This window comes from Armigeres subalbatus, chromosome 3 (assembly GCF_024139115.2).
Source record: "Armigeres subalbatus isolate Guangzhou_Male chromosome 3, GZ_Asu_2, whole genome shotgun sequence".
NCBI classification, from domain to species: Eukaryota; Metazoa; Arthropoda; class Insecta; order Diptera; family Culicidae; genus Armigeres; species Armigeres subalbatus.
The window spans coordinates 77,163,055-77,235,143 of NC_085141.1; the positions used below are offsets into that span (position 1 = coordinate 77,163,055).

The 72,089-nt window shown below is 41.3% G+C and overlaps 1 protein-coding gene across 2 annotated transcripts; it reads right to left on the minus strand.

Annotated features, from left to right (window-relative positions):
• Window positions 1-1,294: 1,294 nt before the first annotated feature.
• LOC134227794 (period circadian protein) lies at window positions 1,295-38,887 on the minus strand. 2 transcript variants are annotated; one of them, XM_062709470.1, is made up of 8 exons: window positions 38,606-38,886; window positions 38,236-38,501; window positions 37,486-38,111; window positions 5,753-6,105; window positions 3,217-5,522; window positions 2,904-3,149; window positions 2,396-2,809; window positions 1,295-2,333 (listed from the first exon to the last, which is right to left on the minus strand). In XM_062709470.1, the coding sequence occupies exons 3-8, from the start codon at window positions 37,797-37,799 to the stop codon at window positions 2,100-2,102; spliced, it is 3,867 nt and encodes a 1,288-aa protein (XP_062565454.1). In that variant the 5' UTR covers window positions 37,800-38,111; window positions 38,236-38,501; window positions 38,606-38,886; the 3' UTR covers window positions 1,295-2,099. The 2 variants fall into 2 exon arrangements, with proteins under 2 accessions (XP_062565454.1, XP_062565455.1); XM_062709471.1 differs by having other exon boundaries at window positions 2,904-3,146; window positions 37,486-38,501; window positions 38,606-38,887.
• Window positions 38,888-72,089: the final 33,202 nt, after the last annotated feature.

Here is a 72,089-nt window from a genome sequence, read left to right on the forward strand (position 1 = left end):
TGATTCTTGATCGTAAATTGTGCCGTCCAACTGCAAATCACTGTTTTTGGATGTTTCTGCATACATTTTTCCATATAAACTTCCAACGAGTTTAGCACCGCCCAAACGTTGACCGATTTGGCTGAAATTTTATCCAGAGCATCAGGGCATCAAATAGAACCGAATAAGAGGGCGGCCCATCAAAAAATTTGAAAAAGTGTTTTTTGAGCCACCCTACTGTGCATACTGTCTAACCTTCTTTGGCGATGTGCAAGAGAACAGTGTGTGGCGGCGAAAAATGAATCACGAGCTCGCCCAACTCTACGGCGAACCCAGTATCCAGAAGGTAGCCAAAGCTGGAAGGGTACGATGGGTAGTAGAGTGATTCAAATTTTGACTTTTTTGCTCCCCGATGCTTAAACGATTGCATTTGCCATTTTGATAATCCTCCTAATTTTTTAGCAAATTTGGATGTAATTTGATTGTGCACACGTCATTTAAAGTATACATGGAAATTACTGTGAAAATCGACCCTAACGTGAAAGATCGTTCCGTGAGGTTGCCCATGAACTATTTAATGGTAATCAACACGTTGACTACATATAATACTTCCCAAGCTGAAAGGCAGTTGTTGTTGCGAAGCGATTTGTCGTTTGGAAGTCAAGTTATGGAGAAAACAAAAATGCTCATTATTGAAATTGATGTTATTCTTTTACGTGTTAAATTGAATTTCCCACGATTCAGTATTTACTTAAAAACTTTTCTTGCAAGCATCAAAACGTTTCGCAACAAAGACGATCTGCTAGCTTGTTAAATTTCCTATGTTGTCAATGTAATCATATATTTTTATAGTTTAATGGGAAGCGCTGGGAACGGTTTTCTACAAAAGTTACTGTTTTCATAGTGATTTTTATATAAACTTCAAACTGTTCGTGCTCACTCAATTTACATCCAAATTAGCTAAAAATTTGGGAGGATCATTAAAATGGCAAATTTAATCGTTTAAGCATCGGGGAGCGAAAAAGTCAAAATTTGAATCACTCTAATGGGCAGGGCATGTTGCAAGAATAAGAGACAGCAACCCTACAAGGATGGTGTTCACTTCTGGCCCGGCAGGTTCAAGAAGGCATGAAGCGCAGCGAGCTAGGCGGGCGGACCAAAACGATTTGGCGAGCGTGGGACGAAACCGAGGATGGAGAGATGTGGCTTCGAACCGTGTGTTGATGCTTTGGAGTCATCTGTCATCGTGTCATCTCTGGATTTCTGGAATATCGGTATGTCTTCAACTGGATACAATTAAATATTTTAATGAACATTGAATAAATAATATGCAATTTTTATTTTCAATATATTCTCTGTTACTAAAATTTAATGCATCATAGTTAGTATAAATAGCCATCTAAAATACAATCAATTAGTTTTGGGAAACAAATAACTTGACTTAGTATAGGGGAACTGTTCCGTTTTCCATCTCACTGAACATATATTAATCTCATCGCGAAACAAATAAATACGGCACCAATTGCAGCGCTTCTTTTTGCTAACATGCGTGCTCACTGCTGAAAAAAATCACAAAAATAATAAATAAACCAGATACCTTTTCATTGCTTTGTTTTTCGTGAGACCAATATCGGAGCTATGAGATGAAGTCTAGGAGCAGTAACCCTACGTTCAGTTTAATCAAAACTGTAAAGATCCTCCAAGTCAGCCAATAACGAACAATCTCTTTTCGACTACGAACCAATTACCGAAAAGGCACCATTCAATATCACTCTCGTCCAATCAAGCTATTAAAAACTCCATCGGCAATGACAATAGGTCTAGAAAGGCAAGATTGGATCTTCGGTTTCACTGACAATTTGGAGGTCGGGTAACAAAATCGTTCTAGAAGCCAAATAGATCAGTTTTCATGTCCTCAGATTCGTTACATCCATGCGGCTTTACATTCATTTAAATTATTCAAACAGTGACTCATCCACGTCACCATTTGACCCATTGTCACCCCGATGACGGCGTCACCCTTGATGACGCTCGAAAAGTTAATTTCTCTTCCTTTGTTTTTGGTATAGACCGGCGTTTGCATGTTGGCACGTGGACTGGTTGCCCTCTCCGCCACGCGTTTATTTGCTACTGTTGCCGACCGTCACCGGTGGTGGGAACGGGGCATTCTCCTCGTAGATCATAACCAACTTGCTGTACTTCATGTTTCGCTTGGCTTTCTTGACTCTACTCTGGGCTTCGCAATCGTCGCTACTGCTTCCGGAAGTGGCATCGCTAAGCGAAAGTTTCGCTGACAGACCTTCCAACTCGAGGTCCAGGTAGAGCTGCTCCAGTTGCTCATTGACTAGAATTGGCTGAAATGAAATAATTTTGATTGAAAAAGTGACTGTTTGTTCTGGGTGCTGTTCGAACCTACCTGATTTAGAGTTTTCAGTGCTGTCATATCAGCGTCTAAGATTTCTTGCGTAGATCTCTCAGTTAATTGATACTGGAAGAAGAGTTCCTTGGTCTGGCAGACGTTATCCAGCCAAGGAGGATTGGGGCGGCGTTTTGCTCGACTGGTTCGGTTTGAGCTATTGTCCCATAGCATTTCGGTCGATTCCTTCTTTTCAGCACAGTTACTTTCCGACGAGTTGTCGGTTTTCAGGAAACTGGAGTAAAAGCTGGAAAAGCTGGACTCATCCATATCGTCGCTGATTTCCCACAACGGGCCAGGTGTTTTGCTACCCCTAGATCTACTTTTTTCGATATCGTCCTGAGCAAAGTCTCCCTCCAAATGGGAATTCCTTCGCGAGTCTATCATTCCCTTTTTGGACGATTCTGAAAAGGCCTGGACAGAAAATAACAACCCAAAGCATTAGTTTATTTGCATGTTTTCGGCGTACGTGTACTAAAATCTGTTACGAAGGAATTTTTTGTTTTACCCGGTTAGCAATTGATGCTGATGCAATACTTCCCATATTGGAGCCGGGTTCTGCTTTGACGGAGGTGGCCTGAGAGGGCGGTCGCTGAAATAAGGTCGGTGACGGGTTACTTGGGAGCGGTTGTTTGCTGCTTGCAAAATTTGGAGTCTCATAGAGACCAGACCCATCGTAGAACCTTGGTTGCGCGTGTTGATTTGATGCTAGCGATGTTGGTGGTAGCGGCTGTTGTTGCGAGGGTTGCTGCTGCTGTTGGGAATAAGGACATCATCTGTATGTGGAAAATGCTTAGAGTGTACGAAATAGATGCACTTACGGATCGGTTGCCGGTGGCTAGGCCACACGGAGGAGGGATCGGTTGGTAGGGCATTGCATGGTACATCATTGGAGGATAAAGCACGGACTGTTGATAGAGCTGCGGATGCGGGTACATGACACCGGCCATGTACGGGAGAGTTATCGAATTGAGACGAGGCAGCTGTAAGGCGGAGCTCGTTGGGGGTGGCTGAGGTGGTGCTGGGATGTAGTACAATGTAGGGAAAATGCTACTCGATGGCATGATGCTGGTGGTAGCGTTGTTCTGGGTGGTCTGTATGGTTGTAACGCTCACGGAAAACGGGGGGCACAATTCAACAGCACGAGGTAAAGGGTAAGCGTTGGCCACCGAATTTGAATGAGGTGCTACGGCAACTGCGGTTGTGGTTACGACCGATGTGTGGGTTTCCGTAGAAGGCTGCACCTGTGATGTTTTAGGTGTGGCGTTTGTCTGGGGTGTCTGCGTTTGGAAGTCAAATGTGTTATCAGGGTTGTGCTGATTTTTGAAGGTCTTGTGAATGTCTTCCTCCCAAGAATGGGACGAGCCACGTTTTACTCCTTGCGTCAAAATATTAGTATAAGTCTTATCGGTAGCTCCTTTCTTGTTCTTTTCTGTTCCTCTCGCCAGAGTTCTTGCTTCACGATGCTTCTTAAGCATCACTTTCTGCATATCATCGTTGTGCTTGCAAAGTAATTCCTCGGTCAACATCGGAGGTTGATAGCTTCCCGATGAAGTACCAGTATTACTGGTAGTATTTGTAACACTATCCATTTGAGCATTACTTTCGGAGCTGAAGTTTCCTGCACTACCACCGCTCTCTCCCCCGTCCCCACTGAATCTTTGATCATCGATTGTTTCCGTATTTGTTCCGCCGGACGAATGAATCCTGGACGATTCTGTGACATTCATAACAGGTCTGCTTTCAAAAAATCGTTGTAGATTATCATTGTAGTTCAACTGATTATAACTGGGCGGGGTTTCAGATGAACTTTTACTATCAAAGTATTCATGGTGTGGTGATATCTCCCCAAACATGACGGAGTCCCGCTCCGAAAACGTGAAATCAGATTCGTTCAATAAATTCAGTTTAAGTTCCGGTTGGGCCACTTCATCCATTAGCTCCTCCATGAAAGAAGCCAGCGCCTTGCATCGTTTGGTAACCTCTTGTTTAACCATGTCGGAAGCCTTCGGTACAGGTTCTTTCAATAATCGAATGATTTGCTCTTCAATTAATTTCGCTTCTTTTAATTTCTCATCAGTGAAAAGCAATGGTTCTTTGCAGTAAAATTTGGACTCAAATACATCTGGGTTAGATGGACCCTCTTGTATGTAATGATTCCCAATAACAAACTCCAGCTCTCTTGACCACGGATTCACGAAGCTTGCCCATTCGGTTTTCAGCACTATATAGCAGCCATTGTTCACCAAGAATCGATAGGGTTGGCTTAGGAATGACGCTCCAGCTGTCTGCCCTTTAAGCATAACTGTTTCGTAAATATTTTTCAAAATAGCGAAATCTTCCGGGTGGTACAACTCCATAATCGAACGACCTAAAATATCCTGAGGTAAATAACCAATGGATTCCACCGAATTTCCATCCACGTAGTTCAATACTCCGTTGGTTGAGTGACGCGTACTAAATTTGAGATCCTTGTCATGGAGTTGCTCGTTTGGCTTGTTGTAGACACTTCTGACCGGCGTAGCCGAAATAATCAGCAGAATATTTCTCCCGGTACTCGGAATGTCTTCACTAGTCTCATTAGGTGCTTCTCGAAAATTTAACACCAAGCGATAAGGTTCGTAATTGACACTAGTTTTTGTGACTCCGAATCCTGCGCTCTTCAGGCCCCTGTATTTGCGCAGCATTACATAGAGAGAGTTCTTTTGATCCTTGTGGCCGGCACCACTCTTGGATTCACCTAATGGAACGACGACTTTCGACGTAATTTGGCTGGCAAACGTGGACCGATCCTTCGAGTGTACAAAATCGATGAACGATCGTCCCAACCACATATCACTGGGAAATCCCAAGCTAGACGTAATACTTGGCGTCGTGAATAGAACTACTCCGTCATGCATCGAAATTACACAGCAGAAGCCATTTTCAGTTTCTGGTTTCAAGTTTGCAGACGTTGCGCCTCCAACCTGTGCGGCTTCTTGTATTCCCTCCAGTACTTCGCAGATTGAGTCCTGGTTTTCCTCGGTCGTTGTTATAACATTTGTCACCGGTGATGGGCCCGGTAGGGGACAATGCAGTTGAGTGGTTTCACCTTCCACCACAGACTCCTGCACAGCAGGAGCGTTTTCTATAATAAAAAGAAACAATAGATGAAACACGTACACATGTTTAGCGAAATCAGATCACATTTTTGTTTTCCACGGAGTTGATATTGAATTAAGACTGATACAGAGTTAATCGGACACGCCCCCTCCAAAATGTTATCTGTTTCGTAAACGAAAGACCTATTCCTCTACCACGCAAAAAACCCCCACAAAACACTATTTATGTTCAGCCTAGCCGTTTATGTGCGTTTACCTTTAGTTGTAGGTTCATCTCCATTCGATTCACCTGCATCGTCCACGTGACTCTGATTCTGTTGAGCTTCGCATTGACCGAAGACGGAAGGGTGGCCAACGTTTTTCTGTTGTTCTCCTGGGCATGTCGTGGAAAAGTCCGCCGTTGTGACTTCTTCCCCCGTACTCCCAATAACAGTCAGTGGGGACTCGACCGATGTTTTCAACTTTTTCTTTTTGCGATCCTTGTCCTTTGTGCGCTTGGTGGGTGGATGCTGCGGGGGCACGTCGGTACCTGTTTGGATAATTCCTTTGCCGCCATAGCCACTGCTACCGGAAGAGTTGCTCCCGCTGTGACGAGACTTGGTACTGCCGCTGGAACGAAAAAAGAATACAAACGTTAGAGTGATGGAAGGGAAAGGAGTGGTTGAATAATCGAAATGAAATGAACATTGTGCTGTGATTGTGTTTGAGGCATAATCGAGCAATGTGGTTGAACTTATCCAAACTGGGAGACCTACCTTGTGCCTTCGTGGTATTCTTAGACGGATGTATATTTTCAAAGTGCATAACTCTTACGAAACCAAGCGAGTTAGGTTGTGTTGTGGAACTAATTTCTCCAAGTTCTATTTTCATTTCATCTCACAATTGCAAGGGAGCTTTACCATGATTATACGAAATGTTGATGTGTTATTCAACATTCGGTTACTCTGTTTATGGCGTTTATGACCAATAAAAGAAATTAACTCTTTTCGCACTTCAATAATGAATGTTGTCCAATGGCGATCCTAACTTTTGGGTGTTGAAAGAAAGCTACACAACAATTTCATTCATATTTATTTAATCCACTATCCGAGTTATTCCGAACATTGCTAGAAATGTGATGCTCTGATTACCATTAATGGTTTTTTACATAGGGTAACTGTTTCCATTATCATCTCACAAAACAACTCTTAAAATCAAGGATGTTAACGATCATTCAGTAATTTGCGTTCGATCATTTAGTAGTTTGTCATTAACACAGTCCAGGACCTGAATTTCAAAATATGTTGTATGGTGGACTTCTAGTGCGAAGGTTTTTCTACAACTTTGCCTAATGGTTCGTTATTAGAATTCAACTAATAACGGAGTTAGAGCGCTAGTTGCAGTAACTTAAACTAAATGATTGTAATTTTGTTGTCATTTAGTCTAAGTTTTATTTATTATCAGACTAAGGCCGGAGTGCTGCATATAAAAGTCTTCTCCATTCAGCTCGGTCCATGGCTGCACTTCGCCAGCCACGCAGTCTGCGGAGGGTCCGCAAATCATCCTCCACCTGATCGATCCACCTTGCCCGCTGTGCACCTCGCCTTCTTGTTCCCGTCAGATCGTTGTCGAGAACCATTTTAGTCTAAGTCTAAGTCACTGAAACTGTAGCTACAACTCCGTTACTAGTGGAATTCAAACAACAAACCATTAGGCAAAGTTGTAGAAAAACCTTCGCACTAGAAGTCCACCATACAACATATTTTGAAATTCAGCTTCTGGAATGTGTTATTGACAAACTACTGAATGATCGAACGCAAATTACTGAATGATCATCCTTGCTTAAAATATTTTGCCGACCTCAGCTACCTTTTTGCCAATTTTCTAACAGCCGAGATTTTGGTAATTCTTTTTAGGGTCTGTTCACAAATTACGTAACGCTTCTGGGGGGAGGGGGGAGGTCCAACTAGCGTTATACTTTGTTACACTAGAAGGTGGGGGAGGGGAGAGGAAATACCAAATGTTACGCATAACGCGAATAAAAATTTATTTGAACGTCTTTTTTTAATCACTTATTGAAGTAATTGCTGTTTATCATTATCGTATATTAGTCATTCTCGAAATCAAGCATACTGACATAGCGGGACTGATATGCGTAAAAATACCAAGCAAATATTGTATTTCTCGACACCACAGTTCCGCAAAACTATATGTAAATGGTTATGATCGCAAATTCTATTTTCGTTTCTACTAGCTGCATTCTTGATATCATTGATCATGTGCCGTCCCTATTCTAACAGTGTTCAAAAAATACCAAAACCCAAATGCTTCAGAGAAGGTAAAAAAATCTGCCTTTAAAATTTTCACAGTTACGCGTTATATGGGGGAGGGAGGGGGTTCAAAAAATGTTACTTTTTGTTACGAGGGGGAGGGAGGGGGTCAAAAACTCGGATTTTTGCGTTACGTAATTTGTGAACAGACCCTTAACTTATTTACCGAACTTATTAAACATTGCATTTCTGCCTGTAGACGAAATTCCTCTTCTCAAAATCTAATCAACTGTTAATGAATTTTCCACCCATTCCCCAACTGAAAATAACCGTCAAAGTGCGGATAACGGTCAAAGTGCTTCCGATTTTAGTTTATTATTATTATTAATATCTTTATTAATGAGGTTTTCGGCCCTGGACCGGTTCGCCTCGTGATTTTAGTTTAGTTTGAACCGTTTGTTTGAGAAACTACATAATGTGACATTTTTGGTCAAAATTAGATTTTTATATATTCTGAATCCTCGTCCGAAAATACGAAAAGTAAATGATGAATTTTAGACAATTGAATATATTTTCGACTTTTGGCTATATTGTGCGTGTTTTTCTAATTAGTTTTCTTCAAATAAATAGGAATCATGTGTCTGTTTAGTTACTTTCTTACTTATGGATCCTGTACACTTCTGGTGGTGCAAAGGGCCGACTTGAAAGATCTCCATCCTGAGCGTTGCCCGGCTATCGCTTTAACCTGTTGCCAGGTTAGATTTCGGTCGACTTCTTTTATTTCTTTATTGAGGCTTCGCCGCCATGAGCCTCTGGGTCTGCCTCTGCTGCAATGTCCCGCTGGGTTCCAGTCTAATGCTTGTTTACAGATTTCGTTTCCGCCCCTACGCAGAGTGTGGCCGACCCAGCCCCACTTCCGATCCCGAATTTCTGTTGCTATCGGCCTCTGGTGACAACGACGATGGAGCTCGTTGTTTGAGATCCAGTTGTGAGGCCACCAGGCCCGAATTATATACCGCAGGCATCTGTTGATGAACACCTGCCGCCGTTGAGTGTTCTCCACTGATACACACCATGTTTCGCTAGCGTATAACAGCACATATTTCACGTTAGAGTTGAAAATTCGTATTTTGGTGCGTTCACTTATCTGCCTGTTTTTCGAGCTATTTCTTAAACTCGCAAAGGCAGCCCTTGCTTCCTTGATCCGTGCGCCTATGTCGATCATGGTACCGCCGTCTGACGCCATTTGGCTACCAAGATATTGGAAGCTTTCAACATTCTCCGCTGGTTGCCCGGCTACTGTGAAACTGGAAGGAGTCATCGTGTTTACATCCAACGATTTGGTTTTGTTGACGTTGATGACTAAACCTGCCGAGGAGGAGCGCTCGGCAAGGTCGTTGAGCTTACTCTGCATATCAGAGCGCCGTTGCGCGAGGAGTGCAACGTCATCAGCCAATTCGAAGTCGTTTAGGTTATAGGCTGCCATAACAGCCCGCGGTTTGGTTCACGGTCAATCGCATTTACCAGAATTTCGTCGATTACGATAAAGAACAGTAACGGTGATAGAATATGTGTGGCATTGGACATGCCTATTATCATGAACAGGCCTAGCATGCATGTGTCAAATGACATATCCTGTCAGTCATCGTCAGTATACACATTCGCGGCCAGTCGATCCCATCTTCCTCGCGAGTGCAGCAGTGCAAACATAATTGGTGACAAATATCCATGATGTTGAATTGCACATTTATCGATCCTGCCAGGAGTGCATAAACATGTTTCGCATGAAGTCACCCATCGTGTTTATAGAAGTGTGTGAAACAAAAACAATTTCGGGCGTAGCCGAAAAAGTAAAGGCTGCGGAGCTTTTTGCGTCGGTAAGAAGAGTGACGATTATGTTTTAGTTTTTTGACGTAGAACTACGTCTGTCTTTTCTATATTGGGGTACACTTTACGATTGCAAAAAATTGAAAATCGTCACGAAAATATGATAGACTTTGATCGTTAATATCTCAGCCGTTTCTCGATGGATTTTCAATTTTCTTGGACCATTCGATCAAGGAAGAGTCAACGCTTCATACCCGATATACACTGAAGTCGTTTGTTACGCGGTTATTTTTACAGGAATGGTTTTTCATGGGTTTTTTTTTCACGCGAATTTCTGGATTTCCTCGGTTCCTTCAGACATACTTTGGGATTTACGCGGTTTTTTATGTTGTTTTAATTTACGCGGCCCATATCTTTCGCGAAAAAACCGACTCTAGTGTGTTACAATATCTATGTAAGATAATATTTACTATTAAAAACTTGCTAACAGTTTAACATTTGGTTTCGGTGAATCAGTCAATCTCGTAAGTGCATCGCAAGCTTGTTCTTCCATAGCACTACGCTCCAACTAGAACTTGGCCTGTTTTTCAACTTAGTAATTTATTAGCATTTCTTTAGTTATTCATTGAATGATTTTTTATGTCCGCCATTGCAGGGCTTTTAGCTGGTGCAGTTAGTTTATGCTAACTTAAACGTGCGTTTTCCTTGGAAAGCTTGGGGGCGTTTGACGGTAGCTTCTTGCTTACGTCTGTTGATGCCAGTAGAGGGGCTCGGAATCTTCTTCGCTGCTGCAGTGAATGCGTTCTGGTAAACTTTATTTGGCTCGTTTCTGCCCCATCTTTCGCAATGGGTGGTAAGTCTCTATAGCGTCGGCGATGGTTGCAGCTGTACACTATCAGCCAGGCTTGTGCTTTTCAAATTGTGTAATCGATTATCATTTAAATCTAGACCAACATTTGAAAAGGGCGTGACAGCCAAAATTCATTCCTTCTGATTCTTTGTCCACATATATAGCTATATATGCAGACGAAGAAAAAGGAGGAATAAATTTTGGCTGTTACGCCCTTTGCAAATATTGGTCTAGAAATGTAAACCTAATTAATACCAATTCAATACGCGAGGAGAAGTGGATGAACGCTGTCATCAGAGGAAAAGTAGAATCATTGAAATTTAACACGGCAAGGTATAGCCAATGGAATTGAAAATAATTTTAAAATTACAAACAGAGACTTTTTTGAAAATGATTTATTAGGCGGGATTAGAAATTTAATAAACATTAAAAGTAGTACCATCTCCGGAATCATTTCAAGAAAAAATTTCATTATCATTAACAATCAAATTAATATATGTACACCCAAAAAACAAATCTGACATTGTATAAAATCTGGGCATATACAATTCTGTAAGCTTTTTATACAAATATTGTATTAAAATAATACAAATCTGTATTATTTCAATACAATAATTGAAATAATACAGATTTTGTATATGCCCAATTATTATACAGTTTGTGCAAGGTTCTTATGCAGAACTGTATTAAAATCTGCCATCCGCTGGTTGGGTGTATGATGTAGAAAATCAAAATTCTAATCTCATGCTATAAATTATTTGTAAATAAATATTATTTTTAAATTTTGAAAATTATTTTGAGAGCTGCATCCAATACCTCGCTGTGAAATTATTTTCATGATTCTACTTTTTCTTTTGATGACAGAATTCATTCTTCTCCTAGCGTATGTCAACAATGAAATTCAATCGGATGTTTGGCATTGTTGCCAATGCTTTTAATCGAGATACAATTATCGAACGATTCTTACTCTCTAGCGAGTTTTTATCAATTGGTAATTTGGATATGTGAACGCTTGAGAGTGTTGTTCATGCTCGATTATTTGAAATTTTTATTTTTATCTTCATTATCAAATGTTAGTCCAAAAATTATATACATCACCAGTTATGAAAACTCAATCTCAGGAGCATAGGATAAACAACGAAAGCAGATTCATGCTGGGCTTAAAAAACGCTTGCTTTGGTCTCATTGCACAGAATAGCCGAAAACCTGTACATTACATACAGCTACGTAGTTCAACGTCACCTTTACGTACAACCCGATTGGGCTGAACCTTTGAGTTTTGTAAACACTTTTTATTACTATGTCAAACCGAGTTATTTCTGCGGAAAAGGGAACGCAAAAAGATATGCTTGTTTACCAGTCTCTTTCAATTTGTTAAGAGAAGTAGTTTCTTAGATACGATCTAACAGATTTGATTTGATTGTTAATGAATTAATCAAGTGTGTGATTGGCGATAAACTTAAATACACCAATAAGAACTTCTGAGTTTTATTTGCAATCTTTGCATCTTGAATACAATATTTTGAATTCCTTTTGAAGAGTATTCGAACATAGCCGCGAGGCCTGATATTATATAGCTATGAATGTGTTTTACTCCGATATGAAAACCATTGTGAAACATAAAAACACTTTCGAGAATTGGAATCACTTATAGCGCTATGAAAGGTCGATCAACTGTAATAAGAAGAAGAATAAAAGACAAAACTATGAAAAGGAAGAATCGTTTCCGCATGCGTTGTCTCGGGGAGCGACAGAGTTCAATAAAGAGAGCTTGATTGGTATAGCTGAAGATGAATCACAGTGCTGCGCGGTGAATGTTCACATTCAAGTGTTTCTTCCTCTGCGTTGGTGGGACGCCCGCATTCAAGTGTTTCTTCCTCTGCGTTGGTGGGACGTCCGTAAGAAGAATGGTGTTATTGTGGATCGAAATGATCACAATTCTGCGTGGTGGGACGCCCGCATTCAAGTGTTTCTTCCTCTGCGTTGGTGGGACGCCCGCAAGAAGAACGGTGTTATTGTGGATCGGAGTGATCACAATTCTGCGTGGTGGGACGCCCGCATTCAAGTGTTTCTTCCTCTGCGTTGGTGGGACGCCCGCAAGAAGAACGGTGTTATTGTGGATCGGAGTGATCACAGTTCAGCCAAGCAAGAGTCTCTTGCTCAGGGATGGTCGATGACCTACAAGTAGTTTGTTGTTGTGTATCCGAAATGTCACAGGTACACAAGAGGATTTATTTAACTGATATTAGATATTCGGCCATGATTTGGAGCTGTTCATCGACCTTTTTTTAGTTACGGTATCCGGGTTTTGTTGCTGATTGTTTCACAAATGTGAATGCACAGTGCATTGGACGTGTGCTCGAAAAAAGTAGAAGTAGTGGTAGTGATTTAAAGTACACGTGAAATGTTACTTCACGAGTTGTGAGTAGAATTGAGAGTCGAGACGCCCACTGCATGGGAGTTTCTTGAGAGTGGTTTCCCATATTTATGTGAGCCACCATTTAAGTGTGTTCTTCGATTATGAAATGAGATGCACGCAATACAATGGAGTGTCAGTCATCGTCAGTATACACATTCGCGGCCAGTCGATCCCATCTTCCTCGCGAGTGCAGCAGTGAAAACATGATGGATGACAAATATGCGTGATTTTGAATTGCACAGAATACATCCTTGCCTCACACCAGCTACGACCCGGATAGGGTCGGACAGGACCCCATTGTGCAGCACTCTACCCGAAAAGGCCTCGTACTGTGCTTCGATGAGGCCGATGATTTTCTCAGGAACCCCCTCGCGTCTCAGGGCACCCCACATATTCTCGTGATTGAGAAGGTCGAAAACTTTTTTGTAAAGGGACTCTTGGAATTCGTTGACCTGCTCCAGAATGATGCGGAGCGTGACAATATGGTCCACACAGGATCTTCCGGCACGGAATCCGGCTTGCTGCTGCCGGAGAGTCGCATCGATCTTCTCCTGAATCCGGGCTAGGATATATTTGCACAGAACTTTGAGAACGGTACACAGCAACATAATGCCTCACTAGTTATCGCATACAGTCAGGTCACCCTTTTTGGGCACCTTCACTAAGATACCTTGCATCCAGTCGACCGGGAAAGTTGCGGTGTCCCAGATATTACGAAATAAACGATGCAGTAGTTGAGCGGATGTCATGGGTCGACCCCTGGGGCTTTATTCGATTTCATGCTTTGGATGGCTGTTTGAATCTCTAGCCGTGATGGAGCTTCGGTATTGCCGCGTGTTATACGTCGGATCCTAGGCAAATCATGCCGAGGTGGTGATGGCCTGGCTGGCACTTGAAAAAGTTGTTCGAAGTGCTCGAACCAGCGTTTCAGCTGGTCATTTGGGTCGGTCAATAACTGATCATTCGCGTCCAGTGTTGTCCTACACTCAAGGCAAAAAATTCTGCTCTTTGATTTTACTCCATCTAAACGATTTTATAGTCTCAAAAGTAAGTTCAACTAATAGAGCAGCAACAGGAGCGCGCGCGCTGAAAATACACTCCAGTGAAAACACTCCAGTGTATTTTCAGTGCGCGCGCTCCTGTGGCTCTGGAGTGCATTTTTTTGACAGTTTGATATGACATTTAGAAAATTCAAATATCCTTCTATTAGTTGAACTTACTTAGTTGAGACTATAAAATCGTTTAGATGGAGTAAAATCGAAGAGCCGAATTTTTTGCCCTGAGTGTAGGACAACACTGTTCGCGTCTTTCACAGGCATCGTTGCATTTATTTTCGCCCCGCTTAAGCGTCGTGAGATATCGTAGAGGAGGCGAATGTCCCCGGTTGCGGCGGCTCTCTCTTCTTCGTCGGCCAGAGAGTCTGCCCACGCTCGCTTGTCCCGTCGACATGAGCGTTTTACTTCCTTCTCAAGAGCCGCGTATCGTTGAATCGTTGACGGGCTAAGACTTTGGCTCCTCTGGTTTTCGATCGCTCTATCGCGGCTTTGGTTTCTCTTCGCTCCTCTATCTTCCTCCAGGTCTCATCGGTGATCCATTGTTTTCTCTGGGTGCGTAGTTCGCCCAGATTGTTCTCGCTGGTGGCGATGAAGGCATTCTTAATGGCGGTCCATTGGTCTTCCACGCTGCCACCTTCCGGAATATCTGCAGCACGTGTCTCCAGTTCTTCAAAGAAGGACCGTTTCACCGTGGCATCTTCCAGTCGGCGTGTGTTGAATCGTCGTCCAACTCATTCCTCCTGCCGACGAATCCGCGCAATGCGCAGGCGTATTTCGCCGATGAGGAGGTGATGATAAGACGCGATATCGGCACTACGTTTATTCCGTACATCAAAAAGGCTCCGTTTCCATTTTCGGCTGAGGCAGATGTGGTCGATTTGATTTTCTGTAAAGTCGTCACGGGAGACCCACGTGACCTTGTGAACCGGTCGATGAGGGAAGAGCGATCCCCCGATCACCATGTCGTTATTGCCACAAAATTCTGCGAACAGCTCTCTGTTTTCGCTCATTTCACCGAGACCATGGTGTCCCATAATGCGCTCATGGTTCGAGTTGTCGGATCCGATCTTCGCATTGAAGTCGCCCAAACAGATCTTGATATCACCCTTCGGAATTCTATCTACGACGGCATTGAGTTGACTGTAGAAGTTCTCTTTGTCTTGCAGATCGGCAGCATCGGCTGGCGCATAACATTGGATTATAGTAAGGTTTCGGACCCGTGTTCTAAATCTGGCAACGATTATCCTTTCACTTATAGGTTCCCACTTCATAAGCGCAGAGTGTGCCTGAGCGCTTAGTAAGAAGCCAACTCCGCGATGCCGGGGAGCGTGTTCACCTCGTAAACCAGAGTATAGCAGTACTTGTCCCGACGGCGTTCTGTGTTCTCCAAAGTTTGGCCAACAGACTTCACTCAGTCCCAGGATTTCAAGCTTCATGCGGCGTGCCTCATTGGCAAGTTGTGCCAATTTACCCTGCTGGGCTAGGGTTAAAACGTTACATGTTCCTATTCGTGTCCGTTGTTTCGCGCTAAGAGTCGTCGCCGTAAAATCAGTCCGTATTCTTTCATTAGCGGATTCTCGAAGAAATTGATGTTTCGGGAACAGTAGGCTGTTGGCCCAAGGTTCCCTATCCACCGGGATGGGGCTGCCATCTTAGGTATAGCTTCCGGGGAATAGCATTTCATACTCAGCCGCTGGATGCCAGAACAGACGCTGTTGGAGCCGCACCTCCTTGGTGGACAGACGCTCGATCAGTCGGGTCAAATTTGTTTAAAGTCCCACCCAACACCAGGACTAGGCTAGTGCGCTTTGAGCGGCACACGGTCGCTTTGATAGGGCCTGCTTGGGGACACATGCAGTTTTTTATAGAAGTTCAACAGAGCCCACTGTCGAACCCCACCACATCCTAGGCATACTTCACAGGACGCACCCTCTCACTCTAGCTGATGTCAGAAGGACAACAGTGCCCAGGCTACACTACCAGCTAAGTACGCAACCCTTAGCTAGCGGTCAATTGTCATCGGAAGACCCGTGGAAGCGTGAGTATTGGAACTTGTGAGGACCAGAGCTATGTTAGGCGCCCCATTTCGCAGCCTGTTTAGTCTTTTTCATAATTAAATTTCTAAGCATATTAATGTAACAAATTGAAGAAAATATAGGTTAAAGGGCAAAATATATTCAGATATTCAAAATACTATCGAGACCATATTCTGGCAAAACAAAACGAAAAAAATGGTTCAGGAGTGTATGAATTTGTTTTCGTTTGATTGAGAAACTACATAGGGACACGGCAGGTATTTCCGTCCATCGTCATAGGGGCTAAAATCAATGAAAGCAACGTCATTTTGCTAGAACTCCACTATAGCAGAACGTTTCGCCTAAGCTTACGATTGGGTACGGATGAATTTGGCAAAAAAGCTTCTATTTTATTGATATTTGAGACTATGACGATAAGACGGAAATGCCTGCCTTAACCCTAGTGCTACATATGAGCACTCTTTGCTTACGTTATCTTTCGCTAATAGATTGCTTGGTTTTGCATTTTCAGCTACATCTTCAATTAAGCACACTTGACAAAGCTATTGTCTTTAGATATCTGCCAAGAAATCCAAAGTAAACTTTTGTATAGTTTTGTAATAATCGAAAGAGATTGCAGGGTTGTTACGACTACGCGTATTTCGCGATTTTCGCGGATTTGGCGCGGATTTACATAACGTGTTTAGGGTTTCGCGCGGATTTAGTTTTAGGTGGAAATTTAATAAACAAAATGCTTAATCGAAGGAAGTTTATTTGAAAATAAGTTTGATGCCTATCTAGATGGGCTTTATTTTCATTAGCAAATGTTGTTGAGAACAAATTTACGTTTCAAGGTTATTAACATTATTTTTCGAATATGTCCAAGTCCTTATTTAATGGCATGCATTACACTCTCAAGCATTATTTAAACAAATGTTATGAGGATAGATACGCCACTTGTTGTCATTTTTTATCCATTCTAAAACACGACGCACAACAAACCATGTCTATTGAAGGACATGAACACCAAGGGCCTCATACGCCTGTCACTGGCGAACAAAGCTCGTGTACTCTGCATCGAAACTTAGAACCGGTGTTAGGGCGCAATCGTTAATGCGAACATTTTTATATTCGGTTAGTTACTGCAAATAAATTATTTTTCGAGTCCCTATAATCAAGCAGGTATTTCAAGCATACCATATCGTTATATTGCTGCATGATTGAGTGTTTAATTTTGATAAAATATCGAAAACAAAAGTGTGCATAAAAATTACCTCGCCATAACAAAAAGGTGGTAGAGAATTAACACTGTTGTTTACAGTTTAGAACCAAATCCAGATGTCGCACATGTTGGGGTAGGGATTCAGTGCTCCGCCTTCTCCCCCTGATGAACACCCATTTTCACCTTGCAATATCTTTGTAATTTCAAAATATTTGTCAGTTTCTGATTGGTTGTTTCTTTTACGATGAACCACTCAGCATGATATATTATATCATTCTTCAAAAGTCGTCAGGAATTCTTTCATAATATTGTAACATTTTATATTTCCTTTATAACATTCATCTAGAACGAATAAGGGTTTATACAACAATTGAAAACATAAAAAATGCAGATGCCTCATTTTAATAAGTTATTCCGCTGAAAGTCGATCAAAAATTAGAAGATGATTCTTAAAAGTTATTTCTGTCGGGTTTTTCATGATATTTTTGGTTAACTCCGGTTTTACAGGATTACCAACAGAAAACGAAGAAACTTCCTAAAGAAGTTTCCACAAGGACCTTATGATGATCCTTGTATAAATTCTTTGCAAATAAATTCCCACATCGTAAAGAGGAAAGTGTTCAAAAATAGAACCGGGAGTTTTTATCCGCAAGATGTCACCAATCAATTTCTGCAAGAATTTCTAAAGCGATTTCCGTAGGAATTCATGAAGGGATTTCTGCGAGTAAGCACCGAAGATTTTCCGCAGGTTATTTGTGAAGAATTCGCTTGAACTCACGACAAAATTCTCAAATGAATTACAAAATAATTTCCCTGGGGAATTTTTGTAAGAATACTCGGAGGAATCCCCACAGATAATTTGGAGCGACTTCTGCACTTCAGAAGATTCAAGGGAATTTGGATCTCTGCAAACATTTCCATGAAAATTTCCGGGAGAACTTCCGGAGGATGACCCGCAGAAATTTCTGGGATGAATCTGTGCACGAAAGATAAATTTCTACAGGAGTTTTTAAATGAAATTCCAGTAAGAACGGTCAAAAAAATTTTTGCATGAACTTTTAAAAAAGCTTGTTATAAAAATTGAAGGAGAAATGACGGACTAATTTCTAATAACGCAAATTATTCTCCCGTATTTCCAAAGAAATTTCTTCTCAAATTTCTGAAAATATTCCTCTGGAATATTTGAAGGAATTAACGCTTGATTCTGACTTAAAAATCTTGAGCAACTATGTTAGATTTTATATTATTTGCTTCTTGATATGAGTTCAAATTTTTGTTTTACAGAAGTTTTGTTTAAAAAACAGAGCTTCATTATCTAATTCCTTAATATCTACGCAAGTTTGTTTTGTGATTAATAACTACAACAAAGCTGCATAATTAATTTCTTCAAAAGAAATTGCGGTTTTGGTAGATTTTTTAATATTTGCCACGTCTATCTTTAATCAATTATAATCAAATCTGGCCTTAAGGTGATTATAGAATGAAGCCAGAAATCGGCCATTTTGTAAACCACGTGCTTTTCAAATATTTTTTTCAAGAGCACGAGATGAAAGAACCATAACGCGTATAGGGCTGAAATAATGGTAGATCGTTTGCTTAGTTATGCTGAACAATCATAATTTGATTTTCGGCACTGTACGAAAACTATTACGCCAGATTTGGGCTTTTGGAAATGTATGTAGATAAACGTGTGGTGAATTCACCTTAACATTAATTTGTATATCAATGTACCTTGTGCGGAATTTTATAAAGTTCTATCAACAATTAAAAATCCCGACAATAACGGAACAAAACATGCCAAAGCCATCATCTAATCCAATAAGCGGTGCTTATGCAAATAGTTTTGACTGTTTAGTTCTTGTTCCCTTAGATTCAGTACTTCTAGTGGTGAATAAAGCCATTTAGCAATACTTACTGCGGTTTTATTAGTCCTATTAGCATTTTTATACAAGTTTAACAGTTTAAAATAATATTTGATATCAGTAATATTGTAAAAAAAAGAACTTGAAGAGAAGACGTTCAATAAATTGTTACACAGAGAAAAAAAAAGTTGGGATTCGAACAATGTTCTAGTTTTATTTCAACAATATGAGAAACTTGGTATTTTTGACAGCTAAACCATTTCATTCAAATAAAAAATTGATTGATTTGAAAGTTTTTGTTTCGTTCAAAATTCTTATTTTCACTTTGACTTTTCAGAACAATATTTTTAAAATAATCAAACAAACCTAAACTTATCACAATTTTGGCAACACTGGCAGGTAGAAGTAATGTAACTGGCAGCCAACGACTGCCTGTCAGTGACAATTGCGGGAAAAGCAGCAGTTGAAAATTTCTTCACTTGAACAGGTAATCAATTTCTTTTAATAATATTATTAATATTATAATTAATATAAAAATTATGTTTTAGTATTTCTCTGGTTCGTTGGCGTGAGGTAAAGGCGCAGTTTGAAATGGCCACTAATTGGATCGTTCGTTCACTTTACCAAGAAACCAAATTGCAATCCTGTACGATCGGCCGAGCGGCACTGGACTACAAACGGATTAATCCAGAAACGCCCATAAATTGGAACCACCTCAACGATTCCCACAACTATGACGACGCTGGTAAATACGATGGCCACGGAATCGGCAAAGATGGCGGCTGCCACTTCTGGAAAAACTTCTGGCGAAAACTTCTGTCACCGTGTACGCTTCAATGTGGCGGCAGAATTGGCAATCAGTTAAATCCTTTTCTCAGAATATCAACGTTGTGCGGTTCTTGAAAGGGTGGAAAATATGGGCAAAATCAGAATTTGTATATATAAAGAAATAAAAACAAAACATTCTATTTAAATACAAAACAAATTGATTTAATTACATGCATGATTTTATTTTGGCAAAATTAAATTGAAAAACCACATATGAAAATGAAAGTAATCATGACTTGTTGTTTTGAAAGTATCACACGCATTTCGTTTTAAGAGGAAAATGTTGTTTTGAAAGATTTGACGCTTATCAATGTTCTTGCGAAATGACAATTTTTGCATTGGTAGATTTAACAATCTTATACTTTCTACTGAAAATCACTAACTAATTTTCTTAGTTTTACCAACGTTTTTTTACTTTTACCAACGATTTTTTTTTGTGTGTATACAAAAATTGTCATTTAACGTGTATTTGCTTAGAATTTAGATCTGGATCGCCCGGATTGGGCGCGAAATGGATTTCATGTCGCGCGGAAATGGTGCGGATTTGGCGCGGAAAATATTTCAGGATCTCCGTAACAACCCTGAGATTGGAACCATAGAGAGGCTCTCTTTTGCACATCTCTAGTAACATTTTGGTTTTAAACTGGTTTTATCACACACCTGTAGAGTAGAATATGGACTTCGAGAGCGTTATAAAACTTAAAATGTTACTTGGAATACGACCTATTGTCAAAGCACTCTAGAATTGTGGAGTACTGCTTGCGGTTTTCGCACTGGTACCCCAGGTACCCCAGGGTAATAAGTTTTGTCGAAAATTATAGATAGGGGATGGGAAAATACCTAGGTATTATTGGCAGTCTAAGACATTCGCCAAATTGAAAGATGAAAATAATGAATAATTACACTAATACAGAGGTACAGCTCAACTGGAATACATTTGTATGCTCTTTCTTTGATGATTGGTGATCAGATCACTAAATATAACAGCTTTTACGACAAACTCAGTAAATTTAAGATAAAAGTAACATGTCAACCTTTCTTTTATCTGCATAGTAATTGCTATCATCAGCAATGAGTTTATTCCATTCAGCAACTTTAGTCTATAGACATGGAAAAAGAAAACTGGTAATGTATTGGTGCCAAATCCAGTAGAAAAAATCATTCATATTAATCGGCCGCACGCTCATGTCGCTTCACTCAAATTTGGAACAAATTTTAATAATTGTCAAAACTGGCTTAAAACAAAACATGAAAATTTAGCCTTGACATCAATTTTATGTCATGTAGACAGATAGGCAAAAGCATTTAAACACCAAAGTAACCAAAAGTCTATCATTATTATTTATAATTTATTCAGACTAAGGCCGAAGCAGCCTGTGTGGTATATAAGTGTCTTCTCCATTCGGCTCGGTCCATGGCTACACGTCGCCAACCATGCAGTCTACGAAGGGTCCGTAAGTCATCTTCCACCCGATCGATCCACCTTGACCGCTGCGCACCTCGCCTTCTTGTGCCCGTCGGATCGTTGTCGAGAACCATTTTCACCGGGTTGCTGTCCGACATTCTGGCTACGTGCCCGGCCCACCACAGTCGTCCGATTTTCGCGGTGTGAACGATGGATGGTTCTCCCAACAGCTGATGCAACTCGTGGTTCATTCGCCTCCTCCACGTACCGTCCGCCATCTGCAACCCACCGTAGATGGTACGCAACACTTTTCTTTCGAAAACTCCGATTGCGCGTTGGTCATCCACGAACATCGTCCAGGTCTCGTGTCCGTAGAGGACTACCGGTCTAATGAGCGTTTTGTAGATTGTCAGTTTGATACGGCGGCGAACTCTATTCGATCGGAGCGTCTTGCGGAGTCCAAAGTATGTACGATTTCCATCCACTATGCGTCTCCGAATTTCTCTGCTGGTATCATTTTCGGCAGTCACCAGTGAGCCCAAGTACACAAATTCTTCTACCACCTCGATTTCGTCTCCACCTATGCAAACTCGCGGTGGGTGGCTCACATTGTCTTCTCTTGAACCTCTTCCTATCATGTACTTCGTCTTCGACGTGTTGATGACTAGTCCGATCCGCTTGGCTTCCCTCTTCAGTCTGATGTAGGCTTCCTCCATCTTCTCAAAGTTACGTCCCATGATATCTATGTCGTCGGCAAAGCCAAATAGCTGGACGGACTTATTGAAAATTGTACCACTCGTGTTAATCCAGCTGCTCTTCGTATTACCCTTTCCAAAGCGATGTTGAATAGCAGACACGAAAGACCATCACCTTGCCATAACCCTCTGCGCGTTTCGAAGGGACTCAAGAATGGCCCTGAAACTCGAACTACGCACATCACCTGATCCATCGTCACTTTGATCAACCCTGTCAGTTTATCCGGAAATCCGTGTTCGTACATTAGCTGCCATAGCTGGTTCCGATCGATTGTATCATATTGAAGTCGATGAATAGACGATGCGTGGGCACGTCGTATTCGCGGCATTTCTGCAGTACTTGGCGAATAACGAACACCTGGTCCGTGGTGGAGCGTTCGCCCATAAAACCCGCCTGGTACTGCCACACGAACTCTCTTGCAATTGGTGCTAGTCGATGACATAAAATTTGGGAAAGTACCTTGTAGACGGCGTTCAGCAATGTGATTGCGCGGTAGTTGCTACAATCCAGCTTATCGCCCTTTTTGTAGATGGGACACACGACACCTTCCACCCACTCCTGCGGCAAAACTTCCTCCTCCCAAATCTTGGTAATAACCCAGTGCAGCGCTCTAGCCAGTGTCTCACCACCGTGTTTAAATAGCTCTCCTGGTAGTTGGTCAACCCCAGGGGCTTTGTTGTTTTTCAGCCGGTCAATCTCCTCCTGGATTTCCTGGAGATTCGGAGCCGGTGAAATTATGTCTTGCGCGCGTTCTCCCAGGTTCATCACCACCCAAGCAACCAAAAGTTCGGATAAGAGGGGATGTTTTGGCTTAATCAGCTCGCATTTTAAGTATTTTTTGTATGGTGAGAGCGCAAAAGTGAACTTTGAAGTTCCGTTAAGGTGCTTGGAACTCAATGTGAACCAAAAGTGAACTAATTGGTTCGGTTAGGAACAAATTTAAGTAAAATCTGAACTTTTGGATGCTTGGGCATACCGCCATCTTCGTCTGCCGTCTGAAGGTTCCTGTTTATGTCCTTACACATATCAGGCTGCGGCACGTGGCCCTTACGTGAACGGTTCAATTTCTCAAAGAACTTTCGTGTGTTATTAGCGCGGTACAGTTGCTCCGTCTCTTCACGCTCTTCATTAACGTAAATTTTAGAGTTTATATGTTCTTCACTCGTTAATTGTACCAAGGTCTTAAGCACTTGGCAGGGGGAGGAGGCATCCTCAGGTCCAACCGTGGAAAAATTATATGCGCAAAATTAACTTACGTAAATAATAATATATTATAACTTAATACTAATACTTCCCAATTTGAGTAAAAACAGTCAATGAGTAAAACTGATTGACGAATGAAAACTATGGCGCAACAAAACATTGATAAAGTAATGCAATTCCAAGAAACATAGCACGATGAAATCTATAAATACTTTGGTGCTCAAGATGCGGGTCCTGATAAAATAGAGTGCACTGTTCTCCGGAATTGCTTGGATTGGCTTGAGGCATGGAATTTACCCCAGAAGTCCTAAACTAACCTAACCTGGTATTGCCTTTGGTCTAACGTGGTCTCACTGTGCAGAACGTCAGATAATCAACAGAAAGATAGCTGGAAGCTCGTGATCAGCTTTAGCACACTGAATTGTTGGAAGCAGCATTTTTTGGTCTTACATTGCTACGGTAAAATACTAGGGAAGTCAAGTAAGTTAAGCGACGGTGCTAAGAATCATGAAGTGCGAGCCCGACCCAGCTGACCTTGTTGAAGTCCGTAGATAATGTTGCTGGGAACTTAGAACCTGGGTTAAGGTCCCCATACTGCCTGATCATTGGGGGATGGGAACCTTGAGAAAACCAAGGAATGCCCAAAAGCCTCGTGTTGTGGGAACTCGGGATCAGTGTTGGTAAAATCACTCATAAATCTCAATCAACGAGCGCTCTCGTGCGAACGAAATCATCTGCGATTTTAAAGGAATGCATCACGCTTGAATTTTTCATGCTAAAACGCATCATTTAACTCATTTGCCAAAAAATCATTTTGGTTTTAAAACGCATTTGAAATCAATTTGGGGGCAATATATTGCTTATACATAAAAGAGTTTCTAATATTTTATGCGACAAACGTCAATTCACTGTTTTTAACGAAGGAGAACAAAAGAAAACCTACGATGATCCAAATGGATGATTCAACTCATCCATCAGATTTTAGGTGCTGAGTTGGGTGCGTTTCAACTCACGCTTGATTTGAATCATCCATGAGTTTTGAGATTTTAAGTTTTTACCAACACTGCAGTCGGGATTCGATCTCAGGATGCCCGTAAGGCCATTTGGGTTACATTCATCTGTTAGGAAACAGATTAGGGCGACGATACTGGCTAGCAGGTATCCCGCAAGTATGTATGAATGTCTCCCACCGTAGTTTTACGAGAGCCACGTGTGCAGAGTATGATAACACCCTTAAAGAGTAAAAGAGTCGTTCCGCAAAACGTATTACAGTCAAACCTCCATGAGTCGATATTGAAGGGACCATCGACTCATGGAAACATAAAGAAATGGAATGCAAAATTCTTGGAAACCTCTTTGGGGGGATCATCAAAGTAAGCCAGAAAATATTTTTTAATATGGAATAATTTGCTTCCATGAGTCGATATCTATAGTTATAGAATATGAATATCGACTCATAAAGATTTAACTTCAATATAATCCTCAATTTTGCTACAACTTTTGTAGGAATCACGGTTTTCGCGACAACATTTGAAGGAACCGCAATTGTTGCGACTGTAGGAGCAAATCCGCGAAATTCGCGAAAAACGCGAAAATCGCGAAATTCGCGACTGATGGTACAGCCCTGAAGAATATTACATTATCTTTATCGATTTGGCTATCTTCGGCGGAAAGTAAACTTTTCTGGCAAGATTCTTTGGTATTGTTTCTATAAGTCATTGGAAATGAAATCGATTCTTTCCGGCCCACCATTTTATACAAAAGAAGGTTGATCCGAGATGAATTTTATTCCAAGTGCAAAACTTAATCATTCGGCGACGACTAAAAGTTGCCTTCGGTAACAGAATCGCAAGCGCACGTTGGAGGGAGATTATGCAATAAGTTTGTTCGAATTGATGGCGTCAGAAGCAGTAAAATAAAATTTCCTCACAAGATTGTGATTATGTTTTATTGCTGATAGGGATTGAAAAGTCGTATTATTGTAAATATGTACATATATCGGTTCACTGCAGGACCATTATTTTACACAAAGGAAGATAGATCGAAGTTTCCGAAAAAAATCTAGACCGGACCGGGAATCGAACCCAGCCACCTTCGGCATTGTCTTGATTTGTAGCCACGCATTTTACCGTTGGGAAGGCTACCCAACAAACAATTTAAGCTGAATAAGCTAGTTTTTTAGCTGGAGAAAGCTGGTTGAATAAACGCTCAATCAGCTTCCAATGTTTGTTGGGTAAGGAAGGAAGGCTACGGAAGGCCCCCAAACTGCGCATAATTCATGAGTACAGCAAATATTTATCAAATCCGTTAAGTTCTTCAATTGAATTGATTTCTGAATTATTTTTAGATTTTTGTATTGTTATCGACCATTTAAAGCGCAGCATCATAAAATTTAAAATACATAAACACGAACATAAAATTATCAAAATATTTATATCGACACGATTGGAATAACGCTAACCTAAACTGTTCATCATTTTGCATGTGGTGGAAGATATTATTGTGTTTCTAAAAGCGTTGCTCAAAGCTGATAGATTATCTTCGAAATTCAACTCCTACACAACCGTTGAGAACATGTGCTAGTCTTTGCTGAGAACATCGCACGAATGGCGTTGTTACATGCCGCGTGTAATTGCATACGAGACAGTACCAACAGAATTAGACGTTACACAACCAACCTGTGCATGTGGGGTGCCTTGTGGCCTACAACGTGCCTCCGATTTTTATTATGATTCATACAATCACCGGTGTGCTGGTTTGTTTGTAGTAGGAGAGGCATTGGCGAAACGAAGCTAAACATTGAGGTTTAGTAGTATAGTTCTCAGAATTTTATGGTTGTCCTATATGTGCTTTCGTCGGTCAAAATTAATTGGCCTCAGTACAACTTTATTTCCGAAATTAGCTTTTGATTTCTTCGGGCTACAGACAATTGAAGATTTGGTAACGACCCACAAATTTAAAAGTTTTAAACCAAAATAAGTGGCAAGTGTTACAAATAATGAAAACTAATTAATAACTAGATACAGCATTAGAGTTTTTTTTTCAACAATTTTTGTATCGTATGGGTTTGTTCGAAAGGAAAACAACCCAATTTATTCACCTAATGGTGGTTGCCTTTATCAAAGTCAATGTGGTTCGATACAACATTCTCGTAATAGCTTTTCACTAATTCGACTATACACCCGTTTCTTTTTTACACGGGGGATGCGTTCCGTGTAAAAAAAAAGTTTTCAGTTCAAAATTTGAAATCCGTGTAAAATAAGTTTTATGATTTCTCGACGAATCACGCAAAATGGAGCAAATTTGCAAACATTTTGTATGGGATTTTTTTTTTAACACGGCCGTGTAAAATAAATCCGTGTAAAAACAGAATCGGGTGTATATTAATTTTGGTCCTTCCGTGTGCTCAGCGGCTGCACGACACGTGGCTGCTGGAACGGCACGTGCCGGAATTTCGTAATTTCAATGAGAGATATCACGCAATGTTTATATTTTTGTCCTTCTCACTCTCTTTAGTAAAATTAACGATGAATATTTCTTATTATATCTTAAATGAATATGAATTATGATATTTCATGACAGGTGCTGACAGGGTGTGTGACACATCTACTTTACGATGGTAATGATTACCACTTTTCTACGTTAATTTATTGAAATACATCAATGAATTATTGGCAGTGGCTGATTTTCTACTCGCCGCTTCCACATCCAGGCGCTATCGTATAAGCGCAAATAGCCAGCATGAGTTAACCGCCAGAAATTGGTATGGCGAAAGACATCTATCGCTGAAAGCCCTCAGCCGCACCAGACCAGGGAAATAGAGGGGGATGACGCCTCCTGGACCCTGGTCAAGAACAAGAGGAAACCGAAGACGTCAAGGGCCGAAAAGAAGGCCCAGGCGAATGAGGGTAGCAAGAAGTCTAGGGTAGGCGCCAATCGCTCCAGGGGCGATGCCCTAGTCATCACGACGGACGAGGCTAAGCACTCGGACGTCTTGAAGGCGATGAGGAGTGACGTCAAGCTCGGTGAACTCGGCGCCGACGTACGTCGAATAAGACGTACTCGGATGCGCGAGATGATCCTCGAGCTAAAGCGGGGCGTCTCGCAAAAGGGCGCCGCATACTAGAAGTTGGCGTAGAAAGTCATAGGCGAGACGGTCAAGGTCAAGGACGCCCACCGCAGCCGTTCGGCTACGGAAAGGTCCGGCAGGGACGCAGGTAGCATTGGTTCGGCTATCTGCAGCGGACGCCTCCAAGGTAGTCAAGTTAGGGAGCGTCAAAGTGGGATGGTCGGTATGCCCTGTGCGCATATACGAGCAACCCGAAGTTTGCTTCAAGTGCCTGGAACCGGGGCACAAGCAATGGGACTGCAAAGGCCCTGACAGAAGCAATCTCTGCCGACGCTGCGGATTGGAGGGACATAAGGCACAATGCTGCACGAACCCTCCCAATTGTTTGATTTGTTCCAGCAAAGCTGTGAACAGCAAGCACCCGATGGGGGGTTCGATGTGCCCGGCGTTTAAGCGTGCTGCAAAATCAAAGTGCAGGTAACGCAGCTGGCTTGCTCGGCCTCGCCCGAGTATTTGGTGTGCGCAGGTTTAGAGGAAACGGCGGAACACGTGTTGTTCGTGTGCTCACGTTTTCGCACAATGCGTGACCACATGCTTGCCACATGTGGTCTGGACACTACCCCGGACAACCTAGTTCGGAGAATGTGTGAAGATGAAGTTGGCTGGAACGCCGTTTTATCGGCTATCGCCCAAATCGTCTTGGAGCTACACAGAAGGTGGCGCGTGGATTCAAGGATGGCTAGTTCAGGCGCAAATAAGAGGTGGTCCAAGGGATCGGAGTCGGCTTCATGGGTCATACCGGTGGTCATGCTCTGTGGTCGAACTCGATCCTTTTATCGAACAAGTGACCGCGCGAAGAACAACATGGTATCGTCGCTTTCGCGGCGTCGGTCAACCGGGCGGGTTCCGAGCCCGAGGACGGAAAGGGGTCCTCGTCAAGGCTGGGTCAGGCGTAGGCGAATAGGCCCTATCGCAGAAAGGTCAATTTGGGGTGCACGCGGCATCATCATTCTTGATACCAGTCGTGCAGAGGGAAGCAGGCGCGAAGTCGACCCTTCCCACCTTCCGAGGACATAGGGCGTGGTAAGGCCACCTGGAAAGCCGGCAACGCGCTGGCACGATACCATGGTGTTCTTCTAAAAAAGCGAGTTACGATGTTCGGTGCTGCAAGGACACGCAGCTAACCTCGAGGGTGCGTTGTGCACTGGCCTCCCTTTGAAGCATTACTTTCTGGTTGTACCGATGGGCTTGGCGGCAATGGAAACGGTTTAGCGGGTCGGGAATGTAGTCCTGCCTCCCTCGGTGATCCCTAACCCCGCACTTCCTGGTCAACCCAGGATGTCTGTTGAGCAGTTTCCCCCTTCATTGTTTAGGAAGAAAAAAAAAAACACACACACACACAGATATCACCTCAATTCGTTTGTTTTTGGAGCGATCATATAGCCTTTACGTATACTTATGTAGTATACGAGAAAGGCAAAAAATGCAATTTAACATTTCGAGATGATAAGGTTATTGCCCATGTGGATTCAGAAAAAGAAAAATATTCTTTTTGAAGCAATTAATTTGAGAAACCTGATTGCGCGGCCGGTAATAAATTTAATTAATTCAGTGCGTGTTGGCTCTTGTTTCGGACGGCAGAACGATCGCGCGATTTGCCGAAATATTGTGTTCTGCATTGCGCGGCCGTCAGTGCCTGTTTTGTCGTGTTTCTGATCAGTAAGCAGATAGTTCGTGCGGCCGAGTGAGTAAACAATTGGTGCGTGATCGGACGTGTTTCAGGGAGGATTTAAAACATTCGTAAAATCCAAGTTTTTGGTTCTGATTTTAATGTTCGGTGAATAAGTGTGCGGTTGAACGTGTTTTGCATATAATGCGAAACATTTGTAAAATCCAGGGGTGGCATTGCGCATCTCGATTCGAACGTAATTCTATCGAGTCCAACATATTTGGCATTATGGCTTTCGATTCGATCTCGAAAACGACTCATCGTTCGAGTATGCTCGAGGAGGTACAAGAATAACGAGATGTTTTGGCATTATGGAAGCTCGATAGCACACTGAAAAACGACTCAATTCGAATGAAAAACACTCGTCACCTTTATAGCTTTCGAATGTTGTTCGAGAATAATTTCTTGATGAAAGTTTTTAATTAAATTTGTTATTATTTCTCTACGGGAAGAGAATAAATGTTTCATTATTGTATCTTGAAGGAAAGAGTGTCATTAGTATACCTACTTTTATAGTTTCCTGACAATATGCAATATCTAATTATCCCGAAATCCGCATAAAAACGACTTCAACTAAAATCGTTTTTTTTTTGCAGTTTTCACGTATTTCGCGTATTTCACGTAAACCGCGTGAAAAAATCTTTGGGGAAATCTGCGTAAAAACGTGTATATTCCAAAATCTACGTAAAAATAGTTGAGTTGAAAAAAAAAACGCGCAAGAAATGACCCAAGTGCATTTAACTAAAACACATGGAAACATCAAAGTAATTTATTATCGAATCCTTCTTTAGCTTTAAATTATTTAGCTCAAAATTGGATATGTGGCATAAACTTGAATAAACATAAAACTTATAATTTATGTCGTAACTATATCTCAATTTACAAAACATATCGTATCGACAAAACATTTTAATCGGTTGCAACTGCTCAATAAATAATATTGCTTTTTATAGTAGGTAATTGAGCACAATTTGCTTGTTTATAAATTAACTGCCAATTCATGCCCCGAAGGATTCCTTTCCAACAGGCAACATGCTACACGCAGATGAAATTACTCTTTTTCTCTCGGTTTACTCACATTCGCCATGCGCTGAAGGTTGTCTCTTCAGCGGGCGGCATACTAAACACGGAGACAGCTATCTCTTATTCTCTCTGTTTACATTTCGTTTGACAGAACATACTCGATTGAGCTAGTACAGCACCATTCGAAATCTTGTACTGCGACTGAATGAAGTCGAACGAAATACATAATGCCGCAATTTTTTCGAAACGAATGCAAAAACGTACGAATCGAGTGATTCGATTCGAGATGCGCAATGCTACCCCAGGTTACATTGTCCTCCTTTGGAGCATATACTGTTATTGACAAACGCTCTATATTGTCGAATAGAGCTCCCTGTTATTCGCCTTACTCACTAACACAAATTTTCCTTCCTGAGACATCTATGAAGGTAGTATGGGTTCCCTGCATCTTCACTAGTAGATGTTGAACTGACATTCCTTCCCTTCCTTCCGTGATTGTAAGGACGTGGCCAGGTATACAACTGCTACTGTATAGGAAAAGGTACTAATCCCAAGTACCAATTTGCGACAATATACAGTAGATTGCTCAATTGAGCATTGTATAGCCACCCACGATTTGTACAATCACAAATGCTATGCTATGCTATGCTAATTAATTTGAGAAACCTTGCAGAGCCGAATTGAATGTTCATAAAAAAAATACTTAAACTTCTTTATGACCGTTTCTAAAGTATATCACGGGTTTGAGATTAATCATTGCGTGATGCACGAAATGAATATTTTCTTTGTGGTTCCTGTGAGTCTGTTTTCAAAAACTATTAATGCAGTAAGGAATGCTGGTGTTACGTAAGAATATAATTGTTAACCCCTGGCTACCCTGTGTGTATGATAAGACATTATTTGTATTATGTGTATCAATTTTAGGTGTTATTTTAGTCAGTTGAAAATAACGATGCAACGGCACGGATGCGACAGAATCACATTTTCTGTTGCTGAAATAGTAAAAACACTGAAGATGTGAGTACCTAATTATTCATTGCATTCGATGTCGTATTTATGTCGCTTTATAGCATAATGAAATATAATTTGTATTTATTGCCGCGCTGAAAGATCGGTGACTTCTGTGCTGTTCGCAACAGCTGGTTTTGTTGTATTCGTTTTTAAAGTACTAGAAATTTGAACAAAAAAAAGATTACGCGAATAAAAAAAACAGATTTTTCCCAGTACCCATGCACTGCTAGATCCCTTTGGGTAAAATAAATTCAACTCTTAAATGGATCGATCGATGCTCGTAATCACTATTGAACCTATTCGGATCGAGGAAAATCTAACACTAAGGTGAGTGGTTCTGAGTCAGACTTCTGATGATGGTTGGCCAAGCTAAATAATTGCCAAAATCGCATTATGAAAAACCTACTTGAAAGTGGGTTGATTGGAGGCCAGAATAAATTCTGGAGTAAGTCTATGGATGGTTTGGAGATACCACTGGACCTAGTTGGGTAAATTAAATTCAGATCTGGAGCAGGTTGGTAGATGTTCGGAATCACTAACGGACCTATAGTCGAATAAAAAAAATGTAAATCTGACATGGCTTGGTCGGCGGTTTGAAGGAATTAATCGATAATTCAGGTCTAATCACTATCGGTTAATTTTTAGATGAAATCACCATCGAATCTTTTCGGATTAAAAGAAATCCAGTTCCGGATTAGGCCTGTTGGTGGTTTGAAGGCACTTATACACATAGTTGAGTAAATAAAATCCAACTCTGAACGAAAAACCCTGATTAATCCACCTAGCGGTGTTGGCGCCTTTCTCGTGCAATAAAAAATACTAAAAAAATATTATTGTGTATTTTTAGCGTGTTTTGGCATAGCAAATAGTATTTTGGCCATAACTTCTGATCCCATAGTTCAATCTGGCCAATTTTCAATAGCAAACAATGGGACAGGATTCTCAGTCGAATGGAACTTGTTGCGTGAAATTCGGTCCATACTAAGTTCCAAAAAGTGTGTCTACAAAATTGTGTACACATACACACATACACACACACACATCAATTCGTCGAGCTGAGTCGATTGGTAAACAACACTGTGGGTCGCCGAGCCTTCTATCAAAAGTTTGGTTTTGGAGTGATCATATAGCCTTTACGTAAACTTAGTATACGACAAAGGCAAAAACTCTCAATTTGATAAATATTATTTAGAAGAAGGAACATCTGCAATGAACATTGCTCACACTAACTCTGAAGCCCTCAGTATACTGTTTGTCATGATGAGAAATATTTGTCAAGTCAATCTGAAATCCATTTCGATTTCTAATCAGTCTGTTAGATGTCCGGATAAACTTGTCAACATGACAAACAGTGGACGGCGGGCTTAACGCTCAAGACCGCCTTCAGACTGGGTACCTACTTTGATTATTTTTTTGTAATTTTCAATTGTTTAGGTTTCGAAAAATTTCTAATGACGATCTGGATAAAATATTACTGAGAACACGAAATAAAGCGTTTTCGAAAAGTCGTGAAAAAATGGATATCAAAAAGTGCCTGGGCAAAACACCCCACCGTAAACGTTCGTTCAATAACGTTCAATAGCCCTTCATTAGCATTTTATCTATCCCATTAATGAAAAGGTTACAAATCCTCATGTGCTTGACATTAAAAATAACAACATAAGTCCATTTAGGCAGGTTTGAATTACATTTCAATAGATTCCATTAGCAACCCTATAACCAGAGACCGGCGGAGTGAAAACTGTCGAATTGGCAACGTATGCAAATGCTAAGGGTATGCGGTAAGACACTTTTTCCTGACGAAACGAAACGAAACGAAATTAATAAAGTTTGTGTTGATTCGTAACGAAACGAAACGAAACGGAATAAATATTTACTTTCGAGACTTCGAAACGATACGAAATCAACGTCCATTAATTTGAAATTTTTCGAAACGAAACGAAATTTTTATTTTTTTATTGCGGAATTTTTGTTGAATTGATTTTACATATATTATGTACGCAATTCTGATTTCACTTTCACAAAGTCAAATAACTGCTTTGCGACCAATAGAATTATAGTTACAGAAGAATTTATTACCAGACCAGAAGAAGCAGTCTGTAATACATTGCCGTGTTCCCGTTTAGCATTGGCGATAAGGCAATATTCCCAGCATTTGTGCCGCTTTCAAAGGAATTCATCGTGGAATGATTGCTCCCGAATCAGATCAATTTTATATCAGTTCAGCTTTATATTAGTAAGTATGTACATAAAAATATAGGAATTAAGTGATTTTTTTATGACCTGATTCAAATTCTATTTTAAACCTTATTTCATTTAAGACTTATGTGATTATGCTAAAGCATACTTCATATTCATTTATCAGCCCGTACGGTCTTGAGCCCTTACAGTCAATTTAGGATTAGGAGAGGAAAACAGTTTGACACTTAGGTATTATTATAAAATTATAAGAGGAATGTCCTGCATCTACGTGAGCACCACGAGAAAGGAATTCTTTAGTTTGTTGAAAAGGTAATTCATGTGAGCCACCTTGGTAAACAACTAAATATTTATTGTAAACGAAGTTTTTTTTTTAACTCTTAGACGAAAACTGTGTTTCAAATCAATTCAAGGCAGAATCATGTGCTTCGTTTAATGTTTTCCTTAGGGCTAGGGGTTCCATTTTTCCCGGGAATCAACTTCTATCTATCGTGGAGAATGGCTTGAAATAATAATTTAGGATAAAAATATACATTCGACCTAAAGGGATTGATGCTTGCAAACATTGTCTTCATATAATCGAAGAATTGTTGAAAGTTCTGAGATTTTTTTCTGTTCAGTTCGAAAAGCGGTAACTCTTTCTGCAAAACGTTTGCTACGTCATGAGTATTAGTTGGCGAAGATTAGGCATCTGCTATCGTTCAAGTATAAAACATGCTGTGCCTGGATGATCTCCGCTACGTGCTACATTTCCATAATGTTCGGTTTTATCCTTAAAAAAGAAGACATTGAGAAGATTTGTTCTATTATTTGTATTGTTGCCGGAGAGTTTCTGACATTAACCATTCTGAAACTCGACCATATATTTTATTTAATACAAACAATCTTTTGGTCAAGGTTGATTGAAATACCATTTTGATTAATATTACGAACATTTGAGCATATCTCTTCTTTAAATTTAGGTTATTTGAAGCAATATTTGAGAATACATATTAGAAAATAAATTGTCACAGAAAAAAAATCAGACGAGCGCTTGATGGCCATACCGTACTTTCAAGATTAAATGATTCTTTCAATCAAACTAAGTTTTAAATTTCGAAGAGCGTCAAAAACGCAGTTGCAATGACCTCAAAACCTAAAATCTGTTCACTTTTATACTCTGACGTGTTCAGATAGTTCTCATTGGCTCATAATAATTTGGAAAAAGCCCATAATATATACAAATCAAATATTTCAGACATATCTCGAAATCAAAACGAGTGTTCGGAGCTGTTCAGTACTTGAATCAAATTCAAAATATTTAAACAACATATTTTTTTTTATACGATATTCGGGAAACTAAAGTGTACAAACGTGAATCACGGGAAATCGTTTCTCGAAATGCAAGCCCTACTTAGAGCCTTCTTAACTCTTAAGCAGTGCTTAGTCATGCGCTAAAACCTGGTTGGCGGGATAAGAGGTGAAGAAGTTGGCCTTCAATCAAAAAGAGGCGCTCTAAAAATACTTTACAAGGGCGTCAGGAATCCACGCCACGTCTTTGCTTTTTTGACAAAGTTGTACAGATCTGATTCATGTCTGATCTGATTTACACTCTGAGCGTTTATTGGGTTTTATATCAAAACAGCTGAATGCTTTTGTTCAGCGGCGCAGCCAAAATTTTTGATAATATACGACCGGACGAGACAGTATAGTTGAGGTCTAAATTTGTTTCGGAATTCCGTTAAATTTCGTTATAAGCTAGTTTTTTCTAGCGAAGTTTTTGTAATTTTACGAAACGAAACGAAATCAAGAAATCAGATTTCGCCATGCTCAAATTCCGCGAAATTCCGCGGAATTTCGTTTCGAACCAGCTGAAACGAAATTTTTCGAAATACCGCATATGCTTAGCAAATGCATGAAATCGTGAAAATAGTACTGGCAGCACTTGAACATTTTGCTTGCTTCTTATGGATGCAAACAGTAAACAAGTCGAATTGGAACCGCTTTTGACGGTTCGATTGCAGGGAATCAATTTTATTGGAATGCGCATGTGAAACAAACGACAAAAGAGAACCAACGACAAAGCTTTGCTTTTGTCGGAGATAATAATGACAAAGATCCGAAAAATTGTGTAAGCAACAAAAAAGAAGACAATCTTGTTGCTAACTTTTCATCCCGTTATTTTGCATTATTTCTAGAGCAAATTTCGGTTTTATGCTATCACAGTTTCTGGTTTTATGGAAATATTCGAGAGCATGCAAGGCAAATGATTCTTGTCATATTGTGTTCGGGTTTTGATAAAGGTTTGTCGCTAGGTGCGTCTGTCAGTAACAAACTCTGTTGATGACAAAGAGTATATTGTGAGGCGTTGCTCGAATATTGATTCCCTGTTCGATTGGAAACAAGATGGCGTCTTCGCCGATCTCTTATTCTAGTATTTCTGGTTTTCACACCAATTATTAAAAATTATAGCCTGGGACATCCTGGCTACGATCCGGCGATGGGCTAATTAATAGGATGTCAATGACCTGGTTTTCCACCTCACTGAACATATATTCATCTCAGCGTAAAACAAAAAAACAGGCATCAATTTCGTCGCTTCTTTTTGTTAACATGCATGCTTACTGCTAAGAAACAAATCGAATACCTATAATGGTTTCTCAAATATTTAAAAATACCAACTGATTTTTACCCGTAGTTAGTTATTCGCGAAGTCGAAGCAAATTCTGCTTTTCCCTCCTATGGGAAACCCCATTGCTATCTGTCAGAGTTTGAGTGAAACTTGGCCGCCATCTCCTCCTCTCTGTTGCTCTATTGTAAAAACCCATAATGCAACGTACACACCAGTCAAGCAGTTTGACGAACATTGACTCCGCCCCCAAGAAAACGCTTCGGTTGCTGCTTTGTTTGAGCGTGTGTGAAACTGTTCGAACAACCATTTGACAGTTGGCGGCTCGGTTGGAAAAAATTAAAACGGTTTGATTTTGGTTTGAGTTGTCGGGGGTGGAGTCAAGGTTCGCCGAACATGTTTGAGCATTTGTAGTGAAGTTGCACAAACCCCCATATATTTTTTGATGGTTGGTGCTCGAGTTGGCGCTTCGGTCGTTCGTGTGTGATATTGTTGGTCGAATAAATTGATTGTTCGTGTCGCTGTTGGTAAAACTTTATGGATGTTTGAACAAACGAGAGGTGGAGTCAATGTTGGTCAAACGGCTTGACCATGTGTACGTTCCATAAAGAACTGTCATTGTTTGTGTGAAGAATTTTGCTTCGACTTCGCGAATGGTTTTCTAGAAATCGAAGGGGGGCGTTTCGGCCAGGTAGGGAAAAACGCTACGTGGGCATCGGCCCTTAAGTAGTCCCGCTTTTGACGGAAATTGAGTCAAATTTCCGTGGGAAGAAATGAGAGGGCAATACAATTTTACTCAGTCACTGAGCAAGTGAATGTTAGCGTGTACCCTACCAATATAGTCCACTCTGATTGGTTTGAGAAGACAACGCAGTAGCGCCGCAGTGTCACAAAAGGTAATTATTGTAGTGAAGAAACATTCCGAGGGGTGGTTGCTTAAACGTATGATTCAATATGCAGTATAACATGTCAAAATAATATGCTAGAAATCATCCCATGACCCCCTTTTTATTTCTGAGTAAAAGAATAATATTTTGAAAAATGTAATTCAAATGTACAAAAATTGTAATATTAGTGCAATTTTTGTAATTATCGCACCCTTTGGCTATCGTTTTCATGCGTTAGTCACCTTTTGTGACGTAAGATGGTGTGAATGTGTTGTATGTTGCCAAATATATGGGGATTAACGAAGTGGACTATATTGTTAATAAACTATATTTGCTTTTACTACTACGCTACAAATGTTGAATACAAATAAAGATAAATAGCAAACAATATTATTTTATGGATTTATTCTATTATAGGCTCGAATTAATTGCAAAGTTTTCAAGACAAATTCTCATTGACAAAAGTTTCATTCAAAACTTCCCCAAGAGCGATTCTCTGTGAGCTAACAAAAGTCTTAGGACGATGCATAAGCAAGCATCCAATTGAATTTTCATTTCGCTATACTGAATCAATCAACCTGAGTTAAAATTGCGAGGAGGAGAGCAACTGGCCATCCTTTTTGCTGCACTAATCGTATCCTCAAAGTCCTATTGGTAAACTTTTCGAAAAGCGGAAGCCTATTTATGCCGCCCATTGAAACATTTATGGAATATATTTGCTTGCGACGCTTGCCTAATGAGATGGATTTACAAACAGATGATCTGAGCTTACCTTCGTTGCGACTGGCTGTTGCTGCAACTGTTTGAGTATCCCGAGTCGGAAATCTTGGTGTTGTGTGTCGATTCAGCACCCTCCATGTTCTCTGTCCCGGCGGCACTCATCGTATCGTTGTTGTTGTTGATGCTGCTGCAGTTGTCCAGCTGCTCGATGATACTCCGTCTCTTGGCACTGCAGCGTCTGCGTTTGGATTGATGCTCTGCTACGCTGCCACTAACCGATTGTTCCAGCCGACAGTCTATGGACAACAACGCAAGTCCTGCAGTGGTACGGCAAACCTCGTCTCCTTCCTGTAGGTTTCTTTTCATGCAGTCTCCCGAAATGTCACAATTGTTTTAAATAGAATTTATTATTCACTGAACGTACTAAAATCACAGCCCCAGATGCTTTGCCCGTATCGTATCACGTTTTGTAAGGTTTTGCCCCATTTTTTTAGCACTTTTAATTTTTCGGGAAGGTTAGCTCTCTTGGATTACTTATTATAACCACTCGTCACCACGAAATCATAGCATTGAACAATTTACACTGAACAAATTCTCCTACTCATTCAATGGCTTCCAGTTTATGCGACGCAGCAGATTTGATTGCCAATCACACACTAAAACATGTGCCGCGACTGCCTTGGATTGGGAAGTAACGATCAACTATTGAAACCCGCACAATGTCGGCCTATCAGTATGCACACTCTCTGTATTCTGAAATAAGAAAATATATCACAGCAGATCACGGATTCTATTTCCTTACAATCCTTAATATATCCTTAGCCAGTATCACAGATCAGACTCGCTCGATTCCTTCCCAAGCTCATTTTTCGGAGTCCTGGTGGTTGGTAACTGGAACCGCACAAAAACAGAAATGAATCCAAACGCGACGACCGGTTACTGTTGACTGAACGTCCACTAGCTTCGAATTTGCTTCCAGTTTCATCGTGCCCGCATCGATCCCACTGTAGCTTCGCTCCGGTTCCACTTCTTCCTGTCTTCACCCACCGTGTTGTGGCGTGGGGCGTTCTTATTTTGTACACATTGAATATGTTGAAACAGAAAAGAGAGTAGGAATTATAAAATTTGAAAGATTTTTTTTAAGAAGTCCAATAAAAAATCGAATTACCTACCTAATCTGATACCGCCATGAATAATGCGGACAGTTGTGGAGTGTACCATGCTTCTAGAATGCACAATTCCGCTTACAATACAACGAATGAGGGACTGGCGGTGCAATGTTACACCGTATACTGCCCACCTCTGCCACCCTCAACAGAAACAGATGCGTTGACGAATAGTAGCTTCACACTCCAAGCCACGTGAGGTTCATAACCGTTCGGTGCTTGCACCCCTGTATATGGTCCTCCGTGCACCCACCCCGGGCCGGTGTTGGACAATTGTGTCGCGGAGCGAGCTCTGAGTTGGTATGAAAGTAGACTGTTGATGTTGGCGTAGTAGACATACATATAGGGTTGGTATTTAGCTCTATACCAGAGGTTCCCAAACTTTTAGATATGCGACCCACCTAGCAGAATCCCATATTGCTTGCGACCCACCAGGTACCAAATGCATTGATTTTGTGAAATTAGATAAAAATGAGTTCGCGTTAGATTGCACAAATTTTAATAAATTGCTTTATATCCCATCATTGTATTTGCCAAAAATTCGTTATTTTTTTGGATTGGATGTGGATTGGATTTGGATGGAATTTGAATTGAATTTGGGTTGGATTTGGATTGGATTTGAAATTTATTCAGATTGGATTTGAATTGGATTTCGATTTGATTGGGATTGAATTTATATTGGATTTGAATTATATTTGGATTGGATTTGAATTAGATTTGGATTGGATTTTAAATAGATTTTGATTTGATTTAGATCGGATTCGAATTGGATTAGGATTGGTTTTTGATTGGGTTTGGGTACATTTGGATTGTATAGTACTTTTTTCTACTTGCCCAAATATCGTATCTAATCTAATCTCATACATGCGTAGCCAATACTTAAAAGCATCCTGGAACATTACGGTTTCTGAATTCCGTCATTTTTATTTTCATATGGCCAGGCCAACTACGAAGTATGTACCGCAGAGATGACTCTTAGATATTGAGTGACTTAAGGAATACCTAAAATCACTTAATAGCTTGGAATCGAGGGGAAAGGAAGAAAGCGTGGACCTCCCGTACCAAACGCTTTCAATTTCTACTTGCCCAAATATCGTATAACAAAAAACTAATTAAAACTTGATTCCAATGTTAACTACTAGATCTTTGTAACATTTACTTGGAACATACCACATTTTGACACAATGACACCACCGTTGACGGTAACAAAATTATGAATTAAGATTTGTCTTTCGCGACCCACCACTGAACAGCCCACGACCCCCTGGGGGTCGCGACCCACAGTTTGGGAGCCTCTGGCATAGAGAATTCTAATACAGTCATGTTGACAAAAAGGGATGACACCGGCTTCCAAGCGATGTGCGAGAGTAAAACGGTAAGTTTCCATGCGTATAACAAAATCGTGATCATTCTGGGGAATTGGAGTGACACTACTGGATATGTTATAAAAATATTTCTACTATTTATACTTTTATTATCAATCAAATAAGGAGTGCAGATCTCTAACGTTTCTAATACGGCCACATTCCAAACCGCCCGCGCATAATGTAGCTATAAAGTAGTCCCAAAATCATCGATTCGACATCTGATATCTAGTTGAAACACATATGTATTTCCATGTGTGGAAAAGGAACACAAAATAAATCTGTAAGTTTGCGGTTTGACTGTTCTAAGGGATTTCTGAAATTCTAGAAGATTCATTGTAATCAGAGACGTGGCCACGTTCCGAGTCGTGGGTAGGACAAAAAATTCTAATAAGAGAAATGACAATGTTCGCGTGTATCACATGTTACATGCCGTACGGAAACCTTGAAACCTTCAAATCTCTGATAACCTTTAAATGATATTGTTTTTGATCTAGAACAGTATTGATAATATTAGATCCTTTAGTTATCCAAATGGTATGCTCTTACCAAAATCATGGGAAGGACAATGCTTCGACTGTCCTACCCAGGTATTTTCATGCATAGGACATTGTCCCACCCACTCCCGGCGCCACTGATTGTAATTATTATTATTTATTTCATAGTTCATGGGTACCTCTAGGTGTACTTAAAAATTCCTAAAAGATTCAGGGTATTTTTGGGCCATTCCTATTAATTTCAAAAGAAATTCCCGTAACGCTGGGTAGACACCTTTACGTGATGTGTCACGCGGTAAGATCTACCATGGTCACATTGCCAGCTACAGGCAAATCCTGACCCAACGAAACCTTCCTAATATCCGTTATACTTATGAGGGTATCACTGAGTCGAGATCCTCTCTTTGAATATCTCATCAACATTTGCTTCCCCTCCGCTAGTTGCGGAACAGATGAGCATTTCGCAGCGAGCAGGTCTCCGAGCAGTTCCATCTTCTACGAGGACTACCGAAGTTCGCCGGGAGGAAGGCCTGTCCTGGAGGGTAGTTGTGAATCCCAAAAAGACGAAGAAGGAGCGAAAAGCGGTACAGGAGGCGAAGGTGCCATTGGCCAAGAAACGGAATGCCCGTAGAGGAAAGAGCACACCTTCCAATGGTCATAGCAGGAAGAACAGAGGCGAAGCAATTATCGTCAAGGCTGATGGTAAGAGCTTTTCTGACGTTATGAAGGCTTTGCGGGGCGATAAAAAGAGGGCGAGATGATCCTCGTCCTGGAACGGGATGCTGCGCCGAAGAGTTCCGCGTATAAAAAGTTCGCAGAAGATGTGCTGGCTGATGCGGTTCATGTGAGAGCTCTATGCCCAATAGAGGTAATCCAATACCGAGGCCTGGGCGAAATTACCGAAACCGGTGAGCTGGTAGCTGCACTGAGAGATCAGTGTGGCGTTGAAATCCAGGATACCGCGATTCGGTTGCGGAAAGGTTATGCTGGAACGCAGATTGCCTCATTCCAGGTATCTGTGGCTGACGCCAAGAAGGCACTAGATAAAGCCAAGCTGAAGGTGGGTTGATCGGTATGCTCGGTGAGCGCAAACCAACAACCTCATGCCTGCTTCAAGTGCTTCGATTACGGACATAAGTCATATGACTGCAAAGGTCCTGATCGGAGTCGGCTTTGCCGGAGGTGTGGAGCTGAAGGTCACAAGGCTCACACCTGCCAGGCCGCATTGAGGTGTTTGATCTGTGCGCCTGGCAGAGACAACAAACACCCATCCGGTGGGCAGGCCTGTCCGGCCTCCAGATGGGCTCGCCCATGCAGGTATCAGCGCTTGCGCTGCCTCGCAGTGCGTGGTTGAAATTTAGCTGAGCTTCCTGCATTACCGAGCCCATCTGGAGGCCACTGCGAGGCAGCGCAAACGCTGCTACAACAGTCGGTACACGAGAATAAAACTGATGTTGCCCTGCTGTCCGACCCGCACCGCATCCCTGCTAAACATAGAAGTTGTGTTGCGGATAAGTCCGGAATAGTGACCATCTGGTTTAGTTTCCATAGAAGTACTGTCGGAAAATCTGCATAGTGGATTACCCGTTATTTTGAATAATGTCTTGTACAATTTGTTGTCAGTAAAACATATGAACTTTACTCTACGAGACGAGCCAGCCTCGGGCTGAAAGTCTCGATAATAAAGACAAAAAAAAACTTTACTCTCGGCACTCTGACAACTTCCAGAAATAGCTACATGGGCCTTCCCCAAGGTTCATGTTTAAGTCCCTTGCTTTACAATTTCTATGTTAAAGATATTGACAATTGTTTGGAAGGACAATGCACGCTTAGACATCTTGCAGATGATGCCGTGATCTCCCTAAGAGGTTCATGTGCAAATGTCCTGCAAAGACCATTGCAAAATTCCCCAAATAACCTGACTGTTTGGGCCAGAAATTTAGGGATCGAGTTCTCTCCGCAAAAAAATCAATTGGTAGTGTTTACTAAGAAGCGGTACCCAGTTCAACTGAAACTTAAGCTGTTGAAAGATGACATAAACCAATCTTTATCTTCTAAATACCTTGGGGTCTGGTTTGATTCCAAGTGTACAAGGAAAACCCATATTTATTATTTGTTAGAGAAATGTAGAAAAAGGATCCATTTTCTTCGTTCTATCTCCGGATCTTGGTGGGGCGCTCACCCGGAAGACCTCATCAAACTATATAAAACGACTATTCTCTCTGTTTTAGAGTATGGCTCTTTCTGCTTCCTCTCAGCAGCTGAGTGCCACCTAATCAAATTGGAACGAATTCAATATCGCTGTTTGCGTATTGCTCTTGGCTGTATGCATTCAACGCATAACATGAGCCTGGAGGTGCTTGCTGGAGTCACTCCTTTAAAGCACCGTTACTGGGAGCTCTCACTTAGAATACTGATCAAATGTGGAACAAGTAACACACTTGTCTTAGATAACTTCGATAATATGCTTGAACTAACTTGTCGTTCAAGATTCCTGAGAGTTTATCTCAACTACATATCATCAGATCTTTGTCTTCCGTGTTATAATCCCCCTCGAGTTCACTTCACCAACGACAGTTTCTCAATTGTATACGATCTGTCTATGAAACATGCTATTCACGGAATACCAGATCATCTTCGACAAATATCTATTCCCTCACTTTTTTTCTGAAAAATATGAACATGTCAATTGAAACAACAGATATTTCACTGATGGTTCTCGCATCAACGGATCCACTGGCTTCGGTGTTTTCAATGTAACTTCAACCACCTTCCAAAAACTTCAAACTATATAAAACGACTATTCTATCTGTTTTAGAGCATGGCTCTTTCTGCTTCCTCTCAGCAGCTGAGTGCCACCTAATTAAACTGGAACGAATTCAATATCGTTGTTTGCGTATTGCACTTGGCTGTATGCATTCAACGCATAACATAAGCCTGGAGGTGCTTGCTGGAGTCACTCCTTTAAAGCACCGTTACTGGGGGCAACAGGGACTATGTCCAAGGGCTTGATCCCTCCCCAGGCCATCTGTGAGTTGTGGCGCCTGCCTAGGATGTGGTGGGGTTTGACAGTGGGCCCTGTTAAACCTCTATAAAAAGCTGCATGTATCCGCAAGTAGGCTCCGCCAAAGCGACCGTGTGCCGCTCAAAGCGCACAAGCCCAAGTCCTGGTGTTAGGTGGGACGCTTAACAGCCCTGACACGACAGCCCTCCGACGAGACAGGAGGTTTGCGCAGGCCCAATAAGCCGCCTTTAAAAACAACTATTACGAACGACATAGAAGATAATACGACTCGATACAATCGGCAACGACCTAGGCGACGAATAAAGGATCACGATTGGAAGCTTGGAACATGGAACTGCAAGTCGCTAGGCTTCGCAGGTTGCGACAGGATAATCTACGATGAATTACATCCCCGCAACTTCGATGTCGTAGCGCTGCAGGAAATTTGCTGAACAGGACAGAAAGTGTGGAAAAGCGTGCATCGAGCGGCTACCTTCTACCAAAGGTGTGGCACCACCAACGAGCTGGGAACCGGCTTCATAGTGCTGGGAAAGATGCGCCAACGCGTTATTGGGTGGTAGCCAAACAACACAAGGATGTGCAAGCTGAGGATTAAAGGCTGTTTCTTCAACTATAGCATCATCAACGTGCACTGCCCACACGAAGGGAGATGCGACGACGAGAAAGAAGCGTTCTATACGCAGCTGGAGCAGACATACGATGGATGCCCAATGCGGGACGTCAAAATCGTCATCGGTGATATGAACGCTCAGGTAGGAAGGGAGGAAATGTATAGACCGGTCATCGGACCGGATAGTCTGCATACTGTATCGAACGACAACGGCCAACGATGCATAAACTTTGCAGCCTCCCGCGGAATGGTAGTCCGAAGCACTTTCTTCCCCCGCAAGAATATCCACAAGGCCACATGGAAATCACCTATTCATGTAACGGAAAACCAAATCGACCACGTTCTAATTGACGGCAAATTCTTCTCCGACATCTCGAACGTACGCACTTACCGCAGTGCGAATATTGTTGTATCGTTGCAGTATGTCTGCGCTCAAAACTCTCGACGGTGATCAACACGCGTCGGAGTTGTCCGCCGCGGTTAAACATTGGGCGGCTACAAGACGGTAGACTAGCCCAAGACTACGCGCAGTAGCTGGAAGTGGCACTACCAACGGAAGAGCAGCTAGTCGCAGCTTATCTTGAAGATGGCTGGAGAGATATTCGATCCGCCATTGGTAGCACCGCAACCGCTGTACTAGGCACAGTGCCCCGGGTTCAGAGAAACGACTGGTATGACGGTGGATGTGAGCAGTTAGTTGAGGAGAAGAATGCAGCATGGGCGAGATTGCTGCAACACCGCACGAGGGCGAACGAGGCACGATACAAACGGGCGCGGAACAGACAAAACTCGATTTTCCGGAGGAAAAAGCGCCAGCAGGAAGATCGAGACCGTGAAGAGACGGAGGAACTGTACTGCGCTAATAACGCACGAAAGTTCTATGAGAAGTTGAACCGTTCACGTAAGGGCCACGTGCCACAGCCCGATATGTGTAAGGACATAAACGGGAACCTTCTTACGAGCGAAACGAGCGTGAGGTGATCCAAAGGTGGTGGCAGCACTATGAAGAGCACCTGAATGGCGATATGGCAGACAACGGTTGCGGTATGGTGATGAACCTATATGTCAAAGGGCTTCATTGGCAATAACATCTTTATCGCGAATGATATCCAATAGATCGGCGGTGCAAAGTCAAGTGCGTAGGCTTATAGCGGGTGTAGCGATGTCTATTATCCGATACGGCGTACCAGCATGGTCCAAAGCACTAGAGGCCGGGTGCAATGTTAAGAAATTAATCAGGGTACACCGGCTGATTTGTCTGCGGGTGTCAACCGGATACCGTACCATGTCTTATGAGGCGGTGTGCGTCATTGCTGGAATGATGCCGATAGACATACTTCTGGAGGAAGATGTGGAGTGCTTCAACGACAGGGACTCGGTGCAAGTGCGACGTGTCAAGAGAGTAGCTTCGTTGCTCAAATGGCAAAGAGCATGGGACACTGCAGTCAAAGATCGTTGGACTCATTCCTGGACATCATTGGACTGATTCCGGAGGTATCGAATTGGATTACTAGGAAGCATGGTCAGGTCAACTTCCACCTATCACAGGTGTTGTCTGAACATGGCTGCTTTAAAAAGCTCCTGCATAAGTTCGGGTTCGCATATTCTGCGGAGTGCCCGGAATGCGCAAGTGAGGTAGAATCTGCAGAGCATGTGAAGTTTGCATGCCTGTGATTCGATGTTGAACGCAATACCATGCTGCTTGTCAGCATGCCCCGGACAACATCGTTGAGAGGATGTGTCGGGAAGACTTTATATGGAATGTGGTCTCAACAGCGTCTCAACAGATTATGTCGAAACTACAGCGCTGGTGGCGTCTTGAACAAAACCAGCAGCCGCAGTAGAGACTAAACTGTGATGCAGTGAACACCATGCTCACTCCAACAACAAAAACGTCGCAGGTGGGCTGTGGGGACCACCGTATGTAGATGTAGAGGTCATTGTGGTTCACGCGTGGCGTTTGTTATCGGGGTGCTCGTCTCCTACGCGAGTTTATGATACAAACCGATAGCTTACTATCATACCTTGCGATCGACGGGTGGTGAGGTTACCACCGTTTAATAGCCGTTCGCGATCTGGTGGGTTTATCACTGCACTTCACTTCTCCTCAGAGGGCATTAAAAAACTCAAGTTTTTACACACTTCTCCGCACATGAGCAGCCCGAAATGTTGATCGAATGCTTATTAAATTTCACTTTTTGAAATCAGTGACTCGTTTGAAGCGAAAACTTAATATAAAGTGCGGTGTAAACACCGTCACCGATACTTTTTTTTCTGGCTTTTTTCGTAGATGACATACTGTTAGATTGTGCATTTTGCTCTAATCTTTTCCTACGAAATCTTGACTATATAGGCTTTGGAAAAAGCCGCAAGTCTCACTAGCACACAATTCGACGGGCGTGATAAAAGCTTTCAAGAAATCAATTCGTCAGCACTACTATTAACCACAAAAATTCGCGAGTGAATTATTCTGCATCATCCTCTCGGGTGGATAGAAGACATATTGCTTTCATCGGTTCGGTATATAACGCGCGTGTGTCGACAACTTGCGTCTCCAAATCATTCCCGTGAATGGTGTCTGTGTCGTGGTGAACATCACTTCGAAGCTCACTGTGTTATCCACGCTGGTTCTATACAGAAGCGACGGATAAAAACAACAGAGTGATAAACAGCTTATTTGCTGGCCAGTGGTGTAAAACACACAGAAACCTACTTACTGCTACAGCAACATTCAGTTGAGATGGAACATTGTAATCCCCCACCGAAGCCACCGGACATCCCTTCCTCAAGTAATCACGTATCAGTGAGCGGCATGTCTCTTGCCAATAAATCAAACCGAAATAAACGCAAAATACCATCATGGATGGATAGGAATAACCAGCACGGTGATGCACAATTCCTTTTGATGACAGGGGCTGATAATACACCACTACCAAAAAAACCACTAACTATCCAAACATCAGTTGAACTTGCTGCCGGCGGTCCCATAGCAGGAGCTATGTCGGAATCTCGAGGCACTAAGTACACCCTTGAAGTGCGTAATATGTCCCAAGTTGCAAAACTGTTAACCCTTAAAAAACTGATCGATAATACCCCAATAGAAATAGTACATCATCCTACACGAAATGTATGCCGATGTGTAGTCACTTGTTGGGATTTTGCAGACACTCCGACTGAGGAGATACTACAAAGCCTCGAAAACCAAGGGGTAACTGCTATTAGAAGAATAACACGGCGAAGTGAGAATGACATTGTCAACACCGGCACAATGATTCTCACTGTGCGCGGATCTGCCCCACCTGAATTTGTGCGACTTGGATTGCTACAGGTATCAACACGGCCTTTCTATCCAAGTCCAATGTTGTGCTACAGATGTTTGTCTTATGGTCATAAAAAGGATTCCTGTAAAGGAGTAGAGATTTGCCACACCTGTTCAAGCAATCACGAAGATATGGAAGATTGTAATCGTACACCATACTGCAAAAACTGTGACAAAAATGAAAAACCAACTAGTCGCTCATGTACAGTATACCGACGAGAGCAGGAGATTATCAAGATTAAGGTTGATGAAGGTTTAACCTATACCGAAGCTAGAGAGGCGCACCAAACTAGAGTAACTAGCTCTAAAGGTACCTTTGCTAGCATTGTTCAACAACGAATTCCCAACTCAAACACTCCCGGGTATGAGATGAACGAGCTTAAGCAGCAGTTAATGCAGAGAGAAATGGAAAACAAAACCCTCATCGCTGAAAATGAAAAGCTACGGAATGAGATGACTAAGTTACAGAAAACCATGAGCAAATTAACTGAAACAACTAAACAGTTACAAACGCAGATAAGACAGCAAATGCACCTCTCGAACCAGGAAGATCTTTTTGTAATTCCAAAAAATGTAGCACGTAAGCAACCTTCGAGACAAGCCGCACCCGAATCAAAAATCCAAACGAGACAACAAACGCGCAGTGATTTCTACCAGGATAGCAGAACGGACAAGCCATACTCTAGTAGTGAAACTGAAACCCATACCAATAACAAGAAGCGATCTGTCTCCAGTCCCCCCAAAAAATCTGCAAAGTTTAGTCAGCACTCAAGGAATAGCCAAAGTGATAACCCTTCTAAAACTCAAGCCTCAGCTGACGAAATGATATCGGAGGAAGAAATGTAGCAAATCCAAAATATCATCATCGAAACGTAGCCGTAACACTGGCAAACACCGTAATATGACCAAAATTCTAACCCGACCTATGAATCATACAACAACAAAAAAATTCAGATTGTACGATTAACTCCAGAACATCAAATATGTGCCTGGAACGCATCATCAAATTGCATGAACTGCGACCATCTCGAAGGGACCAGAAGCTGTAGAATAAACATCACTCACCACTCACCACAAAGAGAACCTGTTCATCGTCATACCGTGACAATAAATACAACGACAAGCAACGTAACAACGCCGCCACACCCAGCGATTCTACGGGTTTGTATAACCCAAGGCCTCTTCCCTGCACCGACCCTGACCAGAGATGTTCCAGACTGGTCTGACGAGCCTTTGGCGGCAGTTGGTGCGGGGGGCCTGTATTCACAGGCAAGTACTCATACAAGTTTTTTGACCGAACAAACAATAGACGTCTCGCACATTTCAGCTAATTTGTATCAGCAATCAATAATCGGATTGCACCACGATGACGAAAATGCAGCATCAATTCCACGGATTTGTACAACCCTAGGCCTTTTCCCTGCACTAACCCCGATCAGAGATGTCCCAGGTTGTTCTGACGAGCCTTTGACGGCAGTTGGTGCGGGGGGCCTGTGTCCACAGGCAAGTATTGAAACAATTTCATCGAGTGAGCAGACGACAGATGCATTGAATATTTCAGTGTTTCAGCACCACCAAGAAGTAACTTCCCAACATCGGCATTCAAAGACCACTGCCATATCGCACGCGAATCCAACCACTTCAAGAAATAGAACTGCTGGAAAAAACAGTCTGTGCAACAACGAAGATGACACAACAATATCAGCGATTCCACGGGTTTGTATAACCCAAGGCCTCTTCCCTGCACCAACCCTGACCAGAGATGTTCCAGATTGGCCTGACGAGCCTTTGGCGGCAGTTGGTGCGGGGGGCCTGTATTCACAGGCAAGTACCCATACGACTTTTTTGACCGAACAAACAACAGACGTCTCGCACATTTCAGCTGAACTGTATCAGCAACCAATAATCGGATTGCCCCACGATGACGAAAATGCAGCATCAATTCCACGGGTTTGTACAACGCTAGGCCTTTTCCCTGCACCAACCCTGATCAGAGATTTCCCAGGTTGCTCTGACGAGCCTTTGACGGCAGTTGGTGAGGAGGGACTGTGTCCACAACACCAACAAGAAGTAATTTCCCAACATCGGCATTCAAAGACCGCTACCATATCGAACGCGAATCCAACCGCTTCAAGAAATAGAACAGCTGGAAAAAACAGTCTGTACAACAACGAAGATGACACAACAATATCAGCGATTCCACGGGTTTGTATAACCCAAGGCCTTTTCCCTGCGCCAGCCCTGAACAGAGAAGTTCCAGATCTTCCTGATAATCCTCTGGCGGCAGCTGGCGTGGGGGCCTGTATACTCAGGCAAGTACCCATAGATCTTTCTTACCAGAGCAGACAACAGAAGCATTGCACATTCCAGGTCACCAAAACAACGCCAAACGAATCGGAATCCAACAATCGCAAGCCAATGATACAGTAGATGCACAATCATCACGTGGTACAAACAGATCGTCAAATACAGCTGAACATTGTGTAGCTTTGCAATGTAATGTTAATGGACTTCAGGAACGTTATGCAGAGCTACAGCTTCTGGTAACAGAATACCAGCCTATTGTTATCGCTGTTCAAGAAACACGGCTGTCCAGAATCGATTTGATGAATCATTTTCACCATGCCGAATATGAATGGATGATCCGACCAGGACCTGCATCAGCTTCACAAAATGGCGTGGGTTTGGCAGTACTTAAATCGGTTCAACATACGTTCTTGCGCTTGAGCACGAATCTGCAAGCTGTTGCGGCCCGAGTAAACCATCCTATCACTGCCACGTATGTTTCCTTGTACATTCCTTGCCATACCCCACGGCAGCAGCTAGAGCACGATTTAGACAAACTAATCTCTGATTTACCTGCCCCTATCGTCCTCCTGGGTGATTTCAACTCCCACAGTCAGCTCTGGGGAAGTGCAAAAACCATGCATACTGGAGAACATACACGGTTGGACCCGCGAACCGGAAATACATCAGCTATTGACCTGACAATTTCATCTCCAGAACTGGCAAGTAGATTTAAATGGAATGTCGATGAAGATAATCGAACTAGTGACCATTTTCCTGTGATTCTCAAAACAACAACTAACTCATCTATTACCCAACGTCGTAGACGTTGGTTGCATGACCAAGCCAACTGGGAAAAGTATGAGGACATTCTCCTAGAAAAAATCCCTCGAAATGTTCAGCTATCGGTCGAGGAATTCACCCAACATATTATCTACGCAGCAGAACAGAGTATCCCGAGAACATCTGGCAAAGTCGGCAAAAAATCAGAGCCATGGTGGAATGAAGAAGTGCAGGAAGCTGTTAGGATAAGACGAAAGAAACTCCGGAAGCTGAGAAGAATGAACGGAGATGACCCGCGGAAGAAACAAGCTTTGCTTGAGTTTCAACAAGCACGAAACACCTCAAAAAAGATTATCAGAGACTCCAAAAAAGCTTCATGGGATACTTTTGTCTCCAGTTTCAATCCCCAATGCTCATCTAGTGAAATGTGGAGAAAAGTGAACGCCTTCTGTGGAAATAGGAACTGTCATCGCCAAGTTCTAGTGGTCGATGAACCATTGATGAACCAGTACAATCACAGCAAAAACTTATGAAATTTCAACGTCATGTAAACGACATCACCTTCATTAATACATGAATGTAAAGGCATTTCCCAATTTAATATTAAATTAAAAATCATGCACATGATAAGAACATGTATAAAGACATACATTTACACCGCTTTTCAATTATTTTTACGCTGGCTATATTTATGTAACAATCAATTAAATGCAACGTGATTTTACACGAATAGAACTAAACATTTACACGTACGATTATCAACTACCATTTACAGTGATAAACAAAGCCTCTCCGGATTCATAGTTGCCAAAAGCTCAATATAATACAAACTGCTCAATTTTGGTAGGTATTTATTTTGATTATCAACACAAATATCTACATGTACTCGTTATTTTTTCACCTAAAACGGATCTTAGTTAACGGGTTGATGATTACAGTGCCATCCATTTATAAAGCACTTTAACATCCAAATTCGATGTCAAAATTACTTCGAAATTTCAACATTTCAAATTTCATGATGTAATTGATGCATTATTTAGTTTTGTAGAGCATTGAGTACCTTCTTCTATGGATCATATTCTTCTTTTGAGAGGGTTTCTCTCATAATTTGTTAATAATCACGGTTATGCTACGTTTAAACAGGGCAAGTGAATTGAACAAGTCGCTGAACGTCTACACATCTTTGTTCAATTCACTTGAATGAAATGAAAGCTTCCCTTTTATTCACGAAAAGGGACTGTCGATTATTTTATTTAACGATTATTTTTTTTAAATCATTTAAACTCATATTTTTTGAGTGATGTTATTCGGAGTATTCTCCATTGTACATCGTGTTTACAATTGCACAATTGAGTTTTGGCTATAAATATTGATCTGTATTGAAGGAATCTAAATATTCGGTGTCAATTTGTTGTTTGTTTTTTTTCTTGTTTTCTCGGAAATCGTGTAAAATAAATAAATACATTTTCTCGAGCATACGATCCAATTGTGTATCAACAAGTTATTGTTTTTATTTCGATATGCAATTCTATGGGTTGACATGAATAATCATACCTTATTTTGATAGCCAAAATAATGTTACTATAAAGTCTTAAACTAACTGCATAGTTCCATATTTTTGAATAAAACGAAAGGAAAAAGCAAATACTAGAATATGATTTGTGGTTTTGAGCTGACATGTAGTTAAACTACAGGAAACTGTCAAACATCTTGTCAAAAAACTCACGATTTTAAGATTACAAATATTTTTCTTCATTCATTCAGTTCCATTCATAGTAGAAGTAAATGTAAGAAGAATATTTGAAATATTATAATTATAAACTGTATTTTTGGGTGTAGCATTCATGCCTATTCAAAACTGTTCTGTACTTACACGAATTGATATCAATATTTTTTACCTTCATCCAGATTTTTGTTTGGCAACCCTTATAGCTACATTCGTTGTTCAGTGCTTGTTACCGTTTTGTTACAACTTTACTGAATCCAAAAGTTCGTGCGGTGTTTATTAAATAATTCTGGAATGAAATTGACCAGATTAAATAAAAAAGAACCTTTGTTGCAGAGGCTTGAACAAAATAAGGTAAGTGAAACATTTTCAGTAGATATACATTCGTATCTAACTGTATTTCGTTTGCCTCTAGACGACGGACACACACATCATGACGAAGCAACATTTGCAGGCTGAACAGAAATGATACGTGGATTCCGAAAGCGATTTATAATATATTGAAATGAGTGGAAATATATAGCATTAGAAGTAAATTAGTCCTTTGTATTGTTTCTTATTATTTTAATTGACATCCGTGAGCAAGCAACAAGAAGCAAAGCATACAATTTCAACGACGAGTAATTTTCAACTATGACCATCGAGATGGTAGAATTTAAGCGAAGTGTAAATTTACACGAGCAAAATTTCAATCCAGTGATGTTTATTTTTCAATTTATATTCATGTTCCAAATATGTGCATGAAAATGAATTGAAAATTACATTATAATTTTAACTGTGAAGTTGCGGAGCATCTTGCGAATTTCTTCGAAGCAGTCACGAAAGCCGAAGACGTAAACACCCCATTAACTCCCAGGGTAGAAACGGATACACACTTGAACTCGAACGAAGGTTTCAACTGCTCTTTCAGTATCGAAGAGTTTTTGTTGGCTCTTGACAAAGGAGGTAAAACATCGGTAGGCGCTGATAACATAAGTTATCCTATGCTTCAGCATTTACCTTTCCGTATAAAGGTACAAATGTTAGAAACGATTAATAATCTGTGGTACTCAGGAAAAATACCAGACACCTGGAAAGAGGGAATAATTATCCCATTGCCAAAACCTGGGAAAGACCCTAAGAAAATAGGAAATCAGCGTTCAATTACCCTGCTGAGTTGCTTCAATAAAACTGTTGAACGGATGGTGAACAGACGATTAGTTGACTTCATCGAGCAACAAAATAAATTCGATGAACATCAATTTGCTTTCCGAAAAGGAAGAGGAGTGGATACTTACTTCGCGGCATTTGAAAAGGTCATACGTAAACCATTTGACGAAGGCGCACATTGTGAATTGTTGACGATAGATCTCCAGAAAGCATACGATAAAGCTGACAGAAATCAAATAGTTGAAAAACTTGTTAGCTGGGGAGTGAACGGAAGAATGCTCCATTACATCAGAAGTTTCTTGTCAAACAGAAGTTTTCAGGTGCTGGTAGGCAACGCATACTCTACACAACGAATTCAAGGAACTGGAGTTCCACAAGGTTCGATCCTTTCTGTTACTCTATTTCTGGTACTAATGGAAACTGTGTTCGAAAAAATACCAAGAGGAATACATAGTTTTGGACAACGACGCGAAGCAAGTGCGACAAAAGCTCCAGGAGGTAGCAGTGCTTTTGGGAGATTGGGCGGATCAAACAAAAATGAAAATATCTGCAGAAAAATCAAGTTGCATGCACATTTGCAGAAAACGCAAACACCCTAATGTTACAGCAATATCCATCAATAACACTGAGGTTTCAGAAGTAGCGTACACAAGGATTCTAGGAGTGATCTTGGATAGACGACTCAATTTCAAACGACATGTCGCGGCAGTTCGGACAAATGTGCAAACTATCCTTAACTTTCTCAAAGTTATCGGTAACAGGATGGATGGAGGTACACGGAAAACTATGATGCAGATCACTAAGACGGTGTTATTTCCAAAAAATTTCTATGGGATAAATATCGTAGGAAGTGGTAGTGTGACAAATATGAAGACTCTCAAACCCTTGTTTAACTCGGGAATTAGGGAATCATCCGGGGCTTTTCGTTCGAGTCCAGTGGAGTCCATAATGGCTGAAGCTGGTCAACTACCTTTTGAGCATACTCTACTATTCGCCGAAGTCACGAAAGCAGTACGCTTGTTAGAAAGATGCGCTACAATTTTCCACAGTGAACAGCAGCAACCTATTTATGAATTTCCGTCAATTTGTAGAACAATGGAAGCATACAAGAATCTAACTCTAAAAGAAATACCAAAAATAGCAGCAGTACACAGAATTGGAGACAGAGCATGGAACGAACCATCGCTGGAGGTGGACTGGGAGATAAAGCGAAAATATAAAGTGGGAGATTCTCCCAAAAAAGCCCAACAACTGTTTCTGTCGCTATGCACAAACAAGTATGCTTCGCATCGTCAGGTATTCACGGATGGATCAGTAGATAGTTGTAAAGTAGGATTCGGCGTCACATCCGGAGAACTGAATTTCAGTAAGAAGCTGCCACATGAATGCTCTATTTTTTCCGCAGAAGCAAAAGCTATTTGGTTTGCTATAGACAAAATATGCGTAGGAGGATTTCATACAGTGATATTCTCAGACTCGGCCAGTGTATTATTGGCTCTTGAAAAAGGACAATCTCGTCACTCTTGGATTCAAGAAATTGAGACCTCAGCAAAGGGAAAGTTAGTCACGTTATGCTGGGTCCCAGGACATGCAGGTATTACCGGAAATGACAAAGCGGATTCGCTTGCGAAGGCTGATGGAGACGAAGAATTTTACCTTTGCAGCGTTCCTAGGGGGGATGTATTAAAATATTGTAAAGCAGAAATTTGCTTGCTTGGGAAAATGAATGGAGAACCAGTACAACCTTCCTAAGAAGCATCAAATCTACAGCTGTACAGTGGAAGGACAGACATAGTGCTACCGAAAGAAGAGCTATTAGTCGCCTAAGGATTGGTCACACAAGAATGACTCATCAACATCTTTTCAACCACGGGGACAACATATGCTTAACATGTGGAGTGCCTGTAACAGTAAAAAAAAAAAAAACCGGCACCGATAGCAGCAAACTAATAATTAGGGTGGCTCAAAAATGATTTTGCTCCGTCACGCTCAGTCGATTATGTTTCATATTGTGGGTGTCATCCGATGATTTGGGTCGGTTTGAATAGGGGCTTACCGTGCACAGTTCGGTTCAGGTTTGTATGACAGTTGATATGCCGAGGTTGAATTTTATATTATTCTGATTATGGCACTCCATCATTGGGCACTGGCGAGGGGGGAGACCATATGACTGGATGAAATATTCAAGAGCTTCAACTCCATAGACAATGCATATTGAATGGACGTTTCAAAAAAAGTCTTAAATATATAAAAAAGTCTTAAATACAATGTCAATGGAACGGCAATGGAAACGGAAAATTTGACAGTAAGCCCATATATTTTCTGTCAAATTTGCCTTTTTCGTTTCTGTTCCACTGACATTGTGTTTGAGGTTTCTCAGAAGCCTGAAGTGAAACGTGTAATTCAACAATATAATCAGAATTTGTCTATGATATCTATCGCACCTTCAATGGCTCTACATTCCAATTGGAACTTGGCCTGCTTTTCAACTTAGTTTCGAGAATGTTTCCAACCCGAAAACATCCTAGATAGGACCGAGAATCGAACTCGCCATCTCCGGATTGGCAATCTTACGCCTTTGCTCGCAAGGCTACTGGAGACTAGGAGCAGATACTGCATACAAAAAGTGTGACATGGGGGTGGGCGGGGTGTAAGATGCTATTTTTTGCGTTACCTAATCAATGGATCTTTCCTAAGATGCGGTTTTCGTTCAGTGAAGTCTCGGAAATGTTGCTTTCAGCTATGTGGGTTCTCTTTTTGCCAGCGAGGGGAGGTGCTGTAGCTAGTGTAATGAAAGGTTTAGTTTCCCATACTAGTTTTCGTACAAACTTGAATCGGCTTGTGCTCAATCAGTTTTTGTTCAAATCGGCTTTTGGAGGACACTCGTTCCCGTAATGCTGGGTAGACACCTTTACGTGGTGTGTTACGGGGTAAGATCTACCACGATCACATTGCCAGCTACAGGCAAATCATGACCCAACGAAAACCTTCCCCAATTTCCAATTCTGTTTATTTATTTATCATCAGACTAAGGCCGGAGTGGCCTGTGCTGCACATAAAAGACTTCTCCATTCAGCTCGGTTCAAGGCTGCACTTCGCCAACCACGCAGTCTGCGGAGGGTCCGCAAGTCGTCCTCCACCTGATCGATCCACCTTGCCCGCTGTGCACCTCGCCTTCTTGTTCCCGTCGGATCGTTGTCGAGAACCATTTTCACCGGATTACTGTCCGACATTCTGGCTACGTGCCCGGCCCACCGCAGTCTTCCGATTTTCGCGGTGTGAACGATGGATGGTTCTCCCAACAGCTGATGCAATTCGTGGTTCATTCGCCTCCTCCACGTACCGTCCGCCATCTGCACCCCACCATAGATGGTACGCAACACTTTCCTTTAGAAAACTCCCAGTGCGCGTTGGTCCTCCACGAGCATCGTCCAGGTCTCGTGTCCGTAGAGAACTACCGGTCTTATAAGCGTTTTGTAGATAGTCAGTTTGGTACGGCGGCGAACTCTACTCGATCGGAGCGTCTTGCGGAGTCCAAAGTACGTACGATTTCCAGCCACTATGCGTCTCCGAATTTCTCTGCTGGTATCGTTATCGGCGGTCACCAGTGAGCCCAAGTACACGAATTCTTCAACCACCTCGATTTCCAATTCTGTAGTGCTTATGAAATTGTCGGTAAGTCGTTAAGTAAATACTACACTAATCCTTCCTTCCAACTTCCTAGATGCTTCTCAACCGCAGATAGTAATACTCATGTCCCTGTAATGTTTTTCTTAGATTGGAATCAAGGATTTAACCCCCCTTGATTTCTGATAGCAGTCTGGAAAAGCATTTAAAAAATAACATGAGTATAATTAATAAAGTGTCCAATCTTCTAATGTTGTGCTAGCGCTTCTTTTATTTTCAGAATTGTCATCACATCTGTTACCGAGGAAAGAAGCTGACGTTACCGTCTACTAATGATGATTTTCTTCTTCTTTTCTTATTTATAGTGAACGTAGTTATTCTGAACACGACGTCAACCATCACTTGCCGAATGGAGCATTTCATAACTTTTAAATAGCTTCGCTCCCAACGAAAAATTCATTAATATAATATTTGATTATTATTTATACTAACTGGAAGCGTTTGGTACGGGAGGTCCACGCTTTCTTCATATCCCCTCGATTTCATGGTATGGATCGACTTTAAGGGTTTACAAATTCTGAAGTCGCTCAGTATCTAGAAATCATCTCTGCGGTACATACTGCGTAGTTGGCCTGGCCGTATGAAAAGAAAAATGGCGGAATTTAGAAACCGTCATTTTCCAGGATGCTTTCGAGTATTGGCTGCGCAAGTATGAGATTAGATTAGATTAGATTAGAAATCGGCTTTTTGAGGACACTCGGAGCATGGGTCGGAATCCAGTGAGCATGGTGGAGCTGGGTCGTTTTTTGAACCACCCTACTAATACTCTTTGTTTTTTTTAAATACTACACCAATACTACTACAGTATTTGACAGATTTTATTGTACCAATACTTTCAAAGCTTTGTTTTGGTACTCAACCCACCTTCACCTTAAGTGGATGTTGCGTTATAACGTCGAGTGCGTTAGCATAGGTGTGAGCGTTCTCAATATTCCTCCCCTGATGTATTGCTAAAAAAGGTCTCCGAAATTCGAAAAACTGATATCGAAGCGAGCAGGTCTTCGAATTATCAATGAAATTATAATCCCGGAGCGAGCAGGTCTCCCGAGGATAGAAAAAAGATACCGGAGCGAGTAGGTCTTTTTATTCACTATTCCGGAGCCAGCAGGTCTCCAAGGCAATTTTGTCTGGAGTGGGTAGGACTCTGAGGAATTTTGACGTAGGATTACGTCTGTGTTTTCAATGGATTTTTTATTATTCCAGAGCGAGCAAGTCTGTGAGGCAGGTTTTTTCTGTTTATTCTGGAGTGAGTAAGACTACCAATAATTTTCACGTAGGATTACGTTTGTGTTTTCATTAGCAGGGTACACTTTGCGTATGCGGAAATCAAAAAGGACAACGATAATATGATACACTGAGAAACATATTTACGTAGACAATATGTGTTTTTGGTATTAAATTTGAGGATTTTTTTTTCTTTGTCTGTCATTGAGCTCGGACCTAGTTGATCCATCTCGCTCGAAATATGGGGATTAAATTTATTTTGCAGTTCTAAATGAGAGATCAGATCAGTCGGAAGTCGAATTCAGTGAGATTTAGTCATCCGATTTTATGGATGGATTTGGGGATCTTATAAGTCAATTAGATCTGGAGCTGTGAAATTTTATTTGGAAATTGATTTTGTAAGAAAAAATGTTAGTGTGACTCGGTCGGACATAGCATTTCGGAGTTTAAATTGTTAAATCGTAAGATAAAACACTGTTTTGAATCTGGAATTAAGACTTCATGCCAGAAAGAAAAACTCAAAAATATTGGCAATGCTGTCAATCCAGCATCAAACTTTTTCGGATATTCCTAAGAGTTCCGTAGGAATTTACTTCAGGAAATTTGCTTCGGAAATTTCTCCAGTATTCATCCAAGTGATATTTCATGAAATCATCCAAAAGTTCATTCGGAAATTCCTTCACACATTTTTTCGTAAAAAGTACCCCCAGGAATTATTTCGGTTAGTCATCCAGCCAGAAGTTCTTTCAGGCATACCTTCAAAAGATCCTCCAGGAATTCCATTGTAAATGTTTCTTAGTAATACATCAGAAATTCCTCCAGTGATTCATTACTAAATTTCTCAAGGATTTTCTTCAAAACCCCCCCGGAAATATATTTAGAAATACCTCCAGAAATGCCTTTAGGAATTCTTTCAAAAATTTCATTTATAAAATTATCTTAAAATTCTTTTGGAAACTAAATTATCTAAATATTCTTTTGGAAACTCTTCCGGATTTTTTAGGTATTCCTGTAGCATATTTTCAGAAATTCAAAAATTCTTACAAACCTACGGATATTCCTTTGATTTTTTTTTCGGAAATCCCTTCAGAAATTACTATAAGAGTTCTTTCGGAAATATCATATGGAATTTTCTTTGAAATTTCCGTTACAAACTGTTCCGAAAATTCCTGTAATATTTCCTATTTCATTCTTTAATAAAATTCCTGAAAAATTCCAACAAAATTTAAGGAATGATAACTACAGGAATTTTGGAAGAAATTCCATGAAGCTTCACTAAAAGGATGTCCAAAGGATTTCCTGGAGTAAGATTCTGCGGAATTTCCGGAGAAATTTACAAAGGCCTTTCCAGAAAATTTTCAGAAGGAATTCCTGGACGAATGTCAAAAGGGATTCCTGGCGTTATTTTCCTAATTGTTCCTGGAGGATTTCTCAAAAGAATTTCTGAAGGGTTTCCTAAAACATATCCCGAAGAAATTCTTAAATAAATTTCCGAACAAGTTCCTACCAAATTGCTCAAAAAATTTACGAAGGATTTCTTCTAAAGCAATGTTTGAAGGCTAAAACAATTTCTGTAGATGTTCTTAAAGGAATATCCGAAGGATTTTCCTCAGGTATTTCCAATGAAATTTTAAAAGGAATTTTAAAGGAATTCTTAATGGAATTTTCAAGGGAATGTCAAAAAGAATTTCTGAAGAAATTGCTAATAGAAAGGTATTTTTCAAAGAAATTTTCGAAATTTTCTTGTAATTACTTTATTGAATGTCCAAAGGAATTTTCTGGATGTATTTCCGAAGTTATTTTCGGAGAATTTTTTTGGAGAAATCCACAGATGAAATTTCCGAAAAAGTTCTTGGAGGAATGTACAAAGATATTCTTGAAGAAGTTTAAGAATGTCGGAAATGCCTTAAGAAATTCTTTTGGAAATTCCGTTAGGAATTCTTGCTGGAAATTCCGGAGGAATTATTAAAGGAATTTCCAAGGGAATGGAATTTCCGATGGTATCCGAAAGAATTCCTGAAATAATTTGCGATAGTTCTGGCAATATTCTTGAAATTGTTTGGAAAAATCCTGGAGGTATTACCTAAAGAACTATTTAAGATATTTAGGGAAAAAATGTCAAAAGGAATTTTTGAGAACATCCGAAGAATTCTGGTAAAACCAGGTTTTGACTCTAGTATCGCTTGCTAGAAAACTCCCCAAAATTTTGCAATCACAGTCTATCCATTATCACGATAAAATGCACTAAAATGTCGTTATACTTCAAACTGCCTGACATATTTTTAATTGATTCACGCCTTCAATTGAATCATTTGTTTGAGAAACTGCATAAGTCCATTTTACACAATTCTGAGAAAACAAAAAAAAACTGTTTTTGAACAAATTGGCGCAGAACCTTTCGATTTTTTCGATACAGATCAATAGTTTTTGGCAAAACTCAACACCCTGGCGCACTTCCAGTGCAAAAACTGTAAGCAGTACTTCATAATTGTTCTTCAAAGTGCGTGGACATTTGTAGTTTCTCAAAAAAAACGAAAAAAAATCATACATTACTGAACAAAAAAAAATTCTTATTTTTTGCCAGAATACGTATTTTTGGAAGAGGATTCAGAATATATAAAAATCTCATTTTGGCCAAAAATGTTACATATGCAGTTTCTCAAACAAACGGTTCAATTATAGTTTTTACTATTTACTGACGCCAAATTATACATACACCAATTACGCCAAAATGCTGGCTGGTTCTCCACCATTACCAGACTCTGGCGCTGCCACTGGAGGCCACTCTGGCCTTAGTCGGAATAAATATAAATAGAAATTCTTCCGAATCAGTGTTAGCAGATCCTCTTTGCGTTACTTCAGTATCAGAAGCTAAAAGCTGATGAAAAGAAAATGCTATACCGGCAAAAAAATCGTCCTGGAAATTTCCTCCTTGACATTAAAAGTCATTTTTTAATATTCAAAGCCAAGCATAAGTGAAAGGCATTTACATCACTAGAGACTATGAAATAAGATCCATTAAATAAGTCACTAGAAAGTTGGCATTTGGCGACGTTTCTTCTCCCTCCTTATGTTACACTTTTAGATGCTTTCAGTATGTCTGAACATTTGGTATAAATTGTCGCACTTCACGACACTCCTTTTCCCCATTGGCGTGATATAATTTAATGGCGTTCCGGGAGAAGCTTTAGTGCTTCTCAGGTGCAGTGTTGTCTAACAATGTTCTGTACATACTACATACCTGTAAGAAATTTAGTTTGTTTCCCATTTGTGTATTTTTTTTAGCAGCAAGACATTAGCAAGATTAGAAGCGATGATCTTTCTTTCCCGATTAGATAAAGTTCAGTAAGGTGGAAATGGAAACAGTTCACCTAATTATGGCATAACGCTTCAACCAAAACCATCGTGAATTGTATGATTACGGAAGATTTTATCAAAAAAAACACTACTTTCACTAAGGGTACGGATACTCTAATAAATTGTTACATTTTTTTACGGATTTTCCCAAGGATTTTCCACAGCTTTCGATTGGATTTTTTTTGACGTAGGACTACGTCTGTGTTTTCTATATTGGGGTACACTTTACGATTGCGAAAATCGGTGACCGTCACGAGAATATGATAGACTTTAAACTTTAATATCTCAGCCGTTTCTCGATGGATTTTTAATTTTTTTGGACCATTCGATAAAGGATGAGTCAACGCTTCTTTGTATTTATATGAAAATACTATTTTTCAACTATTTATTATCGATTATTGATAAAAAGTTTAGAAATAGGTAAACTAACCAATCACGTACATGCATCACTAGCACAGACATAAAAAGTCAATCACTTGCGGGTTTGGATCTAATCCTCAGTTGGAACAAGATTTTACGCAGAGCAGACGCATCAAAGCGATCGCAGCGGAGCGGACACAGCATCACGGAGGCGTTAATAACATTTTCAAAGAAAATCCATCGCATTGGTGGTGGTGCTCTATGTGTTGCTGCAGATCATTCAACATCAACGAACCAGCATTTCATATGAAGAAAGGGTTGATCATAAAAATAGCACTGTGGCGATCCCGCACCGCCAGTGCCGATGCTGAAAATTTATTACAAATTGTGGTGTCAGTTAGTTGGAAAGGAGCATTGGGAAAAGAAAATTGGTTCTTCTCAGGACCAACATTTTATGAAAAGAAAGAGTTAATTGCGAAAATGGACTGTTTCGGTGGCATCGGGTTTGGCGTGGTAGCTTGGTTGCTGTTAGTGATTCCATCCATTCAAAATCACTACATCATCTCCCTCCGACGCGCTATCAAATTCGCTATTTACGATTGAGTTTTGCACTTTGAAGAAAGTTTATTTTTTCGGATAGTCGAATCAACCTACTTCTGTATAAAATCAATGAAGACGCCACCTCAGTGGAAACTTTCTGCAGCAACCGCACATCGGTGAACGTCGCTCGAATAGACAGATGCCAAGAGATAATGTTTGGTAATATGGGGAAACTTCGTCTTGAATCAAATTTCTGCTGTCATTCCTCGCAACAATACGCATCTAAGATAAACAATATCTCATAACCAAATTCATAATCTTACGAGAAAATTTTATATGATTCTTAGAAATTGTCATTCTCCGAACGGTCGGTTGGCTGTGGAATCCCGATCGAAATGGCTCGCGCGCGCCGAAAAGCAGCTTTCTTATATCTAATGAAGTAATTCCATAAGCCCCACCCCTTCATTAATCGTTATGAGTGCACATTTTATTTACACCCATATCAGATCACAAAGGGGCGGGGCTTACGGGCTTAATTTATTAAATACAAGAAAGCTGCTGCTCGGCGCGCGCGAGCCATTTTGATCGGGATTCCACAGAGAGCGGTCCGACATTCGATGCAGCGGAGCGGACACATCAGCACGAAGTGGGTGGCAGTGTGGCAATGCTGAAAATTTATTTCAACCTTTGGAGGCTTAGCGAGGCTCACGTGGCGGTCGGACAGTTGCAACGCAAGGTGTCAACAAGCGATTGGATGCAGTTAGTTATTGGAAAGGCGCATTGGGAAAAGAAAATTGGTTCTTCTCATGAGCAACATTTTATGAAAAGAAAGAGTTAATTGCGAAAATTGACGGTGACGGTGACATCGGGTTTGGCATGGTTTGCTGTTAGTGATTCCATCTATTAAATGCACTTTGAAGAAAGTTTATTTCGGATAGTCAAATCAACCTTTTTTGTATAAAATGGTGGCTTTTGTATAAAATCAATGAAGACTCCACCTCAGTGGAAACTTTCTACAGCAACCACCCATCGGTTAACGTCGCTCGGACAGACAGATGCCAAGAGATAATTCTTCGCAACAATACGCATATTGGATAAACGAAATCTCATTACCAAAGTCAGAATCTTGCGAGAAAATTTCATAGGATTCTAAGAATTTGTCATTCTCCGAATGGTCCGTTGTCTGCGGAATCCCGATCGAAATGGCTCGCGCGCGCCGAAAAGCAGCTTTCTTATATCTAATGAAGTAATTCCATCAGCCCCGCCCTTTCATTAATCGTTATGAGTGCACATTTCATTTACACCCATAGCAGATCACAAAGGGGCGGAGCTAACGGGCTTAATTTATTACATACAAGAAAGCTGCTGTTCGGCACGCGCGAGCCATTTGGATCGAGATTCCACAAAGAGCGGTTCGACATCCGATGCAGCGGAGCGGATACAGCAGCACGAAGGCGTGGATGGCAGTGGCAATGCGGAAAATTTATTCCAAATTTTGGAGGTTCAGCGAAAAATCATCAAGTGGCGGTCGGACAGTTTCAACGCAAGGTGCCGCCAAGCGTTTAAATGCAGTGAGTTATTGGAAAGGCGCATTGGGAAATGAAAAATGGTTCTTCTCAGGACCATCATTTTATGGAAAGAAAGAGTTGATTGCGAAAATGGACTGTTTCGGTGGCTGTTAGTGATTCCATCCATTCAAATTTACTGCATCATCTCCCTTCGACGCGCTATCCAATTCGCTATTTACGATTGAGTTTTGTACTTTGAAGAAAGATTATTTCAGATAGTCGGATCAACCTTCATTTGTATAAATCAATGAAGACGCCACCTCTGTGGAAAGTATCTACAGCAATCACCCATCAGTGAACGTCGCTCAGACAGACAGATGCCAAGAGATAATGTTTGGTAATATGAAGAAACTTCGACTTGAGTCAAATTTCTGTTGTTTTTCTTCGTAACAATACGCATCTTAGATAACCAACATCTCATAACCAAATTCAGAATCTTGCGAGAAAATTTCATAGGATTCTTAGAATTTGTCATTCTCCGAACGGTCCGTTGTCTGCTGCGGAATCCCGATCAAAAAGGCCTTTATTAATCGTTATGAGTGCACATTTTATTTACACCCATATCAGATTTAAGCGTACGTGGCAAAGTAAGGATTGTGATGCTCCCGACTGAAAGCCAGTCGAGTGGCTTCAGCGGCCGATCATGTTAATTCCACGATTGGAGACTCAAAGTCCATCCAACTGGGAACAACTATTCAACTTTTGATGCAGTTGGCCTCCGAGCAGTTTGCTCAATGTTAATAAAACGACACAAATTATTATGGCAAATACCATCAATTTCGAATAGCTACTTAGTCCTACGTCACCTTTACGTACAACCCGTTTGGGTTGCACCTTTGAGTTTTTTCTAAGAATCGGTATCCTCTAAGAAGTTTATAGATGTTCAATAGTGGTCAATACAGTCGCGATTCGCTGGTTGGGCCAATACCTCGACCCAACTAACGAATTCGTTTTTTCAGTTGGGTCAGCTGACAGCCATTTGATCACGTGTATTTTGACTTGAACATCACAAATGATGTCCAGTGACGCCCAATCCCGTTTTTATTGCTTACTTTGAATTTTGACGAAAGGTTGCTTTTTAGTAAGGCCATGACCCAACCAGCGGAGGCTCAACTAAAAAGTGACCCAACAAGCGAATCACGACTAAGGGTTATAGTCGCACGAACAGAGCTGTTCGTGACCGGACATTAATTCCCGATATAATTTGCTACTGTGGACTGGTAAAATTGTTCTTATAAAAAAAACAGGAAGCTTATGCACCACCTCGTGAGAGGACTTCCCGCTCAAGTTGATTTGTTGCCCGGTTTGAGACCCACCTAAGTAAGTCCATTGAGAGAAAACCCCTTTAAGAAAGGTTCGAAGAACAATTCCGCCCTCCACTTTCCTAGCGTCCGACTTACTAGAACTTCACAAAACCAGAACCGAACATTACTCACTCGACCCTAATTTCCCCACTTTCAAGAAGAGCTTTCCCACATAAAGTTTAGCTTATCATCACTGGGAGATTCTGCCACTGTTTCCTAGATGACGACACCGACTCGAAAGCATGGGAGATCATTCATCAATCCCTCAACTAATAACGAAGACGCGATAAAAGGAAATAGTTCGAATGGATGAATAGCAGCTTGAAGACCATCACGAGAGGGGGATAGGGTTTACACAGTATGGTAGAAAACGAGGATCATTACAATCATTTCAAATTTATTGCTTATCTACACAGTTGTCATCGTTATTGGCCTATACATCTACCACTACCTATGCGTGCGTGCTCTCTCCCCTGTACTCTATCTACCCAATGAGAATAGATAGAAGGTGAGGAAGAAGACCAAATGCAAGTGTATTAGTGGATGATGGAAAATGTAAACAGCAAATGGTGACGTACATATTTGCACGGCTTCTTATGAGAGCTCGTTCGAATGTAGTAGTGAAAGCTTTTTCGCCATACACGGAAAGCACGCACACAATATATGGATTTCCATACCTTAGTATTTATTTTCATTGCTATCTACCCCCAACATCACATGTGCACATGTAGTTAACTCTACTCACGTAACCGCCTTCTAGCGCCGGCGCGGCATGGTGGGCTCAGCTGAAGATGTCCCTTTGTTCAACGGCTTGGCTTGCTCCTATTGTCCACTAGTTGCTTTTTTCTATCGGCTCGGCTTGCTTCGCTTAGCACAGCGTGGGAATGGTTATTGTTCGCCGGCATGGGAAGAACGCGACGATGAATTCACCTACCAGAGCGGGTGAGCCTTTCTCGATAACCGATTTCCGTTTTCTCGAGCGATGGACGGTGAATTCCACCGACGATGAACTGTTAATAGGACGATGCTCCAACGTCCGTTGGGCCCGACAGACACGTGGTGGCGGTACACCAGAAGGAGATTTGCCAGTCGGGTGCGTACTCACGTGGACCTCGATGTAGAAAGGGCTGGGGCGCGATGTTGACGACGCGGCCCTTCCGGTTCCGGATGGATATGGGCCGGCGGGTTGCCCGTTGACAGTTGTTGGCGGATGCTGTCCGTGTTTCCTAAATCCGAGAGGAAAAACTCAAAGGTGCAGCCCAATCGGGTTGCACGCAAAGGTGACGTTGAACTACGTGGTAGTATTGTCAGATTTTCTGAATATGATACACTGTGCGGCGTTTGTAATGTTCCCAAATGGGCACTTGCAGAAAACTTCACGCGGCGAATGACTGTTGAAAGGTACGGCCGCGCCAAACGATACACCGCAATGCTATTCACCCATAAGAATCAAGTAAACGGGGTGCAGAAAGCGCGGCGTAACCTTTCATGAAGGGTTCGCCGCGTGCAATTTTGATAAAATCAGGCAATACTGGTAGTTTTCGTGATTGTCTGCTGAGATTGAGTGAGTGGAAAGCAGGCCAAGTTTCAGTTGGAATGTAGTGCTATGGAAGAAGAAGCTTGCGATGCATTTACGAGTTTGACTGATTCACTATAACCGATTGCTAAACTGCTTGCAAGTGTTCAGTAGTAAATAATCATACATAAATATTGTAACACACTGGAGTCAGCTTTTACGCGGAGAATATGGGCCGCGTTAATTAAAACAACGTAAAAAAACCGCATTAATTCCAAAATATGTTAAAATGAATCGCGTTAATCCCGAAATTCTAGTGAAAAAAAATTGCATAAAATGCGATTCGTGTAAAAAAAAAACGCGTAAAAAACGACTTCAGTGTACATCGGGAATGAAGCGTTGACTCTTCCTTGATCGGATGGTCCAAAAAAAATTATAATCCATTGAGAAACGGCTGAGATATTAACGATCAAAGTCTATCATATTTTCGTGACGTTTTTCGATTTTTTGCAGACGTAGTTCTACGTCAAAACCGTCGAACGGCTGTGTGACAAATAAAAGGGTTACGAGAGCAACGCCGACTATGAATGCACGACTTTACTACCTTTCTTGCTACCACTTAACACTTAGATAGCACAATATTCTTCTCGGGGAAACTGATTGGAATTTCTGCAATGATCAAGAACTATTTAACACTGAACTACTTCCTTTAGATTAACTTTCTCACTCTCAAGATTAAACGGAACGCGGGAAAACTTCCTAATCGTTTCAACTGTCCAGGCAAAGTGAAAAAAGAATCTTTGGGCCCTCAGATTGAGAATTGTCTACTTTTGGTGAAGAGTTTAAAGTCGATTTTAATTTTCTTGTTCTGGTTTCTGATTTCTCGCTCCCACCAGTAGTCGCCAAGCGAACTTCCTTGCCCTTATCCCCAATCTCCCAAGGTCTTCCTCCGAACTTGACCTTCGGCTCATCTCTGATCGCGAGCAACCAATTAACTCTCGCGAGAGGGTTAACAATTATTATGTACCACCTCAGGTGCACGCTAAAAATGAACTACTCAAAATTTGAGTAAAAGATACTACTTCAATAAAATGATGATTTCGCGAAAGTTAAGCTTGGCCTTCCATCAATTTTTTATACGACAGGTGCAAATCAAGTTTATCTATCTATCTAAGTGCATTTTACGACAAACAGACTCCTAGTTTAAGTGCAATCATCATTTTATTGAAGTAGTATCTTTTACTCAAATTTTGAGTTGTCCCGTTTTTAATGAAAATGAGTCGGATTCGACTCAATTTTGAGTAGTTCATTTTTAGCGTGTGTTGGCAAACGATAGCCTATGCGTAGGCGAATCGTAAAATATGTTTCAAGCGCGCAATTGTTAAGACGGTTTATGCTTCTCTTCGGTCGTTCCATGTGTATTGATGCAAAGAATTATATGTACAAGATATTTATTTAAATAATTTATACAAATTCTCTTCGTGTGACGGGCTACCGTTACAGGGTATACGATAACACAATTTTTCGTGACGGAACGAAACGAAACGAAATTAGAAATGCTACTGTTGGATCGGAACGAAACGAAATTCAAAATCCGGGTCCATTTGATTCGAAATTTTACGAAACGAAACGAAATTTAATTTTTTTTCGCGGAATTTTTATTGAAAGTTTTTTTTTAGCATTATATAAATAATGCAAAAAAGGAATAAAATAAATCCGCGGAGGGAATAATTTTGTTTAACATTTTCAGAGTCAAATAAGGTCGATACAAATATATAAAAAAAATTGGGCCACCTAGATTTTTTTTTCTGTAATATAAAGTTTTGATGCGACAACAAAAAACATCGGAAAATTATAAGGATTTTCAAAACATTCTTCAACAAATCCGAGGAGGTTTTTGATATTTTTTTTTTCATTTTAATATTTATCTTTTATAACCCTCTCCCGCTTGACCTTTCCGGCATCAGTAGGATTTAACTTTTATTAAATTTAACGGCCTAAGAGCAAAATCAGCAATCCTCATTTTGAATATGAATCTGAAACATTTATTTGCCCAGCAGCTGTTCTAGATTAATTTTTTATACCAGTCAACTGTCAAAAACTTTAAACTGGAATAACGCTCAGTTCTATGTTCTGCAGGTTTCAACCACGAATGAATCATGAGTTTCAAATATTTTGGTCCATGAATGCGTCCTTTTATCTACAAATCAATCCACTTTGCAATTACGGCGCCTTACTTGGCAGCAACATAATTATTTCATTTAAAAACATGTGTTGGGAAAACCAGCGAGTTCGTTCTATTTTGCTCCAGATTTAAACTAGAATAGTGATCGAAAATTTGAAATGAAACTGAATCACTACTGATTTCATCTTCTCTATATAATAAAAATGAAATGGTCTGTGTTCGTATCCGCATAACTCGAAAACGGCTGGATGGATTATCTTCATCTCTTCAGCAGATATGTACGTTATCGTTTCCGACGGGTTTATATTATATTTCATCATTGGCGGAACTAAGGGAAAATTCTAGGGGGGTCTAACTTGTTGAGCCCGAGATTCGTTGCTTAGTTGGTTTAAAGCACCAATCTACACTCACAAAAAACTCCGAATTATATTCATGAGTTCATTCATGGATTTCATAGTTTCGATACATATATTCCATGCGCCCACATGCATTGCATGAGTGTTCACACACTATCCATGTGGGTCATAGTATCCATGTGTGAATTGGTATGCAATTAAGTATGTGCCGACTCATGATATGCATATTTCAAAATACATGGATTTTTACCATAAAGTATGTGTCGATTTTCTTGAGTGTAGCATACTGGGTGTCTTGGGTTCGACTCCCATAGAAAAAAATTGGTTACCGCCAATACATTTTTCAAATTAAAATCTTCCACATAATGTACATATTCACTTGAGTTTTCAGAACTTGAGTCACAGAACAATTTGTTTAAACTTTTATGTTGTTGCAATATTATGACTATACAGGAAGGGCAAAATTTTATTTAAAATTTCTTCATTCAATTACAATCTCAGAAATTGTAACTAAGACAACAATTAGTCATGTAGCGTCTATTAGTTAACAAATCAGCATATAATCACTGCTCGTTCATACTCCAGCTTTCTGAGGGAAATCAAGGAAGCAAAGTATACTTTTCGTTTAGCATTCCAATTGCAACCTATAACAGTCCGATATTCAAGCGTACATTTGTTTGTAAACAAACATTATTATATTGATTCCGTAGAATATAAATGTATTTTGATCTTTCGTTGATTTGTCAGGCTAATTTACCGTAAATCGTTATGAAGCCGAAATCATGTTTTTTAATACAGTTTTTCATAATTCTTATAAAATTGAAAACGTTTATGTGCAAAACTAATTCCCTTATCTGGACTATGAAATAAGATCCATTAAATAAGTCACTAGAAAGTTGGCATTTGGCGACGTTTCTTCTCCCTCCTTATGTTACACTTTTAGATGCTTTCAGTATGTCTGAACATTTGGTATAAATTGTCGCACTTCACGACACTCCTTTTCCCCATTGGCGTGATATAATTTAATGGCGTTCCGGGAGAAGCTTTAGTGCTTCTCAGGTGCAGTGTTGTCTAACAATGTTCTGTACATACTACATACCTGTAAGAAATTTAGTTTGTTTCCCATTTGTGTATTTTTTTTTAGCAGCAAGACATTAGCAAGAAGAAGCGATGATCTTTCATTCCCGATTAGATAAAGTTCAGTAAGGTGGAAATGGAAACAGTTCCCCTAATTATGGCATAACACTTGAACCAATTCGTGAATTGTATGATTACGGAAGATTTCATCAAAAACCCCGTTACCTTCACTAAGGGTACGGTTACTCTAATAAATTGTTACATTTTTTAACAAGAGGCCCGGAAGCCTCCTTTCAAGAGGCCCGGAAGCCTCCTTTCAAGAGGCCCGGAAGCCTCCTTTCAAGAGGCCCGGAAGCCTCCTTTCAAGAGGCCCGGAAGCCTCCTTTCAAGAGGCCCGGAAGCCTCCTTTCAAGAGGCCCGGAAGCCTCCTTTCAAGAGGCCCGAAGCCTCCTTTCAAGAGGCCCGAAGCCTCCTTTCAAGAGGCCCGGAAGCCTCCTTTCAAGAGGCCCGGAAGCCTCCTTTCAAGAGGCCCGGAAGCCTCCTTTCAAGAAGCCCTGAAGCCTCCTTTCAAGAGGCCCGGAAGCCTCCTTTCAAGAAGCCCGGAAGCCTCCTTTCAAGAAGCCCTGAAGCCTCCTTTCAAGAGGCCCGGAAGCCTCCTTTCAAGAGGTCCGGAAGCCTCCTTTCAAGAGGCCCGACGCCTCCTTTCAAGAGGCCCGGAAGCCTCCTTTCAAGAGGCCCGGAAGCCTCCTTTCAAGAGGCCCGGAAGCCTCCTTTCAAGAGGCCCGGAAGCCTCCTTTCAAGAGGCCCGGAAGCCTCCTTTCAAGAGGCCCGGAAGCCTCCTTTCAAGAGGCCCGGAAGCCTCCTTCAAGAGGCCCGGAAGCCTTCTTTCCAGAGGCCCGAAGTCTCCTTTCAAGAGGCCCGAAGCCTCCTTTCAAGAGGCCCGGAAGCCTCCTTTCAAGAGGCCCGGAAGCCTCCTTTGAAGAGGCCCGGAAGCCTCCTTTGAAGAGGCCCGGAAGCCTCCTTTCAAGAGGCCCGGAAGCCTCCTTTCAAGAGGCCCGGAAGCCTCCTTTCAAGAGGCCCGGAAGCCTCCTTTCAAGAGGCCCGGAAGCCTCCTATCAAGAAGCCCGGAAGCCTCCTTTCAAGAAGCCCGGAAGCCTCCTTTCAAGAGGCCCGGAAGCCTCCTTTCAAGAGGCCCGGAAGCCTCCTATCAAGAAGCCCGGAAGCCTCCTTTCAAGAAGCCCGGAAGCCTCCTTTCAAGAGGCCCGAAGCCTACCTTCAAGAGGCCCGGAAGCCTCCTTTCAAGAGGCCCGGAAGCCTCCTTTCAAGAGGCCCGGAAGCCTCCTTCAAGAGGCCCGGAAGCCTCCTTTCAAGAGGCCCTGAAGCCCTCCTTTCAAGAGGCCCGAAGCCTCCTTCAAGAGGCCCGGAAGCCTCCTTTCAAGAGGCCCGAAGCCTCCTTTCAAGAGGCCCTGAAGCCTCCTTTCAAGAGGCCCGGAAGCCTCCTTTCAAGAGGCCCGAAGCCTCCTTTCAAGAGGCCCGAAGCCTCCTTTCAAGAGGCCC

Bases quoted from the DNA above. Each gene is read 5' to 3' on its own strand.
- LOC134227794 (XM_062709470.1), bottom strand. From the start codon at position 37,799: ATGAAAAGAAACCTACAGGAAGGAGACGAGGTTTGCCGTACCACTGCA. The intron at 2,810-2,903 runs GTAAAACAAAAA...TTTTCTGTCCAG, and splicing joins CAGCATCAATTGCTAACCGG to GCCTTTTCAGAATCGTCCAA. The intron at 2,334-2,395 runs GTAGGTTCGAAC...ATTTCATTTCAG, and splicing joins CACTGAAAACTCTAAATCAG to CCAATTCTAGTCAATGAGCA.